This window comes from Carya illinoinensis, chromosome 3 (assembly GCF_018687715.1).
Source record: "Carya illinoinensis cultivar Pawnee chromosome 3, C.illinoinensisPawnee_v1, whole genome shotgun sequence".
In the NCBI taxonomy this organism is placed as follows: Eukaryota; Viridiplantae; Streptophyta; class Magnoliopsida; order Fagales; family Juglandaceae; genus Carya; species Carya illinoinensis.
In genome coordinates this window covers 6515760-6587848 of record NC_056754.1, presented here as the reverse complement: position 1 = coordinate 6587848, position 72089 = coordinate 6515760, and the positions used below count along the sequence as shown (strand labels likewise).

At 36.0% G+C, this 72089-nt stretch overlaps 4 protein-coding genes and 2 long non-coding RNA genes across 13 annotated transcripts; 2 read left to right on the top strand and 4 right to left on the bottom strand.

The window, feature by feature from the left end:
* Positions 1-4413: 4413 nt before the first annotated feature.
* LOC122302887 (DELLA protein GAI-like) lies at positions 4414-7466 on the top strand. Of its 2 annotated transcripts, none has more exons than XM_043114344.1 (2): positions 4414-6613; positions 7197-7466. In XM_043114344.1, exon 1 carries the CDS (start codon positions 4694-4696, stop codon positions 6515-6517), a length of 1824 nt encoding a protein of 607 aa, XP_042970278.1. In that variant the 5' UTR covers positions 4414-4693; the 3' UTR covers positions 6518-6613; positions 7197-7466. The 2 variants fall into 2 exon arrangements, with proteins under 2 accessions (XP_042970278.1, XP_042970277.1); XM_043114343.1 differs by having other exon boundaries at positions 4415-6643.
* Positions 7467-20249: 12783 nt separating this feature from the next.
* On the bottom strand, positions 20250-21706 carry LOC122305696. The gene is made up of 3 exons (XR_006241207.1): positions 21307-21706; positions 21095-21222; positions 20250-20638 (listed from the first exon to the last, which is right to left on the bottom strand). It is a non-coding gene; the product is annotated as an uncharacterized LOC122305696 (long non-coding RNA).
* Positions 21707-33053: 11347 nt separating this feature from the next.
* LOC122303391 (uncharacterized protein At4g22758-like) lies at positions 33054-36532 on the bottom strand. 2 transcript variants are annotated; one of them, XM_043115163.1, is made up of 3 exons: positions 35833-36532; positions 35411-35630; positions 33054-33444 (listed from the first exon to the last, which is right to left on the bottom strand). In XM_043115163.1, exons 1-2 carry the CDS (start codon positions 36110-36112, stop codon positions 35455-35457), a joined length of 456 nt encoding a protein of 151 aa, XP_042971097.1. In that variant the 5' UTR covers positions 36113-36532; the 3' UTR covers positions 33054-33444; positions 35411-35454. The 2 variants fall into 2 exon arrangements, with proteins under 2 accessions (XP_042971097.1, XP_042971096.1); XM_043115162.1 differs by lacking the exon at positions 33054-33444 and adding an exon at positions 33951-34315 and having other exon boundaries at positions 35833-36529.
* Positions 36533-38501: 1969 nt separating this feature from the next.
* On the bottom strand, positions 38502-45665 carry LOC122302886 (protein PTST, chloroplastic). Of its 6 annotated transcripts, none has more exons than XM_043114338.1 (10): positions 45462-45663; positions 44636-44822; positions 43822-43856; positions 43333-43636; positions 42456-42545; positions 41270-41338; positions 40418-40523; positions 39836-39924; positions 39092-39204; positions 38502-39013 (listed from the first exon to the last, which is right to left on the bottom strand). In XM_043114338.1, the coding sequence occupies exons 3-10, from the start codon at positions 43839-43841 to the stop codon at positions 38911-38913; spliced, it is 894 nt and encodes a 297-aa protein (XP_042970272.1). In that variant the 5' UTR covers positions 43842-43856; positions 44636-44822; positions 45462-45663; the 3' UTR covers positions 38502-38910. The 6 variants fall into 6 exon arrangements, with proteins under 6 accessions (XP_042970272.1, XP_042970273.1, XP_042970275.1 ...); XM_043114339.1 differs by having other exon boundaries at positions 44636-44791; XM_043114341.1 differs by lacking the exon at positions 44636-44822 and having other exon boundaries at positions 38502-38904; positions 39014-39204; positions 45462-45664.
* A 4752-nt stretch (positions 45666-50417) lies between these two features.
* On the top strand, positions 50418-52456 carry LOC122303198 (protein C2-DOMAIN ABA-RELATED 1-like). Its single transcript, XM_043114837.1, has 3 exons — positions 50418-50846; positions 51629-51724; positions 51996-52456. The coding sequence occupies exons 1-3, from the start codon at positions 50736-50738 to the stop codon at positions 52296-52298; spliced, it is 510 nt and encodes a 169-aa protein (XP_042970771.1). The 5' UTR covers positions 50418-50735; the 3' UTR covers positions 52299-52456.
* A 14251-nt stretch (positions 52457-66707) lies between these two features.
* Positions 66708-68259, bottom strand: LOC122303026. The gene is made up of 4 exons (XR_006240589.1): positions 67793-68259; positions 67329-67450; positions 67038-67212; positions 66708-66921 (listed from the first exon to the last, which is right to left on the bottom strand). It is a non-coding gene; the product is annotated as an uncharacterized LOC122303026 (long non-coding RNA).
* Positions 68260-72089: the final 3830 nt, after the last annotated feature.

The window sequence follows — 72089 nt, the reverse complement described above, 5'->3', positions numbered from 1 at the left end:
ATTTTTATTTATATATCATGTTTATAATTGCAAGGTGCACCGAGATTGGGAAGGAAGTGCATTTCGTTTTCAAATAATTCATGTGGGTTTACGTAACAAGAGTACGAGATGCAACATGCAGCAGGGTATCTTGACTTTTAAAATTTAGGAATCTTATCTACCTCTATTTGAACGAGGAATTCAATGCAAATGAAGGAGAGAAACGACGTGGGATAGCTAGCTGTACTAGGATGTCATGACAAATACAAAGATTTCGGATATATGTACGTGTTTAATATATAATGCTAATTTGAACCGTTCTAGCTGAATATTATACGTACAAGATTCTTATAGTTTCCCTAGTGGTAGTATTATATTTTTGGTGCTGTTTTTTTTTTTCGTGATTTCCTAGATGGCCGATGCACGGGTACAATATCTTAATACGCGTGTATAAAAGCTTAATTAGTTTTTTTATGTGATTTTGCAATCTTTTTGCATCAAATAATTAAATTGTATCAAATTCATGTAAATTTCTAATGAGATTATAATTTGTATTATGTAGGAAGTTGATCTCTTGAAAATAGTAGCAACATATGTATATATATATATATATATGATAGTACTATTTGAAGACCTGTACACAACATATCATCCGTACATGACATGACTTGATTTGTAAAATTTAAGTTTTAGAATTTATTCAAATCAAATTATATATACGTGCCACGTGAATCATGGTATGGGGTGTAAATGACTTCAAATAGAATTATTAATTAATGGAATCAAATCAAGATTATTAGCCGGCCATTGATATTTGAAATGGTCAAAGTTTTTGGCACCCGTTAGAATATGTGATAAATACTAATTTGTGGTGATTAAGATGCCCAACTCATTACATGTATTGCATGCAAGGCTGGTATCTTTCCTGCTTGGAGCTAGTTTACTTGTATTCAGATCTTTTCCCATTTTCTTTAAGTGATTGCCTTGTCAAACGAAACGAAATGGGGTTGGGTTGGATTCAGAAGTGATATGAAATGATTTTAGATAAAATATAAAAATTGAATAAAATATTATTATAATATTATTATTATTTTAAAATTAAAAAAATTGAATTGTTTATTATATTTTATATGAGAATTTTAAAAAATTATAATGATAAAATAAGATGAGATAAAATGTTCTCTAAATTCAAATGGAGAAAAGTGAATTAGAAACCTTGTTGATATTATTCTTTTATTTTTAATTTTATTATTGTAGAAAAAAATTTCAATTATCCATCAATGGATGGTATGTCTTAAATTTTAAATACAAATCTCATTGAACAATGTCTTAAGAAATTGAATTTTATTACATATAAATAAAATCATGTACTAATCTACATATTAATATTGATTCTTTCATACTTAAAATTTAAATTAGTATTATTTTTAATAAAATTTACTTTTTAACTAATTATAATAAATTAAAACACATATTAATATATAATTATATTTATAACTATATTTTAGAAAATTAGATACAAATACGTACGCTAGCTCTTGATTATCCGGCCCAGCTGGACACCCTATAAATATATATATATATATATATATATATATCAACCTGTACGTACGGTTTGAGATGGGTGGTCATCTGTAGTCTGTACTGGTCGCTGCTTTTGAACCCCCACCACCGGCCGAGACCCGTCCCACCCAAAATCAAATACAAAACACCACCAATTTTTGCAGACATTCGACTCAGATCATGACTCATTACAAGCAGCTATATTGTTTTCCTGTTGGAATAATAATCCCATTAAATTTACTTTATTATCACATTATTATTTTGTTTCATCGATTAAAAATATTAATTTCTATGATAAGAGGCAGAATAGTATAGTTTCTAACAGAACATTGGGCAGCAGACGTTCGTTCTTCTGAAATGAAAAAATTAGATGCAAGGACGGACTGATTGCAGGCAAAAAAAAGGGACTAGCAGGCAATTGTGGGTTTCAGATTGCTGCAAAATACCAGTTTTAGAGACCCTTTTATTACTAACCAATGAATTTGTGTCACGTTAATATTAATATAGCTAGGCGTCACACTTAAAGTTGCACCAGGGTGGTTGTTGCAGTTTTACTCTTTAAAAAAAAAAAATTCTATAAATTATACTATCATCTTACTTGTATATCATTAAATAAGATAAGAAATATTTATTATTATTAAATAATCACTTATTACATATTTTTTTATTATTAAATAAGTGATAAATTTATTACATCATATATAATAAGATACAAGTAAAATTGTAATATATTGTATATCATTATTCAAAAATATAAATATGCGGTATGAAACTTCTTAGTAGAATTTTTCATTAAACACTCGTAAGTTACCTTATATAGGTACTTTCAATTCTTATGAGTAGATATGTACACATGTATTTATTTATATATATATATATATATATATAAAATTAACCTGTCAAAATCTGTAAAATAAAGTCATAAAGTGATCTATTATTTTTGTAATAAAAAGGTTTGTATTATTTATTAAATTACAATATTTGTTTGTTTAATTTTTAGAATAACTACACTTTGCACCTTATATTATTACAATTTTACACTTTCACGTTGTACTATCAAATTATAAGAAACCAGACATTCTTAATTTTTCCAAATACAAATTTATAAACTAATACATTGGTGAATCAAAATTCGTAAATAATTTCAAACTTGATCTCGAAAAAAGAAAATTAATTTTTTTTTTTTTTACTAATTCGCTTTTCGTATTAAGACTGTGAGAGGGACCACAGAAACATGCGAATCTGGGAAACGTGGCAGAATCACATGGCGATGGACCAATACCAGGGACGAGGTGTCAGTGCGCTTCGCCTCAATTTTTTAGAGAGGGAGAGAGAGGGTACAGACCCTCTCCTTTAACGCCGTTAACCTTTACGTCGCTGCCCCTCCTTTTTTTTTTTTTTTTTTTTTTTCCGTATAATAATAGCAATAATAATAGTTATTATTACTATTTATTTATTATTATTTTTGTTGTGGGCCCCAGAGGGGAGGGGGTGTGATGGTCCTAAAAACGATGTTGACGTCTGAATCCCCACTCTCCCTTGGAGGTCCCACGAGAAAACATCATACACTACTACGAATCAGTTCGTACAATACGATTTCGCTCACGGAGCGCGTGTATGACAGAATCATGCCACGTGGTGTCGCAGAGGATACTAAGCAGTTCCTTATTGGGTAGAGAGGGTCAGTCGCGGTTAGTATGGCGTTTGGACTTAAAAAGTTGAACCCCATCCCACCCTTGATCTCTCTGCCTCGATCTGATGAGGGACTTGTACGAGGCGGAATAACTCTACTCGACATAAGGGAGAGTGTGGAACACTTTGATGATGGCAAGGTTTGACCCTATTTTGCTCTGATGTCTGGTTTTACCTTTTTCGTTGGTCAATTAAATTTGACAACTCACCTTCCCTAAAAGCTACAAAATCTGAGTACCCTTGTTACATTTTATCTTTAATTTCGGTATTTCTTTAATTTATTTTAAAATAAGTAAAGAATAATAAATTAATAGTTTTCTAAAAATTTTATGTCCTCCAATTTTTTTAATGGGTATAGAAACATGAACTATTATTTTTAATATTTATTTAGTTATATGGACTCTATTTTTTAGTTCTATTACTTATAGTTATTTTTGTATATTTTTTAAATATTCTATTAATATAATTGATTAAAATAATTATTTTATATTAAAAAAATAATACAGTCAATCATATTAATAAAATGTTCAAGATATATGTAAAAAATAATTACATATAAAAATTTTTTAATAAACTTTACCCACCAACTTTTTATCAATCTATCAATTTGTCCCCAAGTACTAAGTTACTTTAGTTTGAGTATTTGGAAAGAAAAACTTCTGCTTTATAAAATAATTTTAAAAATGTTTGAGATGTATTTTTGTGTTAAATTTTAAGGAAATAAATAGATATAAAATTATTTGGTTGTAACAAAAACAATTCTGAAAAAAACTTCGTCAAACCTTAACAAAATCTGAAAAGAAAGGGAAAGCGCGTTAGAGGACGCGCGGGGGTAAAGCAAGCAAGAGAGTTGTAAAGTAGGAGGGGTGATAGGAAAAGCAAAAAAAAAAAATATACGATAGAAGGACCCCACAGTTCATTCTCGGTCCCCAAAACCCTCAATAGATATAAAGACCGTGTGCGTGCGTGCGTGCGTGGGTAGTCGTCGGTATAAGCGAGGAGGACACGCCCTTCTCTCTCTACACTTCCCATCTCACCCAGCATCTATTTTAAAGCATTGCGGTGCTCCCACGTCTCTCTCCCTTATTTCTTTTGCTTAATAATTATTTTGCCGGACGCTATTATTTATTTATTTATTTATTTTATGTATTTATTTATTTATTCCTTTTAGAATGGCCCAACACTACAGTTTCGGTTTTTACCCAACCGAAAAAATAAAATAAACAAACAAAACACTCATTATTATGGCCTCCGTTGTTCCTTATCTCTTCCAGTTCCAGCTTTCTTCTCAATGCTTGTTCCTTCATTGAACCTCCCACCCTTCTCAACCTCTTTACTTTTCCTTTCCCATAGCTTAAAAGAAAAATACACCGAATCTATCGAAAACCCGATTGGTCCCAAATGAACGACTTCTAAGTCGCTATAGGCTGCTGCTTCTTCTTGTGAGAATCAGAGAAAGATGAACAAGAGGAACCACCAAGATACCTCCGGTGGAGCTGACTATGGTGGCCTGCCGGGCAACTTAGGTAAAAGCGATAGTTCATCAATGCCCAGTGGTAAGGCCAAGATGTGGGAGGAAGAGCGGGACGCAGGAACAGGGGTGGATGATGAACTACTGGCGGTTTTAGGGTACAAGGTCAAGTCCTCCGAGATGGAAGACGTAGCCGATAAGCTGGAGCAGCTCGGGATGTTCATGGATGCCGCCCCAAATATATTTTGCGACACCGTCCATTACAATCCCTCCGATCTTTATGGATGGGTCCAGAGCATGCTTTCCGAGCTCAATAATCCACCCAATACCATTCTTGACCCTATGCTTCAGGGCCAGCAAATCGACGATCCTCTTCTTGCTCCTGCTGAATTCTCGTCTGTTCCCACACTAGGTTTTTTGAATTCCCACAAGCAGCGGCAGATTGACACGACTTATTCCTCTCGGATTTACAACGATGACTCCGAGTACGATCTGAGAGCTATTCCTGGTTCTGCTGCCTACCCCCAGACCCAAGACAGGGAAAGCAACCGGAAGCGATTGAAAACCTCGAGTAGGTCTAATTCTGCGCCTCCGCTACTGCCATCTTCTCCACAACCAGCTGGCGATGCTGCGGCTGGTACAGTATCGGAGCCGTCTAGGCCAATAGTTCTAGCCGACTCGCAGGAGACTGGTGTCCGACTCGTCCACACTCTCATGGCTTGCGCCGAAGCAGTCCAACAAGAAAATTTGAAGCTTGCAGATGCTCTCGTTAAACAAGTCGGTTTGCTTGCGGCCTCGCAAGCCGGTGCCATGAAAAAAGTGGCCACGTACTTTGCCCAAGCATTAGGTAGCCGAATTTACAGAATTTATCCGCAAGATTGCCTCGATGCGTCCTACTCTGATATGTTACAGATGCACTTCTACGAGACCTGCCCCTACCTCAAGTTTGCGCATTTTACTGCAAACCAAGCGATACTAGAAGCATTTGCCACTGCCAGCAGAGTGCACGTTATTGATTTTGGCTTAAAGCAGGGGATGCAATGGCCGGCACTAATTCAAGCACTCGCATTAAAGCCTGGCGGGCCACCGGCTTTTCGGTTAACTGGAATTGGCCCACCCCAGCCGGACAACAAGGATGCTTTGCAGCAAGTCGGGTGCAAGCTGGCTGAATTGGCCGAAAGGATCGGTGTCGAATTCCAGTTCCGGGGATTCGTCACCAATAGCTTGGCCGATATCGATCCGTCCATGCTCGATATCCTGCCCCCAGAAGAAGAGGCCGTGGCTGTGAATTCCGTGTTCGAGCTTCACCCCCTGTTGGCTAGACCCGGAGCGATCGATAAGGTGTTGTCCTCCATCAAGGCCATGAAGCCCAAGATAGTCGCAGTGGTGGAGCAAGAAGCGAACCACAACGGACCGGTTTTCATGGACCGGTTCACGGAGGCCTTACATTACTACTCCAGTCTATTCGACTCGTTGGAGGGCTCCGCGTTGGTCCCTCCGACTCAGGACCTGATGTTTTCCGAGGAGTACCTCGGGAGACAGATATGCAACGTCGTGGCTTCTGAAGGAACCGACCGAGTGGAGCGGCACGAGACGTTGACTCAGTGGCGTACTCGGATGGGATCGTCCGGGTTCGAACCGGTCCACCTAGGGTCCAACGCATTCAAGCAGGCCAGCATGCTGTTGGCCTTGTTTGCGGGTGGGGATGGGTATAGGGTGGATGAGAACAATGGTTGTCTCATGCTTGGCTGGCACACTCGACCGCTCATAGCCACGTCGGCTTGGCAACTCATCGCCACCGATTCTTCATGAGCGAACTCAACCCATGCAGTGGGTTTGGTGAGTCGACCAAATAGACGTCGGAAGCGGTGGAAGATGCTTGGCCGAGTTGAATCGTGAGCGAGCGAGGTAGAGAGGTTAAAAGCCATTCCAACAAGTGTAATCCCACTTTTTTTTTAATTTATTTTCAATATTTCCGATGAATTTCATTTTTTTTTTTTTTAAACTTGGTTGGAACTCAATGTCATTTCGTAAGAGTTGTTCCCTTTTTTCTTGGGGGATCAAGAGAATGCGCGTGATCTGTAATTAATTTTTAATAAATAATGGCGAGCATTCTCAAAGCTGTTAGTTTGTTTCACCAAACGTACGTACATATAATGGCTGGCCTCCTAGTTTTTCGACTTGGTTAATGAAACTTGTATTCTCCACTTTGATACATCGGACTTGTGAACAAACATAGTTGATTAAGAAGTGAACCATTAATCTAAATTCATTGTACATAACCCAATGTCCCAAATATAATTATTACCTTAACTGGCTTACATGAAAGAGTAAAACTTTTTGAGTAATTAATTAGCTGGCTTACATAATAGCACAACTTATTTACAACCCACCTTACAATTATCTTTAACTCGGATTTGTTTTCATTTCCCTCTCTCGATTCAGCAATTTGATATATTATAACAAGCACATGAATGGTAACTGTGTGCAGGGGGGCAGCTGTGTAGAACAGAAGAGAAGATGCCTAAGAGAGAGAGAGAGAGAGAGAGCGTACTGATCGGAAGGGAAGAAAGTCCACATTACGATTTGCCCAATGATGGGTGAAGATAATAGCTAGGTAGGGTAGGCATGTGAGCCTGCGGGGCTGCGTCGATGTGGGGCCGCACATTGCCCCTTATTGCAATTCGCCAGCTCTCGGTACCATCTGGATCGTGGGTTGTTGTTGGAGACTAACTTTTTTTTATTTATTTTTGTTGAGAAATGCTTTTTGCGTTCTAAATAGCATTAATTCTGGACTAAACCAGGTGGGTACGCAATGGATCAAATATGTATACTCGATAGCATCTTATTACTCCCCAAGCAAAAGACCATGCACCTTGCTTCATTGCCAATGAATGCATAAATTGGTGTGATTAAGACAATAAAACTTGAGATAAGATATAGTATTTTTTTCTAGTTTATGATCTTAGGGCTTTAATTAATTAGTAAGTAGCATTAATCTGTTATATTAATATTATATTATGAAGTAATGGAATCTTTTGTAGCGTTGATCATACATATATGAATGTATGTTTTAGTCAAAAATTTGAAACTTAGAAAAACGAGGGCTAAAAAGCAGGGTCTATGATATAGCTAACGACTTCACGTTGAATTTAATGTCTTTGTACGTAATCGATTACTCTTACTAAAATTACTGATGTGCTTTACATTGATTAGCCGCAAACCGCAGATTTATTTAAGGAATTGATCAGTACGTAGTTGAATTTTTTGAAAGTGTCACTCATAATTAATTCGACTATAAATAAATATATATGTATATATATATATATATATATATCTAAACCGCAGATAGCGTAGGCGCTGTACTTCATTTCTTGCCCACGAATTATTTAAGGAATTGATCAGTACGTAGTTGAATTTTTTGAAAGTGTCACTCATAATTAATTCGACTATAAATAAATATATATGTATATATATATATATATATCTAAGTTGACAATATGGGGGTAGATTTCATTGTTGTTGTTAATCTTGGACATATCTAAATCCCATTATTAAAAATTAATGCTAGCTATAGGATTAGCTTCCCATTAATTCAACTACCTAGTTAAGTTGAAACTAGGGGTGCATTTTATAAAAATTTTTAAAATTAATACAATATGTCTGGCCTATGTTTGGTTATACCTCATGAGGAGAGAAGTCTTAGGATTCCAATGCTTGTTTTTTTCAGGAAATTAATCTGTTAATCTCAGTGTTTTTTCCTTAATTTCCTTTTACATGTGTAACATGAGAGAGGTATATAGTTGTGTTTAGAGTATTTAAAAAATTAAAAAAAAAACTTTAAATAATTTCAACCCGATCACAATATTTAAGGATAGGTTTGTATAGTTATATATATATATATATAGTTAAAGAAAGTTTAAAATATTATTTTTTAATATTATTATTATTTTTTGATTTGAAAAAATTAAATTATTTATTATATTTTATATAAAAATTTAAAAAAATTATATCTGATCTCACTTGCCAAATCTACTTTACTGATCTCTATATTTTAAATCGCAGCATATTTCTGAGTTGGATGCATCTAGACCTTGTTATTCAAAGTTAAAGGAATTTGTTAAGTTATCACATCATGCATGTCACTTCTAAGTTTACACTCGCATATGGTAAAATTTATTATATTATATCTACCTCAAATTAATAGGATGGGAGTAAAATTAATATATACTACTCGGTCGGTCCATCGAATAATATTAATGGATTAATTTGTTGGAACTGTGATATTTCAAGTTGCGTTTTCTATTGGACATATTTAAATCCCATTATGGAGAATTAAAGAAGAAAGCTAGCTAGCTAGCTTTTGTGATAATTCAACTTTCTAAGTTGCCAAAAGGAATTGAATATTAATTCATATATTTTCATGAACACTTTATAATATAGCTAGATGCATGCACATGCAGTTTGTGCATATGAATGATCAATCTGGTCATTATCTGTATATATATATAGGTGATTTATATAATAAAGAAAAGAAGCTATACTTTGACAAATGATCAAGGCCGTGATCGTCTTGATAAGATAGCTTTGCTTTGAAGCTTTGCCACACGAGATATTATTGCTAATTAAGTGATATATATATGTATGTGAATGGATTTCAAATCTGATTAAAAAAAGAAAGAAAGAAAGATGCAGAACCCTAAATTGATTGGTTGAGGGGTCAATATCTCCAGAATAAGCCCATCTGCCAACATTTCTTGAGGTGATGGGGTCATGAAAATGACCAATGGCTTCGATCATTTTGACAACTTCCACCAACATGCACTACCTTTACTTCTTTAGGCGAACATAGGGGCCCCCAAAGCACGAGGAACACCTGTATCTTCTCCCCCACCACTTTCAAGTGCAAAAGCCTTTCAACAACAACTCCTTTGTAAAGTCTCCGGCCCTTTCCCACGAGTAGTCATATATAGCTAGCTAGCTAAATTACTCCAAGATCACACTAATAATTAATTATCTCTCCAGCGGCCACTCATGTTTTGAATGAAAGTAATTAATAAAAGATGTATGGGATTAGCTTGATGCATGTCCCATAATTTCAAAGTCTAAACTACCATGATTTTGGAAAAAGGTTGCCATCATTTTGATCCACCAGCTGTACTGAAAGAAATGATATTGCTCCATCACTACTTTATAATGGTTTCACACATATAAATTAATGAAAGTAACTAATTAAATAAATTAATAAATCAAACAAAGCTAGCTAGCTAGCGAGGCCCACTTTACCTATGAGATCGAGAGTTTTTTATCTTTTTTCTACTAATATTTTAATTAACTCACCTCTTGTGATTAATTACCTACCTAGAATAAAATGAAACGGGAGGTGCATTTTGTGTTAGATTATATGTATCGGGACCAAAAATGTTTATTGACACAACTTATCATGAGTTTAATTCGTATGGATTTGACACGAAATATTTGAATAATTAATAAATTAAAGACTAGATATTATTAAACACGTTTCCGGTCAATTTGAATTTATATATATGAATCTGAACATGATCATTATTATAATCGGGTCATTTCGTGTTCACTCATAGCTAGGACGTTAGTGATCGATCATGAGTTGATCCACCTGACTTGATAAGTTTAACTATGCTTAAATTATAAAGACATGTTACGATCATTTAAGCATAGTTAACTGACTCGATACAATTAATCATTTTGCCCGTTTTAGTTAACTCACACGTACTAGAGTACCTCTGATCAAGCCACACTTCAAAAAAAAAAAATTATAATGGTGCACATTAGATGTATATTCTATTATTTTATTTTGGGATGATTAAATGAGTTGTGAATTTATAAAAAAGACGGGTCATGTTCGGGCTGATCTTGATAATTATTCCGTTAGACGTTAAATATCATGTCAGATTCCAATTGACTAGCACTACAACATTTGTCAGCTTTTGCCGTGAGAGTATTTACTTGGAAAAACTATACTCGTAGTGGGAAATGCTTTTTTCCCACTAAATCTATCCGTGGAAGACTAGTGACTTAAAGTTGGTGACACTAAGTGTTTTTTTCCACTAATTCGTGAACTTGTGGGAAATGCTTACATTTTTTCACCAAATAGGTAGTGGAGAAAGACAATAAATTTCGTGGCAAAATGTGACTAAAATCTACTATAACTAGTGGGAAATACTAGTTTTCACACTAAATGATTTGGTGGCATTTATAGTTTTCATGAACGCATTTTGTGGGAATAGATCTTTCCCAACCAAAGTGCATTGTCAATAACTGGTGAAATTATACCATTTCCCACTTGATGTACTCGTGCGTTAAGAATTTTTTGCATGACCATTTTTTGACCATTTCTCACTCTTCCAAAATGGTCTTTTCTCACAATATGCTGCTTATATCAAAATGCTATATATATATAGGCTGAATATGAATATTAATGAATTTGCCATCACATATATATATCCATAACATAACTAATGGCAAGTACTTGGATCCAAATTCTGTGGTTGCACCGACTGAAGACATATAACACTTTGGAAAACATCATTCCAATATTGAAATAAATCAACCCATGCATGGAGATACATCAATGTTTGCAAAGTAGGGAGTACAAGAGGGAAATATACATTTTCCCAACTCACAGCAGCCTAATCAACTAATAGAATCCAACACTACTTAATATAATCGATGTATACATAATATCAACAGTTCTAGACACACGTAAAAGGCTGCACAAGATCCAATTCCAGTTTGCAATCCCCCCAGTATAACTTTGGGCAAACAAAGCTCTTCATCCATACATCCTGCTGTTAAGTACCTGAAAACCATACCAGTTTTAACAGTTTAACATTCCACCAGTTTGCCCAAAACCATATTAGTACATCAACTAAAACATCTAGTTGTTAAGCCCACTACATCCATCTGCATCTAGATAAGAACACTCTTTTTTTTTATTTTTTATTTTTTATTTTTTATTAGGAGCTATTGTGCCACACGTGTTACAAACCATGATATCATGACTGTAGTGGAATTCCTTTTTTTTTTTTTTTTTTTTTTTTTTTTTTTTTTTTTTAATAAAAGACTCCAATGGAATTTATCACATCAAACATACAAAGACTAGGAACAGATAGTATTTGTGTACTAAAACTATTACTGATTAGCTCCAGCGTTACAACATAATTCCAGAATGTAAAATACCACGATCTTTTACTGATATCTAAGGTGCACCATCAAGAACATGTTAATCATACTCGAACCACTATTGGATATATATTTATTTATATAATAACCAAACTCCCAACATCATAATAATAACCAGATTTGGATTTACAATCCCACCCATACACTGTAATGCATAATTTGCATTGTTTTGATCTGCCATACTTTTTTCCTGCATCTACCCTGATTTTTTACCAGCATTTTTTAAAACAAACTTGTATTAAAGCCATAGCATGCTCTTCAAGCTTCATTAATTATATCAACTAAACTGCAATCAATTTTCCAGCCAAGTCCTTATGAATACAAACCCTTTGGCTAACCCAAAGGCATTCCAACTATATATAGTTACTTATATAATGACCAAACCCAATTAAAGTCCTACCTCATATCCAGCAACCAGTTATCAAGTAGCTAACATAACTCTATGATGCATTTCAACCATGACAAACTCAAGATCTAAAGCAAAGTTGGTAACTTACTTTGTTAGCTTTGATACCAACATTGCTGGAACCAATCTCGAGCCCTTCTAAATGCATGCTAGTGGTATCATAGAGTGTGTCATCAGTAACTGTGCACCAAGTGAAGAAGATATCTCATCCATTTGTGGAACCTGTATAGAATAAATATGTAATCAGTTCACACAGAAAAGGTTTTGATCAATAAAAGCTCCAGAAAAGTAAAATCACAATTGTCAAAGAAAATTAGACAAAATACCCAGGATATTTCACATGGCCAGTATTAGGAAAGTCATCACTTGATCCTGGACCAAAAACCAGGTTTAAGGATTATCACCCCATCATACCCTTCATTCATATGCATCATGTGTGAGGGCCATTTGTAAACACCTTCCCAAAAAGATATACAACCATCTATATAATTATAGGATCATAACAAAACCATCATGTTGTTGACTACTTCACCCCTAAAACTCCCCACACTACACATCAGAATTGATCTCTTCTGTCATGGCCACATGATTGTCCCAATGGACCAATACAACCCTTCCTCCATACACAATCAAATCCAATCCAACACTAATATAACACCAAATCAGGTTCCATTTATTTCTGACATCCAAAAGCATAACATAACACTAATCAGGGCCTCATTCTCCAATATGGCCTTTTGCTCCTGAGGGTAGCATAAAACCAAATCCAAGTTAATTCCAATAAAAAGTAAAACGTAATTTAGAAAGAGCATGTTATTGATTCCCACTTTAATATTTAAACACAATCTTAAATTGAAAGTTTGGCTGCCATTTAACAAAATGAAGGACTGATTAGGACTTAAATAGGTGCATATATGAAAGGAATCAGTCCTTCTACATACCCATTTGAAAGAAATTGACAGAAAATCACCTCTACTGCATCTTGAATAACATAAAATGGACATCTAAGTTATGAAGTCAGTGGGTATAATTATCAGCAACATAAAGTAAAGATTTTCTCTCAGCCCTGTGCAAGAAAAGCCAGATCATCTGGACATCGTTTGTCTGATTCTTCAATATTAAAAAAAAAAAAAAAGCCCTTAATTTATTTTCTTTTAAGATGTAACCAGTTTAAACAATCTAAAGCGGAGCAACCAATACAACCAATTTGTATGCTCAAAGCCGTAATGGAGGAATAAAGTCAAAGTTAATTTGTTATAATTTAATGGAGCTTGATGAACTTAAGTAAATGCCTTATCACTAAAAGGGATTGACATAAAACTGACGCCCAGATCAATCAGAAAGTAGCTCATGGGCTTCAAAATATTTTATCTTACTTCAAGCTAATTAAATGTCGAACCACCAAAAATATTTCACCAAGTTAATTACTCATGCATTACCCATTTACAAGGCTCTAATTAGAGTATAATCACAGTTTATAATTCAAAACATCCCAACAAAAAGAACCCCATACTTAACTCAAACTCATCAAGTGCAAGTCTGCAACATCAATCCTGTTTAATTACACATATTTTATACAAACTCATCATCACAAAATTACACAGATTTTACACAACTATATCATCACAGTATTACACAGATTTTACAAAATCATATCATCGCAACATTACACAGATTTTACAAAACCATATCATCACAATATTACACAGATTTTACACAACTATATCATCACAATATCACACAAATTTTACACAACCATATCATCACAAAATCAAAAACATTTTATACAAGATATCATCGCAAGATTACACAGATTTACATTTTAAACAAAGAGATAAGACGAAGGGAGAAGAGAGAGAGAGGCTTACCGTGTCGACCGCGGCCTGCGAGGGTGGTTACTGGATCAGCGTGAGGTCGTGCGGCGAGTCGGCAAGAGAGAGACGAGAGTCGGGGGGACTGGATCAGGGTCAAGGGAACTGGGTCAGGCCGTTAGGGTGAGATGGGGGGACTGTCGCAGGGTGAGATCGAGAGAGAGAGAGAGAGAGAGAGAGAGAGAGAGAGAGAGAGAGAGAGAGAGAGAGAGAGAGAGAGAGAGAGAGAGAGAGAGAGAGAGTGACTGGGTGAGGGCCTGATGCCGGGGGGTGGGGGAGAGAAAGAATAGAGGAAAGGGTAAGGGCAGGGGGCAGAGAATGGAGAAGAGAGTGATTGGGTGAGGGCCTAAGGCCGTGTGCCGGGGGGTGGGGGAGAGAAAGAACAGAGGGCAGGGGGCAGAGAAGATGTTAGGTGCGCAGCGTAGAACCAGGAGCCGATGTCTGAAGGTTAGGGTTACGAATTAGGGATGTTTAGGAGGAATTTATATGGTGGCATGAATTGTAATTATTTTGTCTTTAGAGTCCTTCATTTAATTGTTAAGTCAGGAGGTGGGTTGTAGGCTTATAAGCCACGTTTATTTATTAGTCCTGTACGTGGGACTTGGTCAAAGTGGGTTATGATTATTTGTTAGGAAGTTACAGGCTATGTGGGGCCACGTTGTTTATGGGTAGTTATTCCAGAATATTCAGTCTTCTATTTAAGTTCTTTTACAGTCATCATTGAAGTTTTATCGAGTGTTTATTCAAATATTGTGTGAGGGAGGTTACTGGCACCTCATATTGGCCAGATTTATTTTTCTTTTATTACAACATATAATTGGCACGTAACAATTGGTCTCAGAGTCGCGTTCCTGCGACATGGCTGAGGGAACCAGACAAGCCCACATGAATGAAATGCTGGCAGCTTTGAAAGGAGAGAACGAGATCCTGCGGGAAGAGCAACAAAGACAGAAGGGTATGTTAGAAGCAGTTCTACAACAGCTCAACAATTTGGCTTCAACTTATGAGCAAATGGTGATAAAGACAGGAAAATCAAATTTGGGAGAAGGTTCCTTCAATACAAAGGTCAGTGCTAATCCTTTATTTGAGAATAATGGAGGGATACAAGCTAGATCTCTTAGGCTTGAATTTCCTAGATTTGATGGAACTGATTCTGTTCAATGGGTTTTAAAAGCAAATCAATTCTTCTCTTACTATGACATCCTAGATAACCAAAAGATTCAAATAGCCTTCTTCCATATGGAAGGAAAGGCCTTATCTTGGTTTACATGGCTTAAGGAATCTAGTCCAATAAACACTTGGGATGAGTTTACTAGTGCTTTAGAAATCAGATTTGGACCCTCTGCTTATGAGGATCCCGTGGGGCAATTTACTAAACTAAAGCAATCTGGTACAGTAGAAGAATATCAAACCCAATTTGAGAAATTATCCAACAAAATTAAAGGATTAACAGAAGAGTTTAGGATAAGTACCTTTTTGAGTGGTTTGAGGGAAGATCTCAGGATAATGGTAACCATGTTTAAACCAAACACTTTACATGCTGCCTTTGGTTGAGCTAAGCTACAAGAGGAGGAAGTAATAAGGAGAAATTCACCCTACAAACCGAGAAACCATTTCCCTACCTACACCACCAACTAAACTCCTAAGCTAGCCCCCTCAGCACCTCTACTAAGACTACCACCACCACCACCCAAAAACAACAACAGCTACCAAAACACCAACCCCAGATTTCCCAACAACAACCGAAGGCCAACCATTCCCATCCAAAGAATATCCCCTAGTCAAATGCAAGAGAGAAGAGCAAAAGGTCTTTGTTATTATTGTGATGAGAGGTTCCAGCCAGGCCATAAGTGCAATAAACCCAAACTCTTTCTGTTAGAAGGGATGAAGATAGAGGAAATTGAGGATGAAGAGATAGATGAATCCATGGCTATCCTTAATTCAGAAGAACCCAAAGAGGGAGAGGAAGAAAAATGGGAACTTTTGTGACGCCCCCAAATCCCCATGCCCGAACATGGGAAAATCGAGACGTCCGGACGGTGACAACCCGAGTCACCATCCTATCGACGGGTGCCAAGTGTGTGCAAGGCAACATATGTGTACAAAGAAACACACAGCGGATAACAAAAGTCATAACTAAGTACCAGAATTTTTCTTAACGTAATACAAGCTGTTTAAAACGTACATAGATAAAATATTACAAAAACACAAATACAGTTTTAAACAAATATAAATCATAGCATCAGCAACCCGGCGGAGCCGCATCCTCGGGCTCAGCCTCCTCCTCTTCGTCCTCCAACTCTGCACCAAAAGTTATGGAACCAAAAATGGTACCGCAGGTAAGTAAAACCCAAACACTACCAGATAAAAACACATATAGAATTCAAACAATATGCATGAAACATGCCCAATGCACAAAGCCCATAAAACATAATTTTCCACACACGCCAAAAACCCATTTGGCCCAAAAACACATCCTTTCTGAAAAACACGCCAAAAGTCACATTTGGCCTTTATCCGACTCAAACCATTATCCGTATTAACCGTATGCACCATGACCTCCCCTAGGGGTCATCCGCACACCCTGGCTCCAGTGCCACACCGCAGAGTACCACCACGCATGTGACACCTAACGAGCGATGCCCAGTTCCGTGCCCCACACGTTCGTAGCCAAGCATCCTCTAGCCCTCACCAGCGAAGGGCCACGGAGTCGGTGCGTAGAGCGATGCCCGGTTCCGCGCCCGGCGCTTTCGTAGCCAAGCAACCCCTAGCCCCCGCTACCGTCGTCTAGCGACAACTCAGGGGACGTCACTCAGTTTATTCCGCTCCTGAGTGACCAGAGGAGCTCCACCGGGATAATACCTCATCCCGGCTTGGGGTCGTGATACACAGGCACCCGTAAGACCACTTACGCCAATACACAGACTTTTCACACATAAACAAAAACACACGTGCATGCACCATGAAATGCCATATCAATGCATAATAAAATAATCCAACACCATAAAATAATAAAACAAGCAACTCCGTCCTCCACCCATCCGACCCCCGAACTCCTCGGACTCAGTCCGGAATCAACCAACCAACAGATAAAATAATTGAAAGAGAAATATATATTTAAATCTGAAAATAGGGTTTGAAAAATACTTACAGCGCTATATGACAATTTTAGAAAACACGAGGCGTTGCAAACGGCGGCGAAAAAGCAACGTCACAGTGAAAATTCACTGTGGCCTTGGGTTGTGAAAAATCCACTTTTGAACGGGGACAAACTAGGGCTTGGGATTGATAGGGAATGGTCTAGGGATGGTTGTGAAGCTATTGGAAGTGGTGGTTGGCTGTGGGTGGCGGCGGAATCGCCGGAAAGAGGCCGGATTTCCCAAAAAGGAAAGCTAGCTCGTGGGAACTGTTTCGGTGGTCGTTGGAGGCCAGAAATAGGTGGGTTAGGATGGCAAGGGACCGGTGATGAAGTGGTGAAGAAATGGTGGCCGGAGGTGGAGCGACGGCGGCGGATCGGAGCCAAAGCCGTGCGGGCTTTGAGGAGGATTTTCGGCCAAACGGCCGGCCGGTTGGGGGTGAGATTCGGTGGGGAGGTGCGCCGGAGGGAGACGAAGAGGATGGTGCCGGCGGTGAGTTGCACGGTGGCCAGACGGCGGTACACCGGGGGTAAGAAGCTTCCGACGTGAGGGAGAGAGAAGAGAGAGAGAGACCGGGGGGGCTCGAGCGAGAAAGGAGATAGGGGAAAAAGAAAGAAAGAAAAAAAGAAAAAGAAAGGAAAAAGAAAGAAGGAAAAAGAGAAAAAGGAAAAGAAAAGGAAAAAGGGAAAGAGATGTAGGGAAAAGACGAGGTCTAATCCTCAGTCCGGGAAAAACAACACTAAACCGCCGCGAAGATATTAAAAACCACAATACAACTAAAAGAAATAAAACACAACATCAATTAAATTAAAAACAATTTTAAGACGCAATTAAATTAAAATAAATAACTAAAATATTAATTAAAATAAAAACAACTATTTCAGCGAAAATACACTCAAAAGCGGGTCATCACAACTTTTAGGGATTTCATTGCATGCCTTAGCAGGGGCTTATGCTCCTAAGACCATGAGAATAGCGGGAGTCATCAATAAAATTAGTGTGATTACTCTCATTGACACAGGGAGTACTCATAGTTTTATTGATCCAAATGTAGCAAGGAAGGCTAAACTGATTGTTGAGGATACCAAACAATCAGTCAAGTTGGCTGATGGATCAACCCATCCTTGCTTTGGTTTTTGTAAGGTTGCCCCACTCCAACTACAAAGTCTAGAAGTTACTCATAGTTTATACTTACTAGCTTTGGGAGGTTGTGATGCTGTTTTAGGGATGGATTGGCTCAAAACATTGGGAACTGTAGTGTGGAACTTTAATGACCTAATTATGAGTTTTACACTAGGGAATGACACTGCCATCCTAAGAGGAATACAACTACCCAGTAGAGTAGTTGAGGAGGCTGAGTATGTGGAAACTCTAAAAGGGAATTCTGCTAAGGGAGTTTGGGTTCAGTTTTTGGAAGGAAAAAATTCAGAGGCTAATGGGTCCATACCAGTGGCTGTGCAAGGGATTCTTGATCAATTTCAAACTGTTTTCGAGGAACCCAGTGGCTTACCCCCACCAAGGAGTCATGACCATAAGATAACCCTTTTACCAGGTTCTAAACCTACTTGTGTAAGACCCTATAGATATCCCTACTACCAAAAGGAAGAAATTGAAAAGTTGGTAGTTCAGATGTTAAGAGAAGGAATTATCAGGGGCAGCCAAAGCCCATACTCGTCACCAGTTTTATTGGTAAGGAAAGCTGATGGAGGTTGGAGAATGTGTGTGGATTATTGTGCTCTTAACAAGGACACTATTAAAGATAAATACCCCATACCCAACATTGATGAACTTTTAGATGAATTACATGGGGCTCAAGTTTTTTCTAAGCTGGATCTGCGCTCTGGTTATCACCAGATTCGAATGAACCCTGAAGATATTCCAAAAACAGCTTTCAGGACACATGAGGGTCACTATGAGTTCTTGGTTATGCCCTTTGGATTGACTAATGCGCCTTCTACTTTTCAGGGGTTAATGAATCAAGTGTTTAGACCATTTTTAAGAAAATTTGTCTTGGTATTTTTTGATGACATTCTGGTTTACAGTAAAAGTCTGCAGGATCATTTGGCACATTTAAAAACTGTTTTAGAAGTTATGAAAACTCATCAGTTTTTTGCTAAGGCCTCAAAGTGTGTCTTCGGAAGCAAAGAAGTGGAGTACCTTGGGCACATCATTTCTAGTGAAGGTGTGAAGGCCGATCCTCAGAAAATTGCAGCCATGCAGGAGTGGAAGGAACCTAAGAATCTCAAGGCATTAAGAGGATTTTTAGGACTCATAGGGTATTACAGAAAGTTTGTGCAAAATTATGGAAAGATTGCTGCCCCTTTGATAGCCCTACTAAAAAAGGATGCTTTTTGCTGGAATGAAAAGGCTCAGCAAGCCTTTTTGAAGTTGAAGGAAGCTATGATGAATACCCCAGTATTAAGGCTACCTAACTTTACTAAATGTTTTGTTATTGAGTGTGATGCCTCAGGTGAAGGATTGGGAGCAGTTCTCATGCAAAAAGGACAGCCAATTGCATTTCTCAGTCAAACTTTGAAGGGTAGGAGTCTCTCTCTATCAACATACGAGAAAGAACTACTTGCTCTAGTGATGGCCATAAGGAAGTGGAGACACTATTTGCTGGGACAAACTTTCAAGGTACACACTGATCAACGTGCCTTGAAATATCTTTTGGAACAAAGGGTGGTAACCCCTGCTCAACAGAAATGGGGTTCCAAACTACTTGGCTATGATTTTGTGATCGAATACAAGAGTGGTAAGACTAATACAGTAGCTGATGCCTTATCCAGATTACCCAACTCAGAACACCCAAACAGAAATACTGATCCGCAGTCCCAAACCCACCATATAGAACCTTTCCCACCAAATTCCATCCAACCAAACAGCACCCTAATTACCATAAATCCAGAAATTCAGGCAGTCAGTATGATCAAAGCAACATGGATAGATGAGTTAAAAAAGTCTTACCACCAAGATCCAATGTTGCAGAGGTTAATTAACCTCTACCATCAAGGGACCTTGGATTCAGCAGTATACCAAGTTCGCAATGAGCTACTCTTTTACAAGGGTAGGCTTCACTTGGGAACCCTCGTGCCATTCCAGCAGCAGATCCTGCAGTATTTTCACAGCAATCCATTAGGGGGTCACACGGGAGTTCATAAAACAAATTCAAAGATTAAAAGGGAATTTTTTTGGCCTGGTCAGCGCAGTGATGTAAGAACTTTCATTCGAGAGTGCGATGTATGCCAGAGGAACAAGGTTGAAACCCTCCACCCAGCGGGGTTGCTTCAACCTCTTCCTATACCACAGAAAAATTGGGAAGACATTAGTATGGACTTCATTGAAGGATTACCTCCAGCTAAGGGACATACTGTTATAATGGTAGTTGTGGATAGGTTGAGCAAATACGCTCACTTTAGTCCACTAACTCACTCTTATACAGCACTGTCAGTAGCCAAGGTTTTCATGGAAAATATTTTCAAGCTACATGGTATGCCCCAGACTATAGTCAGTGACAGGGACCCAATATTCACAAGTCAGTTCTGGAAAGAATTGTTTCGCATATGTGGAACAGAACTATTAATGAGCTCTGCCTATCATCCCCAGACAGACGGACAAACAGAGGTAACCAACAAAAGTTTAGAATGTTATTTACGATGTTTTTCCAGTGACAGGCCAAAGGATTGGGCACGATGGCTACCTCTAGCAGAATATGTTTATAACACAACAAGGCATAGTTCTATTCAGATCTCACCATATGAGGCTGTTTACGGACAACCTCCACCCCAATTGTTGCCTTATGAGCCAGGAACAACCAGAGTGCACGCAGTTGAGGAGGAACTGCGAAACAGGGACTTCATCGCCAAACTGATACGAGAAAATCTGCAGGAAGCACAACACAAAATGAAATACTATGCTGATAAGAATAGAACCGACAGAGAATTCGAGGAAGGAGAGTGGGTCTACCTGAGATTGAAGCCCTATCGTCAATTGTCCGTAGCCATGCGAAGAAACTTGAAGCTCTCACCTCGCTACTACGGGCCTTTTCAAATCCTTCGAAAAATTGGAAAAGTTGCATATACACTAGATCTTCCCAAAGAATCTCGAATCTTTCCTACCTTCCATGTTTCATGTCTCAAGAAACATCTTGGAGATAAAGTCCAGCCTATACCAACACTTCCTCAAGTCACTACTGAAGGAACTCTCATTCCTGAACCAGAACAGGTCCTACAGCGAAGAATCAAAAGAAAGGGGCATAGGGCTGGAGCTGAACTACTCATTCAATGGAAAGGAGCAAATATAGAAGATGCTACCTGGGAAGATATTGATGATCTACGAAGGCAATACCCAGATCTTGTGGGCAAGATCTTTTGAAGGGGGAACAAGTGTTAGGTGCGTAGCGTAGAACCAGGAGCTGATGTCTGAAGGGTAGGGTTACGAATTAGGGATGTTTAGGAGGAATTTATATGGTGGCATGAGTTGTAATTATTTTGTCTTTGGAGTCCTTCATTTAATTGTTAAGTCAGGAGGTGGGTTGTAGGCTTATAAGCCACGTTTATTTATTAGTCCTGTACGTGGGACTTGGTCAAAGTGGGTTATGATTATTTGTTAGGAAGTTACAGGCTATGTGGGGCCACGTTGTTTATGGGTAGTTATTCCAGAATATTCAGTCTTCTATTTAAGTTCTTTTACAGTCATCAATGAAGTTTTATCGAGTGTTTATTCAAATATTGTGTGAGGGAGGTTACTGGCACCTCATATTGGCCAGATTTATTTTTCTTTTATTACAACATATAATTGGCACGTAACAGAAGAGAGAAGAGAAGGAAATAAGGGGAAGGCTGCGTTCGTGGGGTGGGAGGAAGAGAGGAGAAGTAATAAGGGAAATTAGGGTTTTATCGAACGGTGGAGATTAAAGTGTTCATTTGTGGCGACAAAACATCGCCGCAAAAAGTTAATTTTACTCACAAAATTGCATCGTCAAACGAATTTCAGTGAAATATATTCCAACTTATTTGTGGCGATATTGTGTAGCCGCAAAAGGTAGTTTTACCCACTATTTCAAAATCGTGGAACGTGAAGTAGTGATAAAAACAAATATTTTTTTCCACAAACAAGATTTGTAACAATAAGAAGTATTTTTCATAAACTTATATAGTGGAAAAAAAACTCGTGGTAAAAGGGCATTTTTGTTGTAGTGTAGCGAATAACACATACTCAACCTGAATAATTTAACACGACTTGTTTGACACTTCGATCATTGGTGTCTAAGTTGCTTTGATCATATATATGTGTAGTACTACTAGCTACTACCATGTTTTGCACACCATATATATGTAATTATTCAGACCTTATTCTATAGTTTTCTGTTTAATTGATTCGATATTTTATAGCTGATCTATTCCTTTTTTTCATGGTATCGATCTGAGCTTTAAGTTCTAAATCAACCATTTATATTTTTCTTAATTTGGACATTATATAAGACTGATGTTGTACGTATGTCCCTTTTGCGAAATCCTCGCATTATAATTTATACATTCAGAGTTGCGTTACCCATCTTCCTAATCAATCGGAGCTTACACGTCTTGCCATACGTACGGCGCCGGTTGATCGGCGGGTCTGTAGTACTACTTTTCCATTCATGCACCTCCACTACTGTCGACGTTTCTTCGTCGTATTAGTTATAGTTATAAATGCACAACAAATGTGATGTCGACAAATCCAACGCTAGCTATCTATCAAGATCAGCCCCATCCAAGGCTCCACGCGCCGCCAGGTATCGATCGATGCCAGTGGAACTTTGTTATCACTCTAATCTCATGCATAATTGTGACGACTGCACGCGTACGTGCTTTCTAATTGTAGAAAGGCTGAAGTACCGATCAATTTAGCAGTCAACTACGATGGACGGAAATTAGAAAAACGAAAACTTGCGTTGCCTAACTCGTAAGGTGTGGGTCATGGTCAACTTCACCACTCTCTCAACCTCAAAAACTAGTTTCTTAATCTCAAAAACTAGTTTTAAAAGTAGGGATTTTTTCTTCATATTTATAAAGTGACCATCATCAACTCCTTCTACAATCCTAACAATCTCTCCATCACAAATTGGGCCTTGAGTCAAAGTAATGATAACCCATTTTTCATGCAGATTGTTGAACTTGAAATTATTAGTAAATCTGGATTTTGATATCAGTGTTCGGTGGTCTTGGATCTCAGTTCTCAACCTCAAAAATTAGTTTAAGAGGTAAAACTTTATCTATACTTATAAAGTAACCACTAGTCTCTTCCGATGTAGGACAACCGCAGGCCAACAGTAAGTTGTGTCATTACCTCCGAAGCTTCGTAATTGACAAGAAAAAATTGGTAAAGTATTACTCCGACAGAATGATGGACCTATGATTCGGCTGAAGCACTCGAAATTCTCACTGACTAATTAAAGATCCTAATCATATTGATTGGTTTCTTTTGGCATGTTTTTTTTTACTAGTGTGTCGTATTCAAATGATGCCATTTCGTATAGCTCCTTGCATCCAAGTAGTCATGTGTTATGCATGCATGCATGCATGATCGATATATAGCATAAATTACTAAATGACGATCATCCTGAAAATTAGTTCAGACAAATTTTGTGTTTTGAGCTTTACTTAATGTAGTTGATCATTCTCATCTACTGTGAGTATATATACATGTAATATATGGCTTTAGTGAGATAAGATTACGATGAGAAATAGATCTTAAGCTAATATGCTCTGTACAGATAACTTTATGTGATAAGAGGCTGATCGATCCATACATGCTGCATGCCATGCTAGCTGGAGTACTATTTGAGTAGTCATTAATGCAGATATCGAACCTCTTTTGTCTAGTTTTATTTAGATGTGTTGTAAAAGAAGATATATACATGCATGGAATTGCATATTTTGCTCGTCACAATTTACCCAAATCAATGGGTCCTTCTCCATATTATAATTTCTAAAGGGGGCTGACATGACGCGACGCTCGCAGCCGAAAACATATGTATGACCTTATGTGAACAGGCCGGTCTGGCTTAATTCTGATTGGTGACAAAGTTTTGATTTTGGAAGGAAAAATGGAAAATAGTTTCCTCGAGAAATTCAATATATATGACATGAATGAGCTAGCTCCGTTTCATGCACCTCGGAAATCTTAACTGATTAATTAGAAGTTTCGAAACTGCAGACATATATGCATGCATCTTAAAGAGGATTATAATATGCATGCATGTATCTTAAAGAGGATAATATCCAGAAACTAACTGATCACCTGTCAATCCAGATATATTCCATTAATACTTGTAGGTTACAGTTTCCTTTTGAACTGTCATGATCTGTGGCATCCCTCGTGTCGTAATATGTGGCTGGCTAGGCGTCTTCTTATTGTAGAGGCTCAGAGCACAACGTTCCAGCATGGCCATGAAATCCTATCCGTTCCCATTGATTCAAAGCTAGCTAGGATAAAGAGTTCGAGATTTTGAGAACCACAAATTAAGCATGATCATTTCTTAATATTAAGAAACTAGTATTCAGATCTTTATATGTTTCAAGTAATAATTAGACAAAAATTATCATCATGCATGATTTAAGACACTAAGCCTGCCCCCACCCAGCCACAAAATACTTGTTTGCTTTATTTAAAGTTTGCTTCATTTGAATGATGATAATTAAAAGTTTTTATCAGAATTTTATGAAATAAATAATTAAATACAAAAAATAGGTTTCGCATTGTATATGCAGGTGATCATTAAAATTCCTTTACGTAGCCGAACTTACATAAATCTAATTAAGCGAATTAAAGAGTATTACCATGGTAAATGCTTTTTAGTTTCTCGATCGACTTTCTCTTGTAGATCGAAGGTAAATCGATCGATCATTACTTTTATTTCTTCAGGTGTATATGTATATAGCTAGCATCTTGTTCTTTTAATCTTTAACCCTATATATATATATATTTGCACTGACAGCTAGCGATGATGAAGAAGCTGAGATCAAATGCTGAGATAATTCAAAAATGGAGATTGGGGATTATTGAACAACGAATAAGGAGATCGAAATCGAATGCTGAGATAAGTGGAGAAAGTACTATTACTGAGCATAACAATGGACGAAGATTACGATGTCGCTTTGCATCTCGCCATCCACAATGCTGAGGGCCTCGATAATTACCCGAATAGCTATCCTTCTATTCACGGACTAGGATTTATCGTGCTGTATATTGGGTTTGAAAAAGCAGTGGTTCTACACAACACTACACCTAGAGGGGGGGTGAATAGGTGTAATCTAATTTTTATGGCCTTTTGAAAATTAATCAAACAAGCAGATAATAAATGAAACAAATAACACAAATAATCAACACATGATTTTGTTCACGGAGTGGAAACTCATTTGAAGAACCTCTTCAAAATCTAAAACCACTCCGGGTGTAAGACACCACCTCAAATCCACTATAGAAACTTTAGTTTGTTACAACCAATTTAGAACACTCACAAAACCTTTGTAGTAGCTAAACTTGGCTTGCAACACCACGAGTGACCCACTCGATCTCTACACGCATGTAGTGTCGGAACTCCGACCTTCCTATAGCTTCCCACGAGAACCTCTCGATCTCTGCATCAACGGCAGCTCCGGACTCTTCCGGCCAACAAAAATGTCCACTTCAATGGACTCAAGTAAAAGCTGATTTTTGTGTATGTTGTGGTGGAGAAATGTTTTTCCAAGAAAGAATCAATCAAATGGGGGAGAGATTGCTCTAAGATGTTCTTGGAGGCCCTTAGGGTTTTTGCTCTGATTCTCCACCCATAGAACAGAAGCTAACATGTTCTATTTATAGTTCCCATCAAATGAGGCGTTCAAAACCCTACATTGTAAGTGATCTGGAACATTGGCTCGAGCGAAGGGTCGAGCGAAGGTCGAGCGCCGAAATCTGCCTGAGTTCGCTCGAGCGCCATGTCGAGCGAGTATCGAGCGGTAGACTCTGCCTGAGTTCGCTCGAGCTCAGTGTCAAGCGAGGGTCGAGCGACACACTCTGCCTGGGTTCGCTTGAGCTCAGTGTCGAGCGAGGGGTCGAGCGGTTGAATCTGCCTGAGTTCGCTCGAGCCGTATGTCGAGCGAGGGTCGAGCGGTTGAATCTGCCTGAGTTCGCTCGAGCGCTCTGTCGAGCGAGGGTCGAGCGAAGTCGCTTCTTTTGACCAATAATGAGCACACTTCCAGCCCACTTCAAGCCTTCCGCAACAACACTTGTTACAACACTATTTTACACAGGTTTTCACAAGAATATGCCAACACGCTCATTTTTTCCCTCAACAATCTCCCCCTTTGGCATTTTCTGTGACAAAACCTCTAACCTATACATATGACCTAATCCTAGCACACCCAATTAGATCCATATTCTTGAACATGTTGAAAAATTTCTGCACACGCTTAGCAAACGGTTAAACATACCCATTCACATATGCACAAAAACGTATTTGCAATTCTCAAATCATACTTCTCAAATCAAATCATAATTAGAAAAGAAATACTTCATTAAGCAACAAATCAGGAGTTCAAGAAACATTTGTCAGACAATCAGCAGCTAACAAGAAATATAAATCAACAGAAATAACCAAAAGCTGCTGTTCCCCCAAAACAAAAAAAAATGTGTTAGTACAAGTAACACTCCCCCTGAGTTAATACTGTACTACTCCCCCCCTCAACAATATCTCCCCCTCAACAATCAATCTCCCCCTTTTTGTCACAAGAAGCCAAGGGTCTCAATCATCACCATCGGCATCCTCATCATCCTCATTGAGCTGCCTCTCGATGTCATTGAAGCGTTGAGTCACAAGTTGTTGCAGGTTGTCAACTTTCACCTCAAGACTGTCGAACCGGGCGTCAAGACGAGCTAGATACTCAAGTACCTGCTGAAGACTGGGCTCCGACGAACCGGGGGCTGAGGAAGATGGCTGAGAGCTGGATGGGGCCGAGGTAGACGGCTGAGAACTAGATGGTCGAGAGCTCGAAGGCTGAGAGGAGGGAGCGGGGAGGGTGCTCAACACAGATAGGCTGTGGAGTTGTGTGAGCACGACTCAACTGGACCGTCCTACGACCAATAGGAGCCTTAAGTGCAATTCTAGGCTCCTGAGGATGGAAAGCAACAGATTGGGAGAGAGCTATTCGGGTGATTAAACACGGTAAGGGCAAACCAGTCCGTGTTTTGGAGGACCGATACGCCTCAACAATAACCCGACACAAAAGACTTCCTAGATCAATGGAGACACCATTGATCAAGGCATACAGCAGACGGGCACGGTCAAGACCCACATCACTATTATGACCAGTAGGATCTAAGTTCGTAAGAACAATCCTACTAAGAATGAGGTGATCGGGGGTAAAACGAGCAGTTGAAATAGGGGTTGTCCCTTCCCAACTACTAGGTCGGCCACAAAGACAAGTAGCAATGACTTGTGGACTTGGAGGAGATGTCTGTGAGTAGGGAAACTCAGGATAGAGCTCACGAGGGGCATTTAGCAGAGTCGCTATCATGCCCGGAGTGACTCGGAAAACAACATTCCTGAGACTGACTTCAAATGAGTCATTAACAGATATGTCATGAATATTGGAGTAAAACTCCCTAACCAACTCCACAGAAGGAGTAGGATGACCAGTGGTCAAAGCCTGCCACTGACGAGACTCGAAAATACGGGGAATGATAGTCTCGGTAAGCTCACCTAAGGTCACTTCACGCTCGACTATGGGAGTACGATGCGAGAAGTTCTGAGAGTATAACTCTTGGGCTCGGGCACTATGGAATTGGGCTTGAGCGGGTGCAGGGGGGTTTTGGCGAGGACGAACACGTTGAGAGATGGTTTCAGCTGTAGACAGAGTTAACGACGTTAGACAAGGCTAAGGCAATGCAAAGATGTGATGAATGCATGCATGCTGACGCAACAATGCCAACTAACAATGCAAGACTCGGTGCATGCCCGATGTCACTCCTCATTTTTCAAAACAATAACAAATGCCTAGGTCAAAGTGTCCCATATGCATGCTAATGCCTACTCATGTGAAAGACCAACATGCATGCTAATGCCAACCACATTCATGACACATATGCAATGACAACCCACATGTAAGCCAATGCCAACCCATGTGCATGACTCTTATGCAATGACAATGCCAAGCCATTTACAAGCCAATTCCAACCCATTGGCAAGCGAAAGCCAAACCTCATGCATGACCCATGTGCAAACCAATGCCAATTCTAAACCAAAACACCTTCAAAACATAATGCAATCCTAGTTAAACGATGTCTCAAACCTAGGATAGACATGAAATAGATATGGGAACAATACTAAGCCAATGCATGATGAAAAAGAGAAAAGACACTTCATTGAGGCATTTTACCGAACACTTGGAGTGCATCCAAGTGTGAAACTCGGGTAAAGACCCATGGGAGTTTCAAAAGCCTCCTAATTACAACCAAAAACCCAACAATGGCTGCACAATAGCCTCAACAAACCAAAATAAATGGAAAACAATCGAAGAAAACTCTCAAACACCCAATCCGAAACCCATATGCATAACATTCGGAAAAACACCCAAAAGAAATACACCAAATCATAAAGAAACTAAAGAGAAAGGGATTTACCTTGGTTTGGAGATGATTTCGGAAGGAAAGAACTCGATTAACCGAGGAAATTTGAGAAAAGAAGGTGGAAAATCGCACGGAGGGGAGAAAACGCACGAAACAAAGCAGTCTGCTCGAGCGGCTCGAGCAGCGCTCGAGTTTTATAACAGTCGTTCGCTCGAGCGAACTTAAAACCCTCGAGCGGCTGTCGAGCGGGTTTCGCTCTAGCGGGGTCGAGCGAGACCTCCAGAAAAACACATTTTGCCCAGTTTTGAAGTATACAACACTCACATGACTTGGAAAAATACTGGGAATGTCAATTTTCACACCAAGAGTACATATCAAATGTAGAGAAGCATCATATTCCCATAAAATACGCAGTTTAAAACCAAGTATCACAAGTAATATAGACGTGCGTGTTTAAAGCGGTTCTTGCTCAATCAAGAAATTTCAACCGTAAGGCGTGAGTGGGGTTGGGCTGAACATGAAACCATAGGTGCTTGGGAAGCTCATTCAAGACACAGAAAGTCAAACCTAATGCTGCTAGGACCTGAATCTTTCTGTTTAAATACTGGTCTCAGTATGTTCAAGAAAACAGAAAACTTATTCTGTTTTTCACCCTCTTTTTTTTTTTTTTTATTTCAACTTCACTTTTTCTTTTCCTTTTGAGATACATATTTTTGCACAAATGAACCATGATGAGGTCATCTAGCCCGTGGTCAATTCTGTAAGAAGATAGAGCTTCCTACCACTTTTGATTGCCTCCCCAATAAACTCACAAGTGGTGAAATGTCAATTGACCGAGTTTGGAGTGAAGTGTGTGATGCCAGTCACAGATTACACGAGATACTCATGTTTCAAATCTTTGTAAAATATAGAAATATGATACAAATCTCAAAAGACACATGCACTTAGATTTTAGAATTAACAAACCCACTATCATATAGCCCAATCATGAAGTGCATGTAGGGGCAGCAAACAACGACAAATAAACTAGACAACAACAAACAAGAAAAATAAACAACAACAAAATAAAACAAAAATGCATGTAATGTATGTAATGCATGCCTGTCAGTCTACAGCACCAAAACCATGTGTGGCTCGCGTCTTTCCCTTTTGGATGATCCACCTTGGTATCCATTTCTTTGAGAAAGGCTTTTCAATTTTCTTGGTGTGCCTCTTAAGCTCAAAACAGTTTGGTCGGATGTGACCAATCTTACCACAATGATGACACACGGGGCTTGCTTTGTGAGCTCTTTGTCTCAAGAAGGTTGAGACATTCTTAGAGTCATTCATGTAATTCTTACCCCTTCCAGAAGGATAAGCAGTTCTACTATTAACAAATGCAGGAGCATGCACAAAATGACTCATTAATTTAAAACAGTTTGGTCTAATATGGCCTAGCTTCCCACAATGATGACATATGGGGCTCATGTTGCGAGCTCCATGTCTTTTGGGAGGAGGAACAGACTTTTGCACTTGCACAGGCTTCTTGCCCTTTTCAAATGGATGAGCCTTCTTTTTCTCAGTCATTTCTGGAACAAACACTGTGGTTCTCACATTTTTACCGAAGGCTTTTAAGCTTGAGGGAGCATCAGGATTCTCTTCAAAATAGCCTAAACCACTTTTATCACTAGATGACTTTCCTAAACCTAGGATTTTGTCAAGCTGGTTTGTCCCAATGGAGAATTTCTGCAACTTAGTATTTAACAAAGTTAGCTCATTTTCATGAGTTGTCACTTTATCTTCCAAAGTCACATTTCTCTTTTGCAACTCATCTGTTAGACCAATGGCTTCTCTCAGTTTGCCCTGAAGCCCTTCATTTTCTCTTTTGCATAAATCTATTTCCTCAGTATGTGCTTTATTGAGTTTCCTCAATTTCACACATTCCTTATACAGCTTCTCATAGATTTCCTGCAAGTCATCTTCATCCCCGGATTCATTTTCAGAGACACTCTCAATTTCAACCACAGATTCACTTCTATGACTTTTTCCTCCAACAGAGGAAGTGAAAGCCATGTAGTTGAAATTTTTCTTCCTGGGAGAACTCTCTTTTGAGTCACTTGACTCAGACTCACTGTCAGTCAAGGAAGCAACATTAGCTTTCTCTTTGGCCCTTTTGTAATTCGCACACTCAAATCGAATGTGACCAAAACCATGACATTCATGGCACTGAATATTGTCATTGACAACTCTAGTTTCTCGCTTATGCCTCCCTTCTCGGTTTTCTGAACTAGAATCTTCATTGAAACCCTTGAACCTTCTTTTCTCCTGTCTTGGGTTTTTCTGGGCAAACAACTTCCTGAATTTTTTAGCATAAAATGCTATCTCCTTGTCACTCATGGCCAGTTCATCAGAAGATTCATCAGACTCTTCTCTAATAGCATTGAGGGCTATGGACTTGTTTTTCTTATCCATAGGAAGAGTATATTCATAGGTTTGTAAGGAACCCACCAACTCTTCAATTTTCATGTTGTCCAAGTCTTTGCTTTCTTCTATTGCAGTGACTTTGGGACGAAACCTCTCAGGAAGAGATCTAAGGACTTTTCTCACAATTCTGTCCTCAGGAATTCTATCCCCTAAATTGAAACGAGAGTTGACAATATCATTGAGTTTGCTATAGAAGCCATTAAACGTTTCATCATCCTTCATCCTAAGTTCTTCAAAGTTGGTGGTCAGCATTTGAAGTTTAGAGTTCTTTACAGCCTTGGTACCCTCATGGGTAACCTCAAGAATGTCCCATGCCTCTTTGCAATTTTCACACATGGAGATTCTCTTGAACTCCTCCTGGGACACGGCCATGAACATTGCATTCAAGCTTTTGCTATTCCAACCACACTCATTGACTTCATCCCTAGAGTAATTTTCCACACTCTTGGGGGTTTGGACTCCTTCAATGACTACAACCGGTTCTTTCCATCCCTTTGTTATGGAAGCCCACACTCGTTCATCCACAGACTTAAGGAAAGCTCTCATTCGAACTTTCCAATATGCATAGTTGCTTCCATAAAAAAAAGGTGGAGATGTGAGTGATTGAGACCTATCCATTTAAACTACTACAGCAGGATCACACTCAGGAACTAAATCCTAGCGGAGTGAACCCGCTCTGATACCAATTGAAAAAGCAGTGGTTCTACACAACACTACACCTAGAGGGGGGTGAATAGGTGTAATCTAATTTTTATGGCCTTTTGAAAATTAATCAAACAAGCAGATAATAAATGAAACAAATAACACAAATAATCAACACATGATTTTGTTCACGGAGTGGAAACTCATTTGAAGAACCTCTTCAAAATCTAAAACCACTCCGGGTGTAAGACACCACCTCAAATCCACTATAGAAACTTTAGTTTGTTACAACCAATTTAGAACACTCACAAAACCTTTGTAGTAGCTAAACTTGGCTTGCAACACCACGAGTGACCCACTCGATCTCTACACGCATGTAGTGTCGGAACTCCGACCTTCCTATAGCTTCCCACGAGAACCTCTCGATCTCTGCATCAACGGCAGCTCCGGACTCTTCCGGTCAACAAAAATGTCCACTTCAATGGACTCAAGTAAAAGCTGATTTTTGTGTATGTTGTGGTGGAGAAATGTTTTTCCAAGAAAGAATCAATCAAATGGGGGAGAGATTGCTCTAAGATGTTCTTGGAGGCCCTTAGGGTTTTTGCTCTGATTCTCCACCCATAGAACAGAAGCTAACACGTTCTATTTATAGTTCCCATCAAATGAGGCGTTCAAAACCCTACATTGTAAGTGATCTGGAACATTGGCTCGAGCGAAGGGTCGAGCGCCGAAATCTGCCTGAGTTCGCTCGAGCGCCATGTCGAGCGAGTATCGAGCGGTAGACTCTGCCTGAGTTCGCTCGAGCTCAGTGTCGAGCGAGGGTCGAGCGACACACTCTGCCTGGGTTCGCTTGAGCTCAGTGTCGAGCGAGGGTCGAGCGGTTGAATCTGCCTGAGTTCGCTCGAGCCGTATGTCGAGCGAGGGTCGAGCGGTTGAATCTGCCTGAGTTCGCTCGAGCGCTCTGTCGAGCGAGGGTCGAGCGAAGTCGCTTCTTTTGACCAATAATGAGCACACTTCCAGCCCACTTCAAGCCTTCCGCAACAACACTTGTTACAACACTATTTTACACAGGTTTTCACAAGAATATGCCAACACGCTCATTTTTCCCTCAACAGGGTTAAACCGGATGGCAAGTTCGTTACGAAGAATGCTGAAGGACTATCTAATCCCATTTGGGACGAGAAAAGGTGCATTCATCTGTTAGGAAAGCCTTCAACTTGGAGGTGGTGAGGCTTTGTTCTAATTCGAACTCAGGAACCTCTTCCGGTATAGTTGTAGTGGGCAGGGCTCAGATTCGACTACCACGGAGACTTTACAAGAAAAAACATGAGCGACTTGGACTTGTGAGACTTGAAGCTGGGCCGCTGCTTAAGGCTGAAGGGCATATAGTATTCTCCATGCATGGACCTGAGAAAGAAGAAGAAAGTTATCGTTATCGACTAGTTTTTTTTTTTTGGTTATTAGGTTGCTTTTCAATTCTTTCTTAATTTCGGATCGAAATCTATTAAATCGATCCAGTAATGGAAATTTAGTGATATATATTGATATTTGGCCTTATATATATATTCAATTTCCTGATCATTTTATACTACTTGTTAAGGTAACCCCTCTCGTACCCATAATCATATATTCATTATTCGTTGATCTGAAGTTTTTCAATGCATGGTCATATTAATATATATGTCTTTTCCTTAATTTACACAATCCGCCGGAGTTACCATTTCCAGATACTTACCGTTCATGTGATCATTGAAGTCTAATCACCAGGAAATGTACGGTTCTATGATTGGTTATTAATTTGTTTTATTTTAAGTATTTAACATCAAGAATTCGTAACAAAATTATATATCAATATTACCGCAAAATATTCCCTCTTGGAACTTCTGTACGACCATGAAGGCGACGTTACAACGTACTGCGAATAGCACTCCATATATGATAAATAATAATACTAATAATCACACCATATAAATCTTGGAATGTAATCAGCAGATGCTTTTTCACTCCTTCATTCTTTGGATATACAAATCACGAAATATCAAATCTAAGAGAGAGGCGCGATTATTTTGAGAAAGTATTGCCACTCAGAAACTCTAGCTAGCATGCATTCAAGTAATCCTCCAGAACAGGGCAATGCGCGCGGAGGCGGCATGCAGCCATCTTAGCACTGATAAACACCACTCGAGATCACGTAATTAAGCTGGGAGAAGATAAACAGAGTTGATTTTTTCCACGATTGTGACGAAGGTTAATCATGATCTAGCGTACGTACTTCATCCTGGACGTACATCACATTAAGTAGTTAACTTAAAAGAAAGATGAAGATAACCATCTTAATTTAATTCGCCCAACAACTGATCAACATCTACATATAACGGGAATCTTTCAACGTAGTCTGCGTAAAATTAACCTTCCTTTTGACATTGAGATATAAAAACCTGGGTGATCCCTGGCTAATCGGTGGCAAGCATGCAATGGTTGAGGTTAACGTAAAGGCACTTCCTTTATATTTTTCTGAAATATTGGTTCTGGTAACACACGTAGTCAGCTAGCTAGTCATGTTAACTTGGACTTTGACAGCACTTTGACCCTTACTAACTATTTTGATAAAGGAAAAATATAATTGTAAGTATAATTATGTACTAATTTGATATGATTAGTCAAAAAATAGATTTTATAAAAAATAGTGTTAATTTAAAATTTAAGTATAAATAAATCAAATTAATACCTAATTTTACTTACAAAACTCTTTGATGAAATGGCTATAATAATTTTTAATGTCCCTCTAGAATTGTTTGACTTGTAGTTCTCAGTAGGTGCATGACACTCATACACACAACACCATTAATCACGGCCGACAACAATAAGACATGATTAATATGTGCCTTTTGGCTTGTTAATTGACACCCACATTCTGGTGCATGATCGCACATAAAACGTCCTTGAAACAAGAGCCTCTATTTTGAGTCTTGACAAAGTCAGTACTTCTTTTTTATTTTTTTTTTTCAAAAGTTAAAGTACTTCTTTAATCGCCCACCTCCCCCAATTATGTTCGGAATGAGTTGTTCTATTGAATTACCAAAACCGTTGCTTTGCCAAAAGTACAAGGAACAATGGGACAAGAAACCACGAGATATATACCAATATAATTAATAAAGTAGTTTATATGCCAAACAAGATGCCAACGCATTCAAAAGTCTAAGGTCTAGGGAATATTTCTTGAATTTACTGGTGGAGAGAATTTATCCTCTAACAGTTAGATTGTTTCATACGCCAAAAGTATGTCATGAAAGCCAGCTTGTGTTATGATCACATGCATTCACATTCACAACCATAATAATCGATCAAAGATATGGAGTATTATAACACTAACCTCGTAAGAGAGTAGATCCTCCGATTATGACAAAACGTAGAGGCTTAATGAGACAATATATTCCTGCCAAAGGGCTTGTTAAGCCATGCTTTCCAGCTGCTAGTTCGCTTTTTAGCTATCATCTCCGACCTCCCTTCGGTCATCTGTGGCTGCCTCTGCTTCTTGCACAGCACAAAGTTCCTCCCCCCTCGGGATCCTACCGATTCCCACGGATTTAAAGCTACAAAAAAGTTGCAAATATGGAAAAAATAGACTATAAGAAATAATATGGGAAACAAAAAATTCTAAGAAATTTTTGTCCATCAATACATTGAAAGTAAACATATTGTTCGCTAATGGACAGCATAAAGGAAAGGAGCAATATTCGATTAAAATTCAAAAGAACCGAGATTTAACGAAGGGTGGAAACGTGACATGAATACCATCGAATCCCGCATCGGAGCAATACAGAACGAAATCATTGACATCGGAACCAAGAACCGGAAGCCGGCCTTCACGGGCATAGGTCTTTAGAGAAGTGTCAATGACGCCAGCGACAAGATCATTCTCATACACCACAAACCTCAATGGTCCTGCGCTCCCAAGAACATTGACTGTGATCAAGAATCTGTTATTCTTCTGAACCTTCACGCTTTGAATATCATTGTTAACCTTCCTGGGCTTCTGCAACACCGTCTTCTCCGAGACGACGTTCTTCTTCATGATCTCTTTTCAGTTTTTTTTTTTTTTTATTCGTCTCTCTTTTTCTTCTCTATTTGGATTCTAAATTTCCCCGGTTTCAAAGACACAAGTGGAACTAAACTACATACATACGTTGGTTTTTCCTAGAGGGAGAGGGAGTGTCGGAGGTGCGGGGGGTTTAGGGGTCGAGGCCAAGGCAGCGATAGTACCAGGCTTGTTTGCAGGAACCAAAGGAGGAGGAGGAGTTAGTGGAGGGCAACGCGTGTGGCGTAGGCGCAGTTGCCCTCGGAGAGAGAGGAAGGAGAACTTGCATGAAAGAAAGAGGTGTTTCCACCATTCAAGAATGAGTAGAAAGAGAGTAAGAGACTTGCGGGATTTGTATAAAGGAGAAGAATATATCAGCCAGACGGAGGAATACCTTTTGGGTTGCAACTGCTTAGAAACGGACTTGGCTTTTAATGGGATAGCGGCCAGCTTATTTGAGCTACATGCATTTTCAGATTTTCTTTCTATAATATACACACACGTACACATCATACGTATACGTATACAAACATACAAACAGGGAATTCTACACTGTACATAAAATTTTAAAATAATCTTTATTTTAAAATTTATCTACTATATTACATCAAATCACGTTATCATACAAGTTTACTTTTATTAAATCTTCGTGGAGCATATCTATCATTTTTCTTGAAATTTACGTGTGAAATGGGTTTTAATTTTTAATATTTAATGTTCGAAAATTTCAGTCCACAGCTTTTTTTTTTTTTTTTAATACAATGGTGGGTTTGAATCTAGTTCTCTTAATTGTAAACCAAACTAGCTTGATGCCTTCTAATTTAAAAGACCTTAACCAGGCCACAACTTTAGATCAATTTATACCTATAATTCTAAAACATTACAAACGGATATATTATTTATTAATTCACGTAGATACACATATCTTCTTATATTTTTAATATACATAAAAATCTTTAAGTCATTATAAATTTTTATATAAATAAATTTATAAATTGATGTTAGAAATGGTACATTATATTATAAAGCTACTTTTATTATAAAGTAAATATAATATATATCATATAAAACAATATCATTTTATGAAATTTTTTTATGATTGTAGTACTTCTTTTATATATAGATAAATCTACTATGCCATTCAAAGTGTATCGTTTCATTTGACTGCTCCTCAAATTAATTTTTTTTACTTAATAATTAAATAAATAATTTTTAGTATATTAATATATTTTTTTTATTTTTTAAAAATATTAAAATATATATTTAAAAAGAAGTAAGAAAAAAGTACATTTGTGTGAACCGGTGGCGGTAGCATAACTCTTATATATATATATATATATATATATATATATTCGGGTAGCATGGGAGGGAGAAAAAATGATAGTATTGGAGTAAAATAATTGGTACCGTTGGTGGCATTTGGTGCACGCGCGATTCATGTTGATTCCACAGTATAATTTTCAGGGACCAGATGACCTTTCTGTTTTTTTGCTTTTTTTTGGTTTTTATTGAGCAGGTGGTGATTATGGTGGCGGCATGCGATATATTTCGAGCCCACGTTTTGAATTAAGATTTATTAGATATATGGAGTACTATACAAATACAAAATGGACATTATTGAGTAGAAAAATATATATATAAATAGACATTATTGTTGTATTATATGTAAAGCTTGTCCTATTGATCAACTGCTCATGTATGGACGGTGCTGAATGTCGTATATTTTGTGACTTATCCGTGCAGCTTGCGTTCTTCTCAATTAACAAATATCAATAAGTAATGGTTTGATTACAAATTGACCCGGTCGAGATTTCTACACTCCACCATTATATTGTTGTTGTTGTTGTTGATTTTTTCTTATTATTATTATTATTATTTTATAAAAATTTAAAATTTCTAATTTTTTCCTTAGGGAGAGCCCTATTTGACTATCATAATTGACACTCATTAGCAATTTCAATATACATTTTCAATAATTTTAAATTATTCTAAATGAAAAAAATGATAAATTTCAATGAAGAAAAATGATATTCGCAATCCGAGAAGGCCTAACGGGAAACAACCCCACCTTATTAATTAAAATGCCGAATGACATTTCCCAAACATATTACGTACCATATTATGTCACCATATGGTTGTAGCCATAAATAACCTTTGAGGAGTTGTTCAAAAATGTTATTTGTACATATCTTGTGCTAATTAGATCGATTGAGCAAATCTCACGTTGGTCATATTTTATTCTAATCACGCTTCTATTTTTTTTTTTTTTTAAAAAATTGAATTAAAGTCAACCGCTCTGATAATTAGATAGAATATTAACGATGAAGATGAGATGTGTTTAAGACATATACATAGAAAATATTAAAAAAATAATAATGCATACAAATAAGAAGGCATCTATACCTATACATAATAGAAAAATGGTCCAACTTACATCACGATCTTTAGAGAGAGAACAACTCAGAAGTCAGAAGTTTGCCTCCACGCGGCAAATGAAGTTGTTGATTAAGAAAAGTCAGGAAAAATCTTGAAACATTTGGGTGGCATATTCACAAGCCACCTATAGGAGTCAATTGCTTCTGCTCTTCCAAAGCAACTCTCTCTCTCTCTCTCTCTCTCTCTCTCTCTCTCATATGCAAGAGTTTTTTTTTTTCCAACATTCGCATTTTTGCAGATTCTATTATGCTTGTGTACTACAAGACTTTATACAAACAGAGTAAAAGAGGCTCAAACTAGAAAAGAGGCCAGTCACTCTCTGTATTAGCAATATTGAGATCAGAACAGCAGACCTGCAATTATTCCACAATTAATAAGTTATTTTTCATTAGTCCCTCACCAACGGTAGGATATTCTGGAGATAGGTGCCACTCTCCATCCACCATGAACTTGATTTCGTACCTTCAAACCATAAAATGACGGTTCAGAAGTAGAAGATGAAGAAGCAGGAGTTTTAAGCGTGGCTCAATTGAGTGGTACCTTCCAGGTCTTAGCATCAACGTTGCTGAGAACTTGGTGAAAGAACCAGTGTATTCTGGTGATAAGTGCTCTCCTTGACTCCATCCGTCGAACGTTCCCATTACTTGCACACTCTGATCCACAAACGAAAATTGAAGATTTTCTTCATCCCAAATAAGAAAGATTTGGATTGCAATTACATTTGCCTTCCTGTAATTGATTATTAGTATTTTTAACCAAGTGCATAAATAAATGGAAAAAATTGCATTTTTTCATACTAAACTGCTGGGTTGTTTGCAACGTCCACCTAAACTTTTTAACTTTTTGAGTAATCAATCACTGAGCTATGTGATCAGTTGCCACATTCCTCATTCTTTAAAATTTTATTTTTAATAGACAATGCAAAATTTTGCAGTAGATCATTACAATTTTACTTTGAATTAAAAAAGAAACGGGTCATCTTAAAGTCCTCCCCTGAAACTTGAACAAAATTTTATTCTCACAGGTATAGGAGGTGTGCTAATAGAGCTAAAAAGGAGAGAGCTCTACTGCTCTAGGATCACACCAAAGCTCCAAGCTAAGCAATTCGAAAAGTAACTTATAAGCAGATTTAAGTTATAAGATTTGAAGACTATAGCTCAACCTTCATCTTGAACTGAAGTGGCCAGTGTCATTATAAATTAATATGTTTTGATTACCTAATATAAGTGACACCCCTTTCATGAGCAAAGAAAAATCCAAGGTGTGTATTAAGAGCATGCTTACCTCGGCCATGCCACACCAGAATAAGGAAACCTCCTTGGATTGCACACCATCCACATCCTTTATCTGTTCCTTCAGCTTTTCATGTACAGCTTTATACAGACACAAAGGCAACCAAATTATTAAGAGTACAATTTGTCTTCCTTCCCTAGACAGTCAAATAAGAACAGGAACTTCTTCCATAGAAACAAAGTGATATCTTTAAGTTTAAAGAGTCTGTCCATCATATCAAAGAAGTTCATGGGTCTCTTGATATTTAAACCTTATCAGAGTACAATTTGTCTTCCTTCCCTAGACAGTCAAGTAAGACAGGAAATTCTTCAATAAAGCCCACCAGAGAGTTATTCATCTAGAGGTATCATAAGAAAGTTATTCATGTGATTAAGTGCATCATACCCACCAGTTACTAAGAATCTCACAACTCGCATTCACTCACTCACACACATGCACGCGCGCACACACAGATGTTTGTACGTATATACACGCATCACATCCATCAAAGAAAGCACCAAATCGAATTGGCAGGACTTGGTTAGAAGTGAAGAAATATGTCAATCTGAAGCAAGGAGATGGTCATGAGCATACCTTCTAAACGGGAAAGAAGATGAGATTGAATGTATCTCCCATTAATCTTTCTTGAACCTGCCGGAATGGGAGATTTAACTATTTCTTCTGCAAGTGTGACCAAAGCCTGTCCATGCAAATCAAATTAAAGAATCATAATGTCAGAAGTTTAGATGTTAATTTTAATGGGATGCATGAAAAGAATCAATTAACGTAAAGACTCTGAAACTAAGGTAAAGACTGAAAAGTTTAGATGTTACTTTAACAAATTAAGGTAAAGACACTGAAACTATACGTACAGTTAAGAATCAATTTTTGACAAGTCAGATTCTTAAAGCTGGAAGCAGTCCCTATATGCTAAGGAACAACTGTAGGTTCAAATATTCTGGAAATTTATGTATCCACGAAAAAACAGGTTAACTATTATCTTTCAGTAAGCTTTAGGGTAATGTTATAAGATCTTGTTTACATAATGTTATTGCTCAAGTGATGAGACTGCCAACAATGAAACAATCTGATCCTGATATTTTGTTTAAGCAATCATTGGAAGTATAATCAGACAATATTTAGTCAAGCCACTTCACTCAGCCAGAAGGTGCCATCTTGAACCATTTCAGCAGACTACAGATGATAAATGTACTTGATATAACACTTGCTATTCTAGCAATATAGATGCTAGAGTATTAAAAGTGTTGCTTGTATTACAGATAAATACAAACTTTCTTTTTTAGGCAAGAGGATAGAATTTACACTATACAGATGATGGTCGAGAAAGTCGAATATGGAATGAAGAATGTTGACCTAATTGAGACTTGGATTATTCAAATGGCATAGCCATAACCTCGTGACAGACATCATAGATTAATAACAGACCTGAATTTCAAGTTCCATGACAGCAAGTTCGCTTTTGAAATTTACCAACGCATCCTCCTTTATGTACAACTGCATAGATCAGACATTAAAAGAAGATGTGGGTCTAAAGGCTTTTCTTATAAACAATAATCTGATCAAAATTCTGCTGCTCATTTGCTTTGGATCTCAGAAGCAGCCACACCCTTCCAATCAGAGATGTTAGGAACAATTTTCTCATCAATGTTTTTTGCATGGTATCCCCTTAGATCCCATTATTTTACTTATAAAAAAAAAATTCTTAAAGTTTCTCTTCATATGTTTTTCATAGCAAGCATAATGAGCCGGGAAAATGGTTAAGTGTCAGATTTATATTCTACTCAGCAAACCAAAAATGCTTCGCGTCAGATATCAATGCTAGAGGCCTAGAATAATTTTTTATGCATGTCATGGAATTATTTATTTAATAATTCATATTTGTTTAGGCATTAGACAAAAGCATTGGATTGTTCAGGAATCTTCCACACTTCCTGTTGTGATCTCTGATTTGTCCTCTACCCTTTTAGTATCAACCCCACACATTATACATGCTTTGCAGCTAGTACACCCATGTAAGGGTGTTGGGGGAAGGTGTGTTTCAGGACAAAGGAGTTAACCAAAATATAGCATCCGAGCCCGTTTACTTTCTCTTGTATTGACCTACAAGTACAAAGGTCCTGGTGGAGGACTGCTGTAGAACCCCATATGCTGTGCATGCTTGGACTGAGGATTCTATTTTAAGGGTTGGGCATATGGGGGCTGGGGCTGTTTACTTTCGTAATTCTCAAGCCATGTTCACCCATGCCATAGCACATAAATGGCTTTGTGGGTTTGTGCAGTACTCATAATTCTTCTACCATTCAAAAACCAAAGGAATTGCAGTGATATTTTCTCTGCAACCCCTCCCCTCCCCACAGACACAGAGAGAGAGAGAGAGAGAGAGAGAGAGAGAGAGAGAGAGAGAGAGAGAGAGAGAGAGAGACCAAGCAGACAAATGAAAAGATCTTATGTGGAAATTATATGTTTCTTATTGCTATTAACATGCAAGCCATCACTGTGCAATTGTTCTCGAATCAGAATGTAACCACACCAGTAACAACACTAGCAAAGCTGAATTTAGATCTTAATTTAGGAATATCTTGAGAGGCATACCATGGAAATATCTACAAACCTGTCGTTTGAGAAAGCGATTTTGTTGATTTGCTTCACTTAATTTTTTAATGAGCTTTTCTCTTTCAGAATCAGCCAACAGTGACTTCAGCTGACATATAATTACCATTAAGCATTAGCTCTAAAAATCTAAAAGCAGTAGTATGTATGCTAGTCACAATAAAGTCAACAACAACAACTAAGCGTTTTAAGCTAAGCTGATTGGGTTATTACTGTGCAATAATTTTTAGCATGTGTCTTTCAATACTGATGTGAGATCAAAGTACTTTCGTAGTTTTACACCACATTATAGCTCATTGGAAACCCCAAAGGAAATCCCAGTTTACAGTCTCCCATTTTCAAACTCAATGAGATAAAACCAGCCTACAGCCGTCATGAAGATATATCACAACTAATAATACAGGGGTCATGCAAGGATCCCCATTAGTTTTTCTGTTTTAACTTTTAAGTTTGATACTTCGATAAACTACTTCTAATATTTCCAATTTTTTTTTTTTTTTTGTAACAGAGAAATTTATTAAAGGAGAGAGGAAGCCTAGTGTCAACTAGAAGTGCATTATAGGTTCTTGAGAGAAAAATATTCCATTTCAATAAATCTATCCAATATGCAAGAAGAATGAAATTTGGATCTAAAAACAATTCATCAATTTTTTATTTACAATCCATCTCCAAACTTGTGCTAGCGGCAACCAAGAGATTGAGATAAAACTTTTTTTTTTGATAGGTAGAGATTGAGATAAAACTACATGACTGTCTGAAAATTTAATTTTAAAGAGATCGAGATAAGAGATCATTTCTGGAAAGTGGATCAAAAGAAGAACACATTTCATGTTTTCAACTCATCATAAAATAACTATATAAAGAAAATGTGACTTTACCTCATCACTTCCTAGTGGTTGAGCAAGAACTTCCTCTGGCATTTCAATTGCATCATCACTACTAGAATAATCTTCTGACTTGAGCGATGAAGATTCCTCCAAACTAACAGACATTGAATATCTTCTCCGGGACATATGGGCCATAGGGTGCTTTCCAGTAGAAGATTGATGTGTGTAAGTCAAACTTTGGTAGCCCATTCTCAAATTCCAACCAGCTACATTATATGGAAGTTTGTGAATATTTTCCCCACCTGACGTTCTTGAATTTCTTAAGAACCATGACGTGTGTTTGTCCAGGCAATGCCTATACAGATCATTAAGAAAGTGAGTTGCATCTGTGAAGTCCCTAGGAATTCAAAGCAAAGATTTAAAGGAACAAAAGGATCATACTACAAACAATTAACACTTCCTAAAATCTAAACAAAAAAAAAAGAGAGAGAGAGAGAGAGAGAGAGAGAGAAAGACTGAAAGAATGTCAAGGAGGCCTACCTTGCAGTACCTAAATCCATGTTGAAAAGTTTCTCCTGAAAAATAGATGCAACAAGATGATAATGATCAGTATCATGATATACAGCAGCAAGCATGCTAAATCTGAGTAATGCTATCTAAGTAATTAAAAAAAACACCCATTAATCTTATGTGACATTCTTCCTACTAGTACTTGCACCAAATTTTCTGAAATAATCTAAAATATAAACCATACAAAAAATGCCATTTTCATATAAATCCAGCACCCAATTTTCGACTCTCATGGTCATACAGATAACAAAATAGCTTGAACTAGAAGTCCAAGCCTACCATAGGTCAAGTTCAATATTGTCTCATTTATTGTTTTATTTATCTTAGTTGATATCTGATTTTTTTTAGCTCATATGGTGTAGCTTAGGAGTCTTGATTTTGTTATTAGAAGTTTAGTATCGAGTAAGCATCTAGGGCAATAAGTGGTGTAACCTTATGCTATTTCTGTGCTGAAGAAGCTTGTGTCGAAGACGCCACAATCAAGTTTAGTTCTACTCTTGCTTATAATGAGACAGCACAATCACCAATTTGAGAAGAAACTTTAAACTCCTTTTCTTCCCAAGGCCTATCTTTATTTTTCTAATTATAAACCTTTGGGAGAAAAAAGAGTTGCACACTACTGTCTCGGACACCAAATTGATGCAGAACGAAATCAATGAAAGAAAATCTTAGGAAGAAAAAGGAGTTGCACACTACTTTCTCAGACACCAAATTGATGCAGAACGAAATCAATGAAAGAAAAATAGAAAAATAAAGATAGGCCTTAGGAAGAAAAGGCGTGTAACGTTTCTTCTCCAATGGCTGACTGTGGCGCTCATCACAACCAAGGGTCCAAGAGTAGGTGAGTCACACCAAACACAATATTCTAGACTGATTCAGAGATGAAAATAGCTTGATGTACACCACATAACCTTTTAGAGGCTTGCTTGATATTGATCTTCTATTCAATGACAATAACAAAATAAAGACTCCTAAGCAAAACCAAATGAAGTGAACATAGGTCAAATACTAACAAAACTGAACAGCATATAATAAATTTACACAAATAACATAATACATAAGATAATATTGAACTGGACTTAAGGGCAGAGTTGAACTTCCAATTCCAGCACAAGATGGTTGTCTGCATCATGCGATGAGACCACGAAGAATTTTAAATGAAGTAGCAACCATTGAAAAGGAATTTCAAACACTAAAAAGGGTCATTCTTGAAGAAAAATGCAGTAACCAACCCGTCTCCATCTACCCCTCTGTCTCAGATCTTTACCCCCAAAAATGTCATTCTAAAAGATATATGTCGCTTGGTTGAGCCAATCAAAAGAATCAGCATTTTCAGCTCTTCTGGACGGAGCACTCAATGGAACAAGGAGGCTTTCCTCTCGAAAAAATTGCAATAACAAATAAATTTCTCTGAACTTAGGCGTAGGTTTTGATCATCCATCTCTCTCTCACAGGCGCGCGCGCGCGCGAAACAATCACAATCAAAACGGAGCTTTCACACAAACGGAAGCAGAGAACAAACTATAAATAAATGGGCCCAGATGTACAGCCAATAACGAATCAATAATGCTTAAGGAAATTAAATGCAGAAACTACTTTTGAGCGCTTACAAAAGTGAGTTCAGAGTTCGCGGGCGGGCTCTTCGAAAGGGCAATCAATCTTCAGGAACAGAGTACTCTTGGTGGCGAAGCGATGATTCTGTGTGTGGCAGCGAGAGCTGGTGGTCCCGTAAAATTGACACGTGTTAGAAGGCAGTCCGGTCGCGTGGTTCACTGGAAGAAGCCGATCTTTGGGATGGCACAAGACAGATTAGAGAATTGGGGGAGAGCACGTGATAAATACGGTTCGAATTGGATGGGCCATGGGTGACAGTGGGCCGGTCCAACAGCTCAGTCAGATAATAAATTCTAACGAGACCCAAAATAATACACACTTCCATAGCCTAAGAATGTGATATCAAATTAGAATTTTGCTACTCTACATACCACATTTTTCTATTCTTTATAAATTTTTTTATCTTTATTATTTTTAAAAAAATTAAATTCTTCTATTCATTATCCATATATCAAATATTTGATAAAATAAAAAATTAAAAAATTAAAAAAAGTGCGATGTGTGAGACTATGTTTGCAATTTTTCTTATTTTTATAGTTCTCTCTCATTATAATGTTTTTTTCCATCCTTCAACTCGACTATATATTTCCCCAAACCCAAACGCAAATTTTTCAATGGGAAGAAAAAAGATAGTTTTTAGAATAGCGAGGCAATAGAAATAGAGTTTTGAATAACGTATCGGTCAAAATATTGGAATGAAATATTTCGATACTGGTAATGTTTCGTCTACTGTTTCGAAATAGTCAATATATGAATAAATTATAAAAAATACTATAGACACAAATAAATCCCACACATTGTCTCCTAATTTTTTTTTTCTTCTTCCTTTCTCTCCCCCCAAATTTTTTTTCTCCCCCTCCCCTCGTGCCTTATCTCCCTCACCGAACCATTAAGGCTGCCGTTGCTTGCGGTGCGCCATGGTGCTTGGGCACATTGCTTTAAGAACCAAAAACGCCTGCTGCGCCTCGGCGTTACTGGGCCGAGGAGTTAGCGGTCATTGCTACACTTGTGTAGCATCTTGTGGCCAAGTGACTAGGTAGTCGAGGACCATATCTACCATGGCTAGGTAGTCGAGGACCTTCTCCAGAGAAACAGACGACGCCGCCAGACCACAAGGTGGCCGCCAACACCCCTCTCTTGTCACGCTGTCCATCCTATGTGCAAAGAGAGGTGCACACGGGAGACCTCCGTTCACGACATTCGCGAACCTTGTGGGAGGGGGCCGTCATGGCTGCGGTCATAAATCGATCGCCTGTGGGTCACCAGTGGTCAATGTGGTGGCCGGCTGAGGGAAGGGGAGGAGGGGAGAGCAAGGAGACAGGGGAAGAGATAAATAGGGAGATAGAGGAAGGAAAAAAAAAAAAGAGACATGGCACATTACTAGTATGTCATATCAGTGTGTGAGATCCATTTGTATCTCTAGCAACTCTCATAAATTATATATATAAATATATAAAAATTATATTATAAAATAATAGTCTATATATAAATAAATTATATATAAATACATATATATAAATTATAACTAGTCTGGTCTGAATTGTAAGTCAAAAAATGAACTTGCAATTTGAAGAAATGAAGAAGAAAAAAAAGTAAAGGCTAAAATATCAACCGGTATCGCCGGTATTTAGGGCGGTACGAAATAGATAGTAATACCTGTACCAAACCAATAGCCAGTATAGAATATACCGGCCAATACGATACGGTATTTAAAATACTGGATAAAAAAACGAGAGATCGAGAAACATCCAAAATAGTGATGAAGACGGTTTCAAGTTCTTACTTGAATTCGAGGAGATATATAAATTAATTTGTGTATGTAACCTTCTCTTTCTTTTATATTTGAGATGTTTAAATTCTAAAAATAAAACTTGAGCCAGCTTGATTCATTCTTAAGAGGTTGGGCGATTCTTTTTTTATTCAGCCTTGAGTTGATCATAGATTCTTATATATTACATACGACGAATGTTTTATATTCCAGGGCATCTTGACAAGGGGACAGCTCTAATAAACTTTTGATTTGTTCATATCTATCTATCTAAATTCACCAAAAGACCAATATACAGCCTTAAAATTAAGAAAAATTCTATACATCATACTATCATCACACTTTCATTTCATTATAATTGATGAAACACATTTGTCACTATTGAATGATCATTTATTATATGTTTATTTATTATTTAATGGTGATGAATGTATCACATCTTATTTAGTAAGATGAAAGTGGGATGAGATTATGGTATATAGCATTACTTCTTTTTTTTTTTTTTTTCTTTTTTTGCTTTTTTTTCAAATATTTTTAAAATTTTAAAAAAATACCAATATCCTAATAATCACTTCATTAATCAGTAAGTAAAAATAAATAAATAAATGCATGAACGGTCAAAATAAGACGACATACTAGCATTATTCAATTATATATCATGTTAAATTAATTCTTCTTATATTTAAAGTTTAAATAACCTTAAGATTGTCACGAATCAACAAACCCTCGAAGGAAATAATAATAATAATAATAATTCAATTGGCCTTATTATCACACATTATAGAATTTATTGCATTAGCTGATCAACTAATTAGTGGCCGCATATTCACATATATATTAATCATTCATTTTCGTTGGACCAATATTTTTAAAAATAATAATAATAATAATAATAAATAACATGTCAAAGAGCATCTTGGTAATGTCCACGTATATGATGATAGAGTTTTGCTAATATATATATATATATATAGAAATTGACAGATATATTAACAAAATTAACAAGACTAGCCATATATATTATTAATCAAGGTGCATGGGTACGTAAGAAATGACGTTAATTGACGTGGTTGTGATAACGACATCATCATCGACGATTTATAGGCCTGCGAGGTTTCCATCTGATTACGCCAACGTACATGACTCATTGCTTGGATTCTCATTATTTGCTGCCAAATCACATCTGAGAATTTCACTATTTCAGACACCCCGCCCGGCCAAGTTGCGTGTAATATTTTTTTAATACCTCTATGATTAATGGTGCCCAAGCTTAATTATTAGAAACGTGCTTAGGCTAAATGGTTACAGATCCTGTATAAACAAAACATGTTTGAAGTTGGAGAAAGGCATTATTGGTTACAAAAGTAAACTCACGTGAAGTTGATGTGGATTGATGTGATATATTAAATTATAAAATTATTTTTATTATAAAATAAATTTAATATATCACATTTCATTTTATAAATTTATTTTTATAAAAAAATTGTATGATTACCGAACTTCTTATCTTGATGTCATACTCCACTAGACGGGTTCGGATGACCTGTAGTTTCACCTAAAACAAAGACACCGATTGTTTTTTAAGGAAGAAAAGAAAAAAGAAATCCTCCGATCTTGCATAAAGAAAATATAAAATATTTCACTTTTTCAATGGAGAAAGAAAAATACAAATAGTTACGCACACGCTTTAAACTAAGGTATTTCATGACTTGCAGCCTATTATACTGACGAGGGAATTACTGATGAGGGAATAAAATAGTAATTGGGTGCATGGAATATTAGGCTGATGATAACGCCTTGGGTTTTCTTTTAAATATATGAAAAATGACTTTATAAACCCCTATTAATATTGTAAAAATCGCGCAACATATCAAAAGGAGAAAAAATATCATTTCTGGCCGGCTAAGGTGATTCGGGCATGATTTGGTATCTCGACGATAGTCTGATGTGACACATACGGTGTCAACATGTACATTCATGATAACGAAAATTATAATGCCAGCCTGACTGAAATTAAGTTTAGTACTCATGTCTAAGTAGTTTTGGTTAATTTCTTTTACCTTCAGCGTTTATGCATTGAATTTGTTAATTGGAAAAGCTAGTGCGGCGCATGCATGGATGATATTAATGACCGATTTGCATCAAACATGAAACGTGAACGATTTCTTTGTTCTGATCTAGAAAAAATCATGCAAGAATGAGACGAGAAAATGAGAAACACTACTTTATAGCTGAAGCCAGTTGAACGGTCCGAAAATGATATTATTTTTCTTAATTAATATATATATATAAATATATATCATGGAAAATATATATTTTTTAAGTTAAAGAGTAATTAATTAAAAAATTCGCGACAATCGGTGACTTTAATTAGGTAACCAATCGTTGATTAGGTCTAATAACGTTACGTTGGAAAATTTTAACCAAGTTTGGATAACCTCTGCTTGTTTCTTCAACGCAAGAAACAACAACGAATGGGGAATTATTCATTGACTTGGAAACCAATTTTTTTTTTTTTTTTGAATAGATTAGCACTGTTTGATGAGAAAAAGAATGGGGACTCATTCATTGAGTTGGATACCATTTTTCTGATAGACTAGCACCGAGATGAGAGGAGATTAATGTTATTGGCATGACTCATTCTACTAAGCATTTTTACTGTACAACTGCTGAGTAGAAGAATTTTTTATTTATTTTTTTCTCAACAAATGTGTAGTGTAGGGCTGTTGTGTAAAATTTTTATATTAACATTTCATTTGTGCAGAGTTTTAGATCAATCTAATATACATTAAAATTTAATTCGGCCTTCAGTACTGTTTTTTAATTTAGGGGGAATTGGCCTCCAAGGTTTTTTCAGTCACTAACAAGATAAAAAGGAATAGTAAAGAATGAGTATTTATGCTTAAAAATTGATATGGGTAACATAAACTCAATATTATTAATAAGGTATGATATGATTTGATTTGATTTGTAAGATAATAAAATTTTATTGATTATTAAATCTTAAAATATAACTTTAAATAAAAAATAAAAAAGGCAAAAAATGATAAATTTAGTAGAAAGAAGCTTCTGAAGGCAAAGTCAAGGAAATCATGCCGCGGATTGAACACATGCACATGCACAAGACACAAACTAGGGGCGTCTAGATTCTTCGGACTCACTAGCCAATTCTGGTCCAAAAACCAAAATAATCCACAACGATCCGACCCGAATATAATAATACCCCTTCTTCGCAGGTCATACGGTCGTTGGAGGCGCGGTATTTGCCATTAAATCACCATCTGCGTTTCTACAAAATTTTCAAGACTAGAGTTGGCTTCTGGTCTTTTGTGGGTATAAAATATGCACAAGAGGGTAGACTTTGATGGGAACCTAACTTTGTTCAATACCTCTCCGGCCTGAACGAGAAGAGGCGGAAAAGGGTACCATAGATATAAGCCAGATACATATTTGTCATCCTTCGTAGCCGGCGACTTTCTGTAAATTTTGTAATTTCTCTGAAATGGAAAACCTGATGGGTCTGCTTAGAGTTCATATCCAAAGAGGGGTGAACCTTGCAGTCAGAGACGTGAGGAGCAGTGACCCGTATGTTTTCATCAAAATGGGAAAGCAGGTAAAAGGATTTAAACAGTTTTTTGCTTCCTTTGTTGCTTCCTTTGTTGCTTCCTTTTTTGCATTTCTTTGCTCTGGGTTTCTGGGTTGTGATGGGCCATGGCTTTCTTCGTTTTGGATTTTATAAATGTTGTTTATTCCGTGTTTAAGATGAGTTCCTGGGAGGTGCTTGTTTTGTGTTAATAGTCACGGGGACCTCACTCTTTTATGACTGCAAACGGGGTTATCGTATTTGCGCGTTGTTGGTATTGTATTTGACGTTGAACCCCAAAGCAGTTATTTTCTCTTCTTGCTTTAATTAAAAGCAACTGCCTTGCAGGTCCCGTTTGCTCTGTTTTTGGGTTTTCAAAATGTTCCTAATTGTATCGAATTTAAAGGCTGCAATTTTTGCTATTTCAACCATTGTCTTCCGTGACTAGCAAGCATATTCAATATAAAAATCAGCGAGAAAAAATTTCTTCCTTGTTGAAGATCTAAAATTTGTCCTTTTGTGGTTCACCCTTCCTCACAGTGCTATATAGCGTGATTACAAAATTTCTAGTGTCGTTCCCCAAAATAAATTGAATATTAGACATTTCGTTTCTATTTCGATTTATAGCTTGATTCCTTTTTTATGCGTCTTCTGAAGATGCGATGTGTTTATATCAGCTAACATAAAATTTATTTTTGATTACACATAGCTGTCTGGTAATAAATTGTGTGTGTTAAAAAACAGAGCAAGAATATGCGCTTTTGATGATAGTCATTCCAAGTGATTTAGTGATAAATTATGCTATGCTGCAGAAGCTGAAGACTCGTGTAGTGAAGAAGAATATCAATCCGGAGTGGAATGAAGATTTGACTCTTTCTATTACAGATCCAATTATTCCAATCAATCTTGTAAGTGATATATTTCTTCTGGTGTTGCAATTACATAGAAAACTAAAACCGGTATGATTAAGGTTTGATTATACCTAGTAGCTTAACAATTCGTCCTGACAAAGTCACCATTTTGCTTAAATCCAATTATATTCGTGCATGAAAGAGATTTGAATAAGAACATCATGGAGCACAAGTGGTATATTTACCAATGTACTCGGTTATTTCAAATGGGGGTCTCCTCAAAACATTCAATTGCCACTAAGCCTTGCTGAATTCCTTGTGGTTGCAGTTTGTGTACGACAAGGACACATTTTCTCTAGATGATAAAATGGGGGATGCTGAGTTTGAGATTGGCGCATTTCTAGAAGCCATCAAGTTTCGAATGAAAAACATTCCGGAAAACGTTCCGAGTGGAACTATAATTTCCAAAGTACAACCAAACCGGCTAAACTGTCTTGCAGAAGAGAGCCATATTATCTGGATGGACGGCAAAGTTGTGCAAAACATGGTTCTTAGACTGCGAAATGTGGAGTGCGGGGAGGTGGAACTCCAGTTGCAGTGGATCGAAGTTCCTGGTTCCCGGGGTTTGTAGATCGCATCTGCTCTATGTCAATCAATTTTAGATACGTGTTGTTATGTATGTATGTTTTTGTGATTCAACGCGAGAAAAGATCAATATCATCGTTAGTTATGTAAGATTGTAAGCTTTTTGGATTGAGTAATGCGACTATATTTCTTACTTTATACTAATCACTTTGTCCCCTAATGTATCAACACAATGTGATGTCATATGGCTTATTGAAAAAATAAAATAAAAACACAAAAAATATTGTGAAAACTTGCGATAATTATGATGAATTGTACGGAAAAAGAAAAGCAAAATAACATAGAAATTTAACGTGATTTGATAATATATCTACATCCAAAGGAGTGAGCGGTGGCTAAAATTTCACCATATAAAATTAAGCTTACATCATATGCCTTTTACTAACCCTAGCTGTACAAGGGGTTTTAACAAATTTCTAAAATACCCATGTATACTACTGCAGGGGCACCCCAACCTATTAATTAGGACTGTTCATCCGGGTTCCGATCCGGAAATTCAGGTATACCCAAACCGGAACCCGGACTGGATCTACCCGGGTCATACACGGGCCGAAACCTGGATGAATCCGGGTTTTGAAAACCTGGATTCCGGGTTCCGGATTCAACCCGTTTTTTTTTTATTTTTTTAATAAAAGCCTAAATGTATATCCTAAATTTTCAGTAGCTCTGATTTTTGGTTGAAACACTTACAAAGTGTGAAACAGGAGTAGTGAAACTTTAATTTTCAGTATCTCTGATTTTTTTTTTTTAAAGGAAGATATACAGGAGTAGAGGGTTGAAACATATCATCTACTCCTGTATCAAAGTTTCACTTAATTTGCCTTAAAATAAAAATGCATGTAAAACTAAAAAACATTTTCAATATTCATCTATGCAAGTATGCATGCATCATAATACAATCCATTACATATTATATTATTTATTTTTTATTCATTACATTACGAAATACTAAATTACAATATATGAATTACAAAATCAATAAATCTGAAAGTAAGCACAATGATATCAACCCATATCACAGATTAAGATAAAGAAATGTGCATCTCATTGTTCCCCGCCTCTTGAGCTCCACCATTACATATATCTGGAAGCAAAAAGGAAATTAAAAGAATATTAGCATCATAAAAGGGAGGCAAATAGCATCCATAACAAGTTAACAACTCCTAAGCCCTCTGCAGTGTGGTCAGAAGCAATTTTTCCTCTATTTCAGAAGCTCCTCAACCATGTAGAGCCATTTTTCCTCTAATACAATCAATTTAAGTCTTAAATTCAAGCTTTGGGTCAAATGCTCACCAGTGGCCAAGAGAAACTCGAGGGGATGGAAATCTATGGATCGAATATGTCCTTCATGGAACTTAAAATCATGTAATAGCTTTCCTTTGTACCCGATGTCTCGGTGGCTAAGCAATTCAAGCGAAATGATGAGGCAAGTGATCCAGTTTCTAGTCCTTTAATCCACGCCCTTCCACAAGAGGCTTTTTCTTTGTACCCGCTGTAGAGAAAATAGAATTTAGCAATCCAGTTCAATCAAATTATCTAAGAAAAGCCAGCCTTGCTATGCTTCAGCTAAACATTAAAATTGAATAAAGAGCCTCCTTTAACACCATAAATCAAGCAGTTGACAATTACTTGATACCACAAAACAACCAAAAATTCAAGACTCCAACACTAGAGACAATAGCAAGATATCAATCCCGTGAAGAGGATAGTTTATCATTATGTGATGAATGTTGTTCAGGGAAATCTTTCAGATTGAGTTCTATTTGTTAAGGGTAAAAAGTATCCACAACTGAGAGAATCACACTAACTGTATAATCCAGCATCAATTTCTATTTCCATCCGAGGAAAGTTTTTCTTCTAGCGATGGATAGGATAAACAAAAGCCACATGAAGTCCAAACATTCAAATAGATCAAGTGAAATTCTAAGCAACATCAAATTACATAATTAAAAACCATAGGATTGCTCTACACCTACAAGGAAAACTTCTGAATGGGTAGATTAACATATCTCGCCAATCAGCGGTTTTCTACAAGAATGATTTTAAGTCAGAAACAGGCTAAACAGGAATTACTCCAACTTCCAGACTAACAAAAACTCTTAAAAAGACCTTTCTCTTTTATTTTAAGACAACTTAGCTGCAACTGATTTAGCCCAGAGGACCAAGATCACATCAAGAAAAACGGGTAAACATTGAAAAATAATATTATTTCCCGTACCCACAACTTTTTTTTTTTTGCCCTTTTTGCCTTTATTTTCTTTTACTCGGCATTTTCTTTTTCACCACAGCAACCAAACAGAGACCACGAAAAACAACAGATCAAGGTACAATAAAACAACGAATCAACACCAAAGAAAGGGATCAAGAGCAAAAAGTAATAATTTTAAAAACGAAAACATATTTAAAAAAAAAAAAAACCCAAAATCAACTTAGCTGCCAACGAAAGCACTTCCACTGTTCGGTTAGTTGCCAACGAAAGCACTCCCAAAATCAACTTAGACGCGCGATCAACTTCAGGTTTCGGACAAAACAAAAGCGCTAGCGCTTGAAGGGATGAGAGAGAGAGAGAGAGAGAGAGAGAGAGAGAGAGATCTGAATCGGGGGGGGCGGCGCTAAGTAGAACAGAAGTAGGGTTTTTTTTTTTTTTAGTTTTTAAAACCCAGGAAACCCGGGTTCCGGATTTAAAATCCGGTACCCGGACCGGATTAATCCGATTGTTTAAATCCGGATTTAGGCCCGAATTTGACCTGGGTCGAAAACCGGAACCTCCGGGCCGGATAAATCCGGCCCGGATGAACAGCTTTAGTATTAATCATCCCAACCCATAAAAAAATAAATTAGAACTTTAATTTTCTTCTTTTCATATTTTTATACGTTATTTTTTTTTAAATATATATTTTTAAAAATGTTTTTAATAAGCCATGTTGCCCCCACATTGTAGTGTCAAGTCAAAAAAATAAAATGAGTAGTATAAATTAATGACGTAGCAGCATTATTCTTTTGGATAAGTGATCGTGATAATGTTACATATAATGGACGATGTTGATATTTCAACAATAACAATGATGCCGGTAATGGCCGCTGTTGGACATTAGTACTTCACGTGTTATTGTTTCAGGAATTCTAATTGCTACAACGCTATCAAAAGAACGAAATGTTATAATTGTCCATTTTGCCGAAAATGGGATGAAATCTGTGGCCCGTGGGTTAAGTAGAGTGGATTCAATAAAGTCCTGTAGAAAATGTACTGTTTTGGCTGGTACTGGTAGCTCCAGCTGGAATTTATTTATTTACTTAATATTTAAGTAAATATTTTTTAATAATGTTGTGAATTTTGTTAAAATATATATATATATATATATATATATATATATAAATGTTAAAAAATTACATGTAAAAAAAGAAAAGAAATACAAAATCAACTAGCAGGGGATCTCCCAGGTAGAGCCACCCCATATAAAAAAGTAGCTGTTGGAAGAGTTTCACTTTCCTCTCCAAGGTGCAGAAAAAGCTATTTTATTTATTTATTTATTTTTATTTATCACTTTCTTCTCAATGAAAAAGATATATTTATAGATTTATTTTGTTCAAATAGGAAATTGTTTGAGTTTATTGTAGTTGTAAATTTAGATGAAATTATGAACATGTTCGGGTTAGAGCATCGAGCCCAACTAGTAAAATCCGGGCCTTTAGATTGGTTCCTGGGCTTTTAAGCTTGAGGTAATGGTCGGCTTTGAGTCCAATTTGCGCAACTTTCCCGGGTGGCCATTTGTCGTGCATCACCAAGCCTTCGTCATTGTAAAAATGGGAAAGATGGTGACGCCAAAGCCTCGGTTGATCATTGTCATTGTCCTTTATTAGTCCAATCATCAAATAGTACCTTTTACTTTTTTAAAGAGAAATTTTTATGTGAAAGTTTTACATCACACACTATAAATTAACATGATATTTATTATTTTTAATTTTATATCTTAATGTTTAAATGTGTGTTCAAATAAAATGATAAAAATAATAAATTATATATTAATTAGATGAAAGTGTATGATTAAGGTTTGATTATAGTGTATATATATATTTTCAAGGTCCATGGATTCCTTATATACGGCCTAATCACATAAAGCAGAAAAATATTGTTTATATTAGAGTCACTAACCCGTATCCGGTCGTGAAATTTATGATCATTCTTATCGTTCAATGATTGCATTGTTGTTATCAAGCTTTTGAATACCGTGTCATACCGGTCGATAGGGCATGTATTTATCATGTCGGGGCAGTGACTGGTATAGGAGAAGTATGTGTTTCATATTGGTACGCCGGCCATAATTAATGTATTTTTATAATTAATGAGAAATTTTTGAATTTTTCATAATTTTCATTCCAATTATCATATTTGAAAACTATTTTCTTATTTTTTTTTTAATTCTCTTTTATCAACAATTGAAAATCAGATATCTATTCCCATTTTCGTGATGAAGATGGGTGATTTTTTTAAAAAGAATATATAGATTGAGAACTTAAAAGTATTATTAAGTTTTATAAATATGTGTTTCAATTTTTTAAGACTTACATTGATATTATTTTAAAATATAATTTATATGTATATAATTAATTTATCAATATATAGATTATTCCAAAATGATACCTGAAACAATATCAATACCAAAATGTTTTGTTCTAATCCCTTGACCAAAATGGCTGCAGGAATAGTATTCAAAATTTTGGTTGTTATTTTTCGAATAAAAGTCACGTACTTTTTTCAAATACACAATGTTCACCTAAATGATATTATGGAGGACAATTTAATCACGGAAATGAGAAGGTCATAAATATTGTTTTTGGACCTATAAACTAAAAATGCAATAATTTATACAAGTGTAACCGCAAAGTTATCTAACGTCATGCAAGTGTTGGAGTAAAATCAGTGCAAGTGTTAAATCCCCCATCAAAGGTACATAAAAAATTAAAGCCCCCTATTAATATGAAAGGGAGAAATCGAGAAAGAGGGAGTTTGATGATGATGATAAGAAGAAGAAGAAGAAGAAGAAGAAGACCTTATTATTACTTAGAAAAAAAAAAAAAGACCTTATTATTATATAAAGAGGGGAGTAATTGATTTATGTCTAATAGAAAGGCCTTATTACTTGATATAAAGTAAGAAAGGAGCATAACGTTGGAGATGTGATACAAACAAAGAAAATTGACTAAAGAGGAAGAGGGGCAACAGAGGGAAGGGGTTTGCTTCTTTTGGGCTAGCTCGACTTTTGGAGGCCGAGAAGAAAAGGACCCGAGAGTTCTTAGACCATTTTATCCCAATAAACGTCGTGGAGAGACTGTAGAGAGGCTACTGAGGGGTGGAGAACTTATATTAAACAATATTTAAAGAGTATTTTGCACTCAAGAGTCAAAATCCGCCTATATACGTATTAATTTCGAAACTACGTAAATCCGTATATTCTTTATAATTTACAGCTAATTATTATTTAAGTCATAACAATGGATGATGATTTGATTTTGAACACCATCATCATTAAGCACCACCCAAAAATAGATGAAACGGTTACGATAACATATTGTAATTTGGACTCCCAAAAAAAAAATAAATAAAAAATAATAATAATACTATGTACAGTCGTGGAGTGTATAAATTTTACACAATCGTTTTGAAAAATAGTAAAACCTACTAAAAATTAGTTTTTATTTTTATTTTTTATTTATGTGTATCTCATATTTACTTATTTTTTTTCAAATAGATTGTATAGTACTTACGCACTACACGACTGTAAATATTATTTCTTTAAAAAAAATATGTCGACAATTATTATGAAGTAATGCGAAAAAAAGGCTCTTCGACCTGATCTTTAATTCCGTAATTGTCTCGCCGGCCAGTAGTGTCCCAAGTTTGATAATTAAAAATACAATAACTCCTTGTTGAAGCACCTTTAGAATTAGAGCTGATCTTCTACAAGATGATCTTAATTAATATAGCTACGTACGTCCTCCTCCTTCTAATTTTTTTTTTAACTCAACATAACTTCATTCATAAAAAATAATCAACCAACAAATTTTTTTTCTAGATGATGCAGTTTTTAATCCAATCTAGACCATCTTCTAACCACACAACCTCCTGATCCTCACAAGCCAGAGCATGTCTAGCTAATCTGTGCGCTGCCAAGTTTCCTTATCTGGGGACATACTGAATCTATCTTGATCTTTGATCACTTAGTGCTTGATTTATGTCTTCAATCATCTGACCATACCATGCTCAATTCTCTTCATGCTTCTGCACATCTTTGATAAATAACTGATCAACACAAAGCATCACTTTAAAAAATAACCTCTTCTAGCCCTAACTCATAACTGAAAACCAAGACCTCCATAAAGCATGAATTTCAGCAAGTATTGCATTTTTGGCATACACAATATTGAAGCTATTGATTTCCCCATCAGTGTACCTTATTACAACCCCGGCCCCCATTTTTAACATCTCCTCCTTTTTATCTTGATTGGCAAGTTTCGAAGAATTAATTAAGAAGGGAAAACCAAAAAAGGAAAATGGGAATGAAAATATTGTGTTATTTTTAAATTAACATAATTCATCTTAATTGATTTGTGATGACATGCACGCATAGATCAAACAAAGTACTGTAAATAATGCCTAAACGACTGAATATATGATCCGTTCAATATTGATTGCGATTTATGATCCGTTCATTAAGATTTTTCATTAAATGATGGGATAAAAAATTAATATATATATTTATATATGAGACCATACAACATACTTTTATATATATAATTCTATTTATTATTATTATTAATTATTATTATTTTTACTCTTCAAACTTGTAATTATCTAATCTAATAATAAGAGATAATAAAATAAAAAAATATATATAGACGATTATATATGATTGTCATTGATCTAATATTCATTCTGAAGTAAAATCTTCGAAAATATATCAATGTTACACAATGAGCCAGTAGGGCAGAAGTGTAAACGAATGGATATATATGTGTGTGTGTGTATATATATATACTAGGAAACACAACGTCCTTTGGACGTTTGCCTGGCGGGGCATAAATTTGGTTCTTAATCAAAGAGAATGATGAAAATAAAAAATTGTATAACTTGACATTATGTTGATAAAATAAATATTAATAAAGAAAATCTAAGAATTTTTGTTGGACCAAAAAATCATTAAGCGTTAAATGTTGTGGAGGTATGCAATAGAAGTTTAAAGTATTTTGGTTAGTCAACTTGTTATATCGTTTTGTAGAGTATAACAAGTACTACTACAATATTGGTATATAAATTTTTATAGATATCTATTTGCATTTTTTTTTTAACACGTAAAAGAAATTTTAAAAAACTCAACACTGAAAATTATTTCCCATTATTCAAACTACAGCGCCCAACAATACTAATAAAAAACCTTATGCTTTATTATAACCGTATTTGTCTATATTGACCAACAGAGATCTCAAACCAAAGCCACGACCTCCAGTGCCAACTCGATTGTATGCAGTCATTTTTGGAGAGACAGACACTGATGCCCCAAGAACATATAGTGCAAATGTGATTCCTGGTATATTTTGAAGACCACTATATTGTTAAGCTTAGTTAAGATTGATTGGATATGCATGATTAATTGCATATTTATATGGATCAATATTTATGTTCATAATAAGGATATGAAACTAACTGGTACAATCTTTCTTTTCAGGAATCGTAATCTTCTCTGAGGTCGAGGCAAATGATTCTAGAGTTTTGAATTCAGCACATATCATCATTGCTAGACAATCAATGCATCCATGTTGTGCTTTGGAAACTAAGGGGAGAAAATACTTACAGCCATTACTTGCATAGAGATAAGAGTAACCAGTAGAAAAATATGGAAAAAAAAAAAGAGTAATCAGGCATGCAGTTTCATCCCCATTCAGTGAAGGCCATAGGAGCATGGTTTCTAGCGTCTTCCTAATTTTGAACACAAAAGGATGGGTAACTGAATCTCTGCCTCTGATCTACAATGCAGAAAAAACCTTTACATTAGCTGTGCCATAATTATTATTGATGACGCTTTGGATCAAAGTAATCAAGAAAAGCAGTACTTCATGATCACATTAAAATATATTGATATCATAAGATTATTACCATAAGGGAAGTGCAAACTGAAAACAAACAAACTTTTATCTTCAGTATATCCTGAGAGCTGCTACATGCTCTAACTCGATGCAAAGAATTGGAAATAGAACCTAACAAATCAAAAGGCAGAGTCAAAAAGTATTTGAACATGAAAATGAGAAGACACGCAATTAAAACAACAAGCAGAAATGAGAACCCAATAATTGCTTCCAGAAAGTAAAACCAACACCAATTACATCAATTTGGAAACTTTTAAAAAAGAAAAAAGAAAAAAAAAACCATAATCAAATAATCAAACAGTCTCAAGCATAAGCCAAATAAGATGCACTAATAACAAGGTTGGGCACAGTTGTTGATACTTGGGGGTCAATGCGACCACAAAGCTTAGCAGCAAGTTTTCGTACATTGTCAAATTCAAACTTATGAAATGCCCTAAAATAAAGAACTGAAGAAAGAAGTACATTTTATTAAGTATACTGAAGTAACTGAGGTTATTCATGTGAATCAACCTGTTTAGAAGGAGAGCAGCAACACTGTCATGATTGTTGATATCTTTATCCCCTGGAATTTTCCCAAATAACAAGCAAATATTTTATAACTGAACTGTAACTAAAAAATTTGTAAAATGAGAAGATTCAATTGGGATTTAGAGAAGATTCAAGGGGGATATGAATGAAATTATTAGATTTGAAATACAATCTGTTAAATACAATTAGTATTTCAGATTCATATTACGATTTTGTAAGAAGTGTACATTATTAAAGGAGAAATAAAATGGAGCACATAAAACATCTACCAGAAGATAGAAACACAAATATGAATATTTGTGAAGCATTATTTTATTATCATAAAGCAAAATTACAGAAATTTGAGGCTCTTCGCCTCAATCCTTAAACGCTCTTGCTCTTCAAAAATCTGCATGCCTTTCCTATCTAAAGGAGTAGCCACTCGAAAAGAAGATTTAAGTAAGGATTTTAAATCTCTGTTATCTCACTTTAGTGCTTCTATCTTCATGTTGGACTCCAGAAGAAGCCGCTGAAGAATAGAAATATTCTCGTGGAGTTTGTCAACTCCACCAGTCCTGGATTGTAGTCGCTGAGAATATGCGACAATGGCTGATGAGTATCGGGTGCCGAGACTCACAAGCTCGTAGATAAGTTCATCATCTGACTTATTAGTCAGATCATTATTAGATTGCATAATAGCACCTACGGAAGAAGCAGAAACAACTGGTGAATGAGGTGCAGAATACCTCATGTAGTGGTAATGAGAAGATTGATGAGCCATTGCAAAGTGAGAAAGCAGAAAGAGATTGCAGAGTAAGAATGCAGACTAATTTCAGAAAAGTGAAGAACATGAGATGCGAAAGAAGATGAACTGAATAATTCTTTTATAGAGAAAATTATGACGAATCATCTCTCGTGAAGCATTTCATAGCTGCGGCGCCTGACAGCTACAGAAGAGCAATGTAGTATCATAGCTATGCGGCGCCTGACAACTACAGAAGAGCAATGTAGTGTCATAACTATGCGGCGCCTGACAGCTACAGAAGACCTGTAAAAATCCTACGGATCAAAATTGTCTGGTCTAAAACAGAGGGCCACCGCTTTTGTTAAAAAAAACAGAGAGAGAGAGAGAGAGAGGTTAACGGCTTAATTTTGATGAATTCTCTACTAACTATGGTATTTACAAGAATATTTAAAGTATATCGCTTATGTTTTTCTAAGGCAATCGAGAGTTTACCACTGAAAATCGAAGATCTTAGACATGGGTACGGTTGAAAAAAGCCCAGGAGCTCGAATCCGCACCGTTTTCCACCAGAAAACCCTCCAAAAGAGAACAAAAAAGAGAAACCCAAAGAAGACAACGGCCAAAATCTCTTCGTACATAGCTTTAGGCCAGGAGTTCATGAGAGTAACAAAACTACCAGGACATGAAAACCCTATGAGATAGGGCAAAAAAAAGTAGAGAAAAGAAGTGAGAGGAAAGAGAAGGTGAGGAGCGAAATGATAGAAGTCGGGGTGGGTCAATGGGGAATACTTTATGAGTTTTGCTGTATACAAGCACAGTCGCGTACTAATCTGTGTACCAATACTGATTCATTCATACTTAAAATTTAAATTAACACTGTTTTCAATAAAATCTACTTTTTGATCAATCACATCACATTGGTGTACAGATTAGTACACAATTATGCTTGCAACTATATTTTTCCTACTTTTATCTCGTTAGAGGAATGTGGGAGGTTTGTGTACGTGACAATACACACAACAGAAAGCCACATGCAATATATTTGTGCTGAGAAGTGGATTTTGTCCCACCAAATGAAAACCAGCCGTCCTTAAAACGGTTTTCGGTTTTTTTTTTGTGAATTATGACTTGTTTGGATGCTCGACTAAGTCTGTCTTCGACCCGTTACATTGTTAGATTAACTGCTCTACTCGCAACACCATCAACATGATATAACATCATATTTAATACATTATGCTACCCGTTCATTATATTTTCTGAAATTGTCTATCTTTATTTTTTAAAACTAACAAATAGAATAGTACTTAACTGTATTTTTTTTAGTTTTTTAATAGTAGTATACACAAACACTACAAGAAATATGTTATTTAGCCACGATTTTCCTCCCCATGACAACCGCTGGTGGGAAATAGATGACTTATGCCACAACAAGTCGACAACGAAATGGGTATTTTGTTTAGTTTTTTAATAGTAGTATATTTCCTTCAGATAAAAAAAAAAAAAAAACAAAGCTCGTGGCCGGAGCAAAACATGTGATCACTTAAATAAGATGGCCTGGGGCATATGAAAAGTCTTATGGCTTTTTGTGGCGTTGGTTCAGTATTTATTTTTTTAGTTATTTACTTTTTTTTTTTAAATAATAATAATTAAGCCTTAGATTTGATAAATTCAATACGTTTGACACAGACAAAGCCAAAAATACTACTTCAGTATTTTATATTTTAATTGCGTTTTTTTTATTAGTTAATTAATTAATTTCAGAATCACAAAATGTAAAATTGAAATTCAGTGCAAACAGGCGAGACCCTCCGATATTAATAAATAATTATTCTCTGAATTATTGCTTGGTCCCCGACCCCGGCCTCGGCCCCCTTTTTTTTTCACAGGCTCCAAAAACGTGCGAGAATAGCGTATCATTATTCCAACCCACGCAACATATTCCATGCACAATTGCACACGCATATCCACGTCCCCGTGAAATATTGTGGAGACTTTTGAGTCTTTTTGTTGACTTTTTGGCATGGTGAGGCATCTAAGAAAATGTTTGCTCGTGGATAGAGGTGATGTCGATTAGCCCCACTTTGCACTGTGTAAGTAACAATAGATAATACTATGAGGGAGCCTTTCTTTTCTAATGACGTCTCTCATATCGCTCCCAATAGTATTTCGGTAGGGTCCAGCATGCATGTGCTTTTTTTGTTGTGGAAAAAAAGTTTAAAACCCTACTGTTTAAGTTCAACAAGATATTTAGTAAGACAAAATAACAAATTATTTTGTTATATTTTGAGATTATTATATTATAGATATGTGATTATTATAGATTATACATATGGAATTTTTATTTATATATGAGATTTTGTCATCTATATACATATAAAATTATTATATTATAGATTATTAGATTATGAATATGAAAATAAATATGATTATCGCAAGTTATCGAACATTAGAAAATAAATATGAAGATCAGCGTCTAATCTATCCATGTAATAATTATATATATCCATTAATAAGTATATATTATATGGCACAAGACATTGCATTGATCATCATAATCTTATATCTATACGTATATATATAGTGTGAATCCGCTTAAAACAATATGTCGTCTACATCTTTTCTCTCAATTTTGCCCTCAGTTTTATTTGGGAATTGCGATCCTTGTAGTTTTACTTTTATTTTCTGACAGACGTTTTGGTCTTTTTATATTTTAACCGCTTGATTTTTTTTCTCTATTTTATTTCCGATTTTGCTCCTTAGTATATATATATGCTGAAAAAAAAAAAAACAAAAGTCTTGTGCTATATATGTGATATTGATCATAAGCTGGCTTCCCTAATAATAATAATAATAATAATAATAAATATAGTAGTATTAATTATATTAATATTAATGCAATTACAATATAAATAATTAGATAAATAGCTAGCTTTTGAGTCTTTGACCGATCGATCGAGGGACTGGTGTTACACTCAATAGGGATCGGTGATATGCTCGTGGATAGCGTATCACCCTCCTTCCGCTGTTACACTCAACAGGGATTAGTTTAGTCATTTCCTTCACAATGCGTCTGTATGTGTACCATATAATATATACACATATCAAAATAGTTTGAATATCAAACTCCCAACAAATAATATTAAATTATTCACAAAACTAACATTTATTGACTGTCTTGTAACAACTCCCAGAAAAGGGTAACACTAAAATAAAAGAAATAGAATTTTAAAACATTTTAATTTTTTTTTACATTTTAGATTCTCAACAAAATTTTATTTATAACTCATATGTTAAGCAAAAACATTTAAATGAACTGTGTACTAATATCTAGATAACAAAAATCCTTTATAAACATTATTATTAAATTTTAAGTCATTATTAATATATAAATTGAAAAAGAAATTTTACAACATTTTAAATTTTATTTATTTATATTTTTAATTCTTAATATAATTTTATACAAAATTCATATATGAATTGAAACAATTTAAATGAAGTATATGCTAATAGTTAAATAATGAAATTTTTTTATAAAGATTATCATTAAATTTACAGAAAGGATGTGCATTGATCATCTCTATTTGCAAGATAAGCTCTATATATATAAAAATATATATATATATATATAAATCTATATCTAGGCTTCCACCGAACTATAGACACTACTGCTGTTAACGTCTTGTTAATTTTTCAACAGATAGCTAATCATGATGAGTGTTTCTTAACTACTTTATCTGGGAACGGATGCTCAGAAACTCATATAGTCATATATACAAACACGCAGCAAATTTCTGTCCACAAATTATATTAGTTAGGTTGGCACAATTAGTCATGAACACGTACATTACCATTGGCTGGCCGCCTGATTAATTTCAAATATCATGCAGTAGTACCTATATAATATGCCTACCAACCATTAAATTTGGATCCCAAGCCTTAATATTCGCTATATGTTTTGTTTTTCTTAAAGCAAGCAGCTCCCCTACCTAACTTGAGTGGAAACTTTTGACATTTGATGCATGCATTGATCATCGAGTCTTCAGAAATATCTCATCCTTCAAGTCTTCAGAAAAGTTGATCCAATAATCTAGAGTAGGTGAAAAGAGAGTTATAGGTTTAGTGGCAGGTCTATTTTTGTATCTTTAATATCATCACGTGGATCTATACTGCTTCAACAACACTAATAATGAATTGTTCTCTTTCTAAAATTAGATTATTAATTTACTAAAGAGAATGTACATTTAGTTGTCTTTTATATGAGTTGGCCAGCTGTAGCCTGTAACATTTTGCAGTCAAACAATGGGTCCCACGATGCCCATCTCTACTCTTTTTACAGTCCAACGTTTTGCAGTATAGATCCACGTGATTATTAGATGGCGTTTAAGGTGCAGTCATGCACGGACACACCCATTACGTTACTATTTTAGATAAAATATTATATAATATATATAATATTATATAATATATATTATTATCATCTCACCCACTCCGTTACTATTTTAGATAAAATATTATATAATATATATTATCATCTCACCTCCAGTGACTCTCACCCACCAACTCCCACTCCTGTCGAGAAAGATTCCAAAATTAATTGCCGTGCACACCCACTCCATTACTATTTTAGATAAAATATTATATAATATATATTATCATCTCACCCACTCCACCGACTCTCAACTCCTGTCGGGAAAGAATCCAAAATTAATTGCCGTGCACACCCACTCCGTTACTATTTTAGATAAAATATTATATAATATATAATATATTATATATATACGGTTATTATATATATAAATAGATACTGAATCCACCAACTCCAACGACTCTCACCCACCAACTCCCAGTCCTGTCGGGAAAGCATCCAAAACTGATTGCCGTGCTGTCTAACCACGATGCACCCAACCATACGGTGATGCCGTGTGACCTTGACATGGTGGCGGCAAGGGGGCCACCGGGTGACAACCCAACAAAACAAATAGAACCTAAAGGCAAACAACAGAGAAAACAAACAAATACTATTGGGAGAAGTCATCGCTTGAATAGTTGAAAACCCATTACGTGAATTTTTTAAAACTTTCATGATGCTCATCTAATCTCTATCGATTAAAAAAGTTTACAGGAAAAGTTGGTGCTAAGTCCCTTTCTCAAAAGCTCCCTCCTACCGACACATCTAAGAGCTCTCGCTCCGATTTGGTTTTGAGGAGACAAAGACCTATGTTCATTCAAAGAACAAAACAACAGTTAGTTCTTGATTATCAACTTACTATGGTTCAAATCTTTTTCTTCCAATATAATCAGATCCTAATAAAAACCATGAAAAATCAGTACCTGATCTTCGTTGATCTTTGGAACCCAATCGTTTGTTGCAGGATTGCTTCTGGATTCAATGCAAGACACCCCACCTGCGCCATCTTGGCCGTTCTGCAACTTTTTTTTTTTTTTTGAAGTAGGCCGTTCTGCAACTTAAGTACCTCGTGTCCACCTTCACCTATATTTCCTTTCCCTTTAACACAAAAAAAAAAGAAAAAAAAAAAAGAAAAAAGAGTGGAGTAGTGAAGCATACCATACTGATGAAAAGATCAACCTCTAGAGAGAGAGATAGAGAGAGAGAGATAGTACCCGGCCTTAGTTGGTGAGCAGTCAGCAATAGTAAGTCTTGCCGACAAGAATTTCTGTCTTTCCACTGAATGAGTAATTAGACCAAGGTGCATGGTGAAATAATACCATACTCAATTCATTCCCTACAAAAAGGGAATAGACCCACTTGATATTTTAACCTTTTTTTAACTGTTTGTGCAGGTGTGTGGTTGATTTCTGAAATCAATCAAGAGGGAGATCAGATCGAGGGTCTGCATATTTCAAACTGCTTTAGGGACTTTGTATGATGTGATCTGCAAATAAATGATCCTACATATATATATATATATATATATATGGATAATGGATGCCGGTATCTTTGGGAAATCTTTTCTCTCTTTTTTTTTATTTTTTGAAATAAATCTTTTCTCTCTTTTACTACGTAAGAAAAGATGCAAAGTAAACAGTGATCATGGACTCGTGGATCAATAGGGCAACCCCTTTACCTGCAGTGAAAAATGCACGGTTGATGCCAAGCTATTGTACGTTGAATGATTAGTACCGGCCAATCCACAATTCAAGATCTATTTTTTCCCGTCTGCCTTTATTCCATTCAAAACAGGTACTCAGAACACTAAGAAATAAAAATAAAACACAGTTAGTAAAGATGCGTTGGTGGGGGAGAAATCAAAAAAACACAAGTCATATAAATCAAAATTTGAAGAACAAGAAACAAAAAAGTAGAACAAATCAAACCCAACAAAAAATAAATAAACTTGAATGGAAAGCCAAAAAAAAAACATATGAACACAGATAGCAAAAACGGAAAGAAAAACAATTTTTGTTTTGTAGATTTGAAAAATACGAAGGTAATATACATCAAACGACGATAAACAAGAAAAAAAATTGGAAGAGAGAGAGAGAGAGAGAGAGAGAGAGAGAGAGAAGGGAGGCAGGCAAGAAAGATCTGGAAGGGAGAGAGAGAAGTTTATGTTGCTTTTATAGTTAGGTTTTTGGTGGTGTCAAAACAGCGCCGTTTTGGGTAGGAACAGTGTAGGTATGGAGAAAGACCAAAAGAAGCATCAGTAAAATAAAAGTAGAATACAAATAACCGTAATTGTCAAATAAAACTAAGGGTAAAATTGAAAATAAAAATGTTGGACGAAAACACTATTCTTAAGCGATTCGCACTTTATATATTAGTATAGATATATATACGTGGGCCCGTACGTCCATCGACCAAATTATTGGTTTTTGAACCATCTGGGGGTTGCGAGGAAAAATAAAAATAATATACAAAAGAGGATAGAAGATAAGCTAAGAGATATGGGTATCTGAACGCGGATGGGTTGGGAGTCATCTGCTCTGGATAAAGAGAGATTCTCTCATTGGGTCAGTCATGTCAAGTTGTCAACTTTTTAAAGACCTGACGATCGCGTCCAAAACGTGGCTTAACCCCACGATGGCCCCCCTTCGATTACCTCTTTGTTTAATTAGACGGTTGGGCAATGCTGCCGATAGTCGCTACTGTTTAAGTGTATCGTTTGAATTTTTTTTTATTTAATAATTATGAAAGTGATTTTAAATATATTAATATATTTTTAATTTAATAATTAAAAAAATTAAAAATATGAAAAAAATTAAATAATAATAATAATAACACTGAGCGTACAGCGATAAAAATGGGCGACAGAGTAGCTTTAATTTGACCCTGGTGCGACAAAATGGTTTGTCTGAAAGCCGAACGTCAAATTTTTTTTTTTTTTTTTCCATGCCATTTGTTTCATAGATAAATAAGCACACCATCTGAACATGATCATGAGTACCATTTCAGCGATTTGGGTGCATAGTATTTGGGTTGTTATTCTATAATATCGATCTCTAAACTTTTTCTAGCTCTTGATCACTCTTTTAAATCCATAAAAACTTTCCCTTTTTACTCTAATTCTCCTCCTTTTCACTCCTCCTAGTCCTTCCCACGTTTGTTGTCCATAGTTTCCTGTCCCCTCTTTATTTTTGTTTTCATTACTCTAGATTAATGGAGATCATATATATGTTGTTTATTGTAAATCGCCAGTTGATCTTGAAAACTCACGAGAACGTCGAGAAGCTCTGCATATATGTCACGAGATATATATGCGCGTTACCTCCATACTTCAACCAGATGTGCAACATATATATATATATATATAGCTGGAATATTTCGTATATCCATATTTTCTTAGATATCTTACCGCTACGAGTGTATGCATGTGTTGTTGTCATTGATTTAGGGCATCTAAGTCTAATTATCCAATTATATTCCTGATTGTCTAACCAAGAGTCTAGTGGGTAGAAGAGCATATATAGAGATCAGATCATGATCTCTATCGATCCTACGTACGTATTAAAACAGCAAACTTTAATACTGCTGATGCAGTGCTAACTCCACCAACTAGATTATATGCAAATTGTTATTTCAACAGTCTACTTCTTAACTCAGTACTCAAACCCTGCATAATCAAAGTTATCGGATACATATTATAATATGGTCATTTCTTTTTATATCATCTTTCTACCCTGCATCTATTATAACAAAAATTTTCTTAGATCCTCCACTTTTTTCTCTTGTATTCTTAGGACTTGTTTGTATTCCTAGAATATTTTAGAATGGAAAATAATAGTATAATTATTAAATGTGCTCACTTTTATATTTTTATTTTTTTATTTTTTTTAATAGTTAAGAAAGTGACTATTAGTAAATTTATATATATTTTTTTAATTTTTCTTAACGAAAAAAAAATAAAAAGCTCATTTGTACTAGTGTGCACATTTAGTGGGCATACTTAGTAGTCACCCTAGCATTGTTTTTTTGGAATATCTATGAATAGTAATAATGAAATGATTTATTAAAAGTAATGAAATTGTTTGAGTTAAAATATTAAGAACTAATTAAATGAAAATGTATGTTGGAGATTTAAAATTAAAAACTTATTTATACGTAAATGATATTTGAGAAGTAAATATCTAAAAATATTTTGATACACAAATAAATTCTTAATTTTATTTTATTTATTTATATATATATTTTAAAATATCGCGGATTATGGAGTCAGAGACGCAGGTTATAAGCTGGCATTGCCCTTTTTTCTTTTTCCTCAGCAAATAAGATATTTATAGATAAATTATCGGATACAAAATACAAATTCGATGGGGTGAAAGTCTTCTATAGTTTTTCCAAAGTCAACACTTATTACAACACAAAAGAGAAAGACACTACAATAGAAGTGCTCTTTAGGGACAAAATTTTTCTTCCCAAAATATATTTTTGGACAAAAAAAAAATACACAACAATGTCTCAAAAGATATTTTGGGATGAAAATTATAATTTCATCCCAAAATATATCTTTTGGGACGAATTTGAAAGAAGCCGTTCAAACACATTCGAATGGAGAACTTTTTTTGTCACGGTTGAAGTTCATCCCAGAATATTGTTCGAATGGTTACCATTTTCCATTCGAACTCTTAATTTCTTTGAACAATTTACAAAATAAGTTCAGACAGAAATACATTTGAGAACGTTCAAACGGAAGAATATTGTTTAACGTTCGAACAGTACACGGACAAATCGAATGGTCTAGGCATTTAAACGGTACAAAAATATGTTCAAACGATATGAAAATAAATTTTATTATTTTATTTTTTGGATGATTTAATAATTGGCGATTGAATGGTTTGTGATCATTCGAACGATAAATATTTTATTTAAACTCAATAAAAAACTAAATGGACATTCATAATATTTGAAAAAAATACATTAGAAACTGTTTAATACTCACAAAAGTTTTATAATAAGTGCCAACTAAATAAATAAAATAGTACTAGCATTGTTCGTACAGAAATAGATAATTCCAAAATTTGTGCGTATAATGTAAATCAGTTCTTTGGAGGTCTGTACTGTTGCATAAGTTGCTGCATTTGTAATTGTATCTCTCTTCTGAACTCTTCTTGTTGTTTTTCATGTTGTTTGATGCATATTTTCATATCTCCTTGTTTCACCAATTGAGCCTCTAACTTAAGCTGTCTGGCAGTCAATTTTTCGATCTTGGAATTCATATTCTCTAACGTTACAGAGGTTGTAGAGGCAAACCCGGATGAAGAGGAAAAGATAGAAGGCTTTACATAGCGACCCAAACCCCTCAAATATCCTAAACATTGACCCAAAACTTGTGTAAAAATGTCAACACATAAGATTCAATACATAGTATAACCATTTTGATCTAACGCAAATTCAACACATAGTATAACCATTTTTTCCTTACACATAAGATAAAAAATTAATATCGTCATAAATATTATAATATTTACATAATTTTTACGAGCATTGAGATGAGTCCACTCTCCATTACGATCAGTATGTGGTGCATCATATAATTTTATCAAATCATAATTGGTATCTGACTGTTGCTCTAATAAATATTTGTTAAGACATAAAATCAACAAGATTCATTCAAATAATTAAATATATACAATAAGTTCGTGAACTCGTTGCCAAAAGTGTATAAGTTTGTGTAAGAGCATCTATATGCGATGCAAGCTAAGCTGCTGGTTACCCACCTTACGGTATTTTTTCAACGTTACGCCTCTATTAGTGCCTCAACTTTGATGAGATTGTACTGTAAACTCTATAAAATATAACATTGTAATTACGAGATATGAAGTAAGTAACATATTTAGTAGTATTATTCATTTTCTTATTAAATTATTAAGTCTTTAAGGTTTGTATTTAAATTTAAATATTAATTATTTAAATTTTAATTTTAC

Bases quoted from the DNA above. Each gene is read 5' to 3' on its own strand.
- LOC122302887 (XM_043114344.1), top strand. From the start codon at position 4,694: ATGAACAAGAGGAACCACCAAGATACCTCCGGTGGAGCTGACTATGGT.
- LOC122303391 (XM_043115163.1), bottom strand. From the start codon at position 36,112: ATGAAGAAGAACGTCGTCTCGGAGAAGACGGTGTTGCAGAAGCCCAGG. The intron at 35,631-35,832 runs GTATTCATGTCA...ACTTTTTTGTAG, and splicing joins CTCCGATGCGGGATTCGATG to CTTTAAATCCGTGGGAATCG.
- LOC122302886 (XM_043114338.1), bottom strand. From the start codon at position 43,841: ATGGATTTAGGTACTGCAAG. The intron at 43,637-43,821 runs GTAGGCCTCCTT...TGATCTGTATAG, and splicing joins ATGGATTTAGGTACTGCAAG to GCATTGCCTGGACAAACACA. The intron at 39,014-39,091 runs GTACCACTCAAT...TATGGTTTGAAG, and splicing joins TTGATGCTAAGACCTGGAAG to GTACGAAATCAAGTTCATGG.
- LOC122303198 (XM_043114837.1), top strand. From the start codon at position 50,736: ATGGAAAACCTGATGGGTCTGCTTAGAGTTCATATCCAAAGAGGGGTG. The intron at 50,847-51,628 runs GTAAAAGGATTT...GCTATGCTGCAG, and splicing joins TCATCAAAATGGGAAAGCAG to AAGCTGAAGACTCGTGTAGT. The intron at 51,725-51,995 runs GTAAGTGATATA...TTGTGGTTGCAG, and splicing joins CAATTATTCCAATCAATCTT to TTTGTGTACGACAAGGACAC.